This window comes from Lepus europaeus, chromosome 1 (genome assembly GCF_033115175.1).
Source record: "Lepus europaeus isolate LE1 chromosome 1, mLepTim1.pri, whole genome shotgun sequence".
Lineage (NCBI taxonomy): Eukaryota > Metazoa > Chordata > Mammalia > Lagomorpha > Leporidae > Lepus > Lepus europaeus.
Window position 1 is genome coordinate 133,019,781 of NC_084827.1, and position 72,089 is coordinate 133,091,869.

The 72,089-nt window shown below is 41.5% G+C and overlaps 1 protein-coding gene across 1 annotated transcript; it reads right to left on the reverse strand.

Moving 5' to 3' along the window:
- Positions 1-24,723: 24,723 nt before the first annotated feature.
- Positions 24,724-47,393, reverse strand: SLC40A1 (solute carrier family 40 member 1). The gene is made up of 8 exons (XM_062189041.1): positions 47,027-47,393; positions 46,493-46,551; positions 41,004-41,163; positions 37,802-37,917; positions 36,681-36,807; positions 29,099-29,344; positions 27,381-28,031; positions 24,724-26,323 (listed from the first exon to the last, which is right to left on the reverse strand). The coding sequence occupies exons 1-8, from the start codon at positions 47,067-47,069 to the stop codon at positions 26,010-26,012; spliced, it is 1,716 nt and encodes a 571-aa protein (XP_062045025.1). The 5' UTR covers positions 47,070-47,393; the 3' UTR covers positions 24,724-26,009.
- Between the last annotated feature and the right edge of the window lie 24,696 nt (positions 47,394-72,089).

Genomic DNA, 72,089 nt, shown 5'->3' on the forward strand with positions numbered 1-72,089 from the left:
GAAATGGATTCTCCTCTAAAATCTCTGCCAACATCCTGATTTTCACCTAGTTGAAATCCATTACAAACGTCTGACTTCCACAACTGGAGGATCATATATTTGTAGTATTTAAGCCATTGTCTTATGCTTTTGTTGAAGCAGTAACAAGAAGCTAATACAGTCTCCAACATTTGAAAGTTAGTGTTCTTGACATTTCCTTTAAAATCTATCTTGCTGGCTTCTCTTAGAAAATTAGGAAATCTGCTCACTTTCCTTGGCAGAAATTGGCTGAGTAGCAGCTGCCTCTTTGAGGAGAGTTTTCCACTATCCCTACCTTCCCTGGGTTCCCAGGTGTTGAGGATTAAGAGCCATGTGTGGATTATTACCAGTTTGGCTGGTGTGATATATGGTTGGCAGATTCACTCAGTCTTCTGTCATCACAGGTGGTCCCACCATTCTTCCTGTACCCTTTTACTGACTTGAACAACCGCCTAAATGGACAGCCATTCTAAGATAAAAACACTAGCCGATGGGAGACTACTACTACTTTCATCTCCACCTCTGAACAGCATCAGATAAACAACTTCTGTTGAAGAGAAGAGCTAAGTGTGTCCACAGGTAAGTGAGATGAAGGAGCAGGATCATCAAGGTAAGTATAGCCAAGGGACATCATATGCTCTCAGGTTCAAACCATTTACTCTGATGGTATTTAGTTCTTTATAATGATCACCTACACGAAGGAGAATTCTGCATATTCTGATCACTTGACAACTTCATTGCTTGTTTTATTTTAAGGGAAGATGATCTTAAGTTAGATCTTAGTAATATTTTGTCAGTGATGAATTTGTATTGTGTTTCATAAAATCTTATGTTCAATCCTATGGCTGTTAGCATCTGGATGGATTTATCCAGGAAGGAAAGCTTTCGCCACAGAAGAGCTCTTGAAAGGTCTTGTAAACAGAAATGCATAATGTTGAATGTCCTTAAAGGGTAGCCAAAGTGAGTATTTCTGCCGCAGAAGCCACCCACTGGGTAGCTTGACTACTAAAACACATTTCCACTGTATAGAGAGACTCTTTTGGCAAGCCAAGGACACCAGTGATGGGCCATAAACATCTAACAGTCATATAAAAAGCCACTTCATAAAATGTTAGTTGGTGTTTTTTCCCAGTAACACTGAATATCAATATCCAGCACCCACAGCATATTTCCAGAAATCGTCATCATTGCCTCAGTTCAAAGCATCTTTACAGAGTTTTCACTTGGTTATGGACAACTTCTCCTGGCTTTACTTCTACAGCACCTCTCACGGCTGAACCGGGCAATGGCCACTCACTGTGGACAGGCCGGTTCTATTATTAGATTGGTTTGGAAGAGTAAGCAGTTCTGAATAGTGGCAGAGATTTGGTCTCAAAACTGGCTCTTCCCTCTCAATGTAAACTCCAGTCAAATAATTGCTTTCTTTGGGATATGAAGTGGATTTGGGAAAATGAGGCATTTTTAAATGGCTTATATAAACACACTTTTTCAAAGAGTGAACTGAGTTGCTCTGTTCTCCATGTTGTACTTGTGATTTCAGGACGCACTGCCTGGCAAAACACATTGCTTACCTGCTTGGTTTTGGGACTGTACTAGTTTACTAGGGCTGTGGTAACAAAGTACTACAAACTAAAGAGCTTACAAAACACTTACAAAAGAAATGTATTGTCTCTCAGTTCTGGAGGCTAGAAGTACAAGATCCAGCTGTCATCAGGGCTGGCTCCTTCTAAGATCGTGAGAGAGTATCTCCTTCCACTGACTGCTGGTAGTTTGCTGGCAACCTGGGCCATTCCTTGGCTTCAGCTGCAGGCCAGTCTCTGCCTTCATCTTGACATGGTCTTCTCTGTGTGCACTGTGCCCAAGTCTCCCATTTTTATAAGGATGCAGTAATAATGGATTAGGAGCCTGCCTTCACTCCAGCATGGCCTCATCTTAATTATACCTGCATTAACACGCTTTCCAAATAAACTGCATTCTGAACTACAGGGGAGTAGAACCTCAACAAGTGAATTTGGGTGGATGGGGAATTGCAATTCAACTCATACCAGGACCAAATTCATGCTCAGTTTTTAGATATTATAATTAGATTTTCCTAGAGACTAATTACCAAGAATTGGAAATGGGTAGAGGAATGTGGACAGACTTTATTAAGAGCTGAAACAATAGCATTTTAGAGAAGATGGTATTTTTAAAGTGGACATAACTTGGTTTGTGGGTGTAGCTGCTTTGTGCAGTAGCTCTACAGACATTCCTGCTGTCAGCGGGAGGCCGCAATCATTATTCGCCTTCCTCTGAAGCACGCGTGAATTCCCGTGCCCAGCTCTCCACTTGTGATTCTCCTGTCGCACCTTTACTCTTTACCATCTTTTGTGTATTACATTTCTCTTTCTAGTCACCAGTACTGATATTCCTCCAAATCCTACTCTGATGTTATCTTTTTTTCTTCTCTCCTATGTGACTGCACTTATTCTTGGCTCCCATAATCAATTTTCAGCAGCTGATTCTAAGCTGCAATTTCTAGTCTTGACTTCTCTACATAACCTCAAACTCACATTTCCAACTGTTTGCACCTGAAACTCGATAAAACTAAATGAAGGTACCACACCATCTTCCCTGAGCCATCTGCTATATATTACATTTTTTCTATTAACTTACTGTTTTTGTACCCAACCAGACATGTAACTTTGTGTTCATCGCACACATCCTTTCCCTTGTTTTCTTTCTAGAAAACTTACTGTTTCAACTTGATATGTAAATTGTCTTTGGTATGTGCTGGTTCAAAGTCCTACTTACTTTTCACCTGGGCAATTTGAGCCCTCTGTTAGCTCACTCTCCGCCCCCATTTTAAACTATACACTGTTTCATCCGCTTTAATCTCCCAAAAGTTCAACTGAAAAACACAATTGGTTCCTCCATTTTCTATAAATTTTAAACTAAGGGGCTGGCATTTTGACACAGTTTGTAAAGCCACTTCCTGTGACGTGGGCATCCCATATGGGCCCTGGTTCGTGTCCTAGCTGCTCCACTTTCAATCCAGTTCCCTGCTAATGGCCTGGGAAAAACAGCAGAAAATGGGCCAAGTATTTGGACCCCTGCCACCCACATGAGAGACACAGATGAAACTACTGGCCTCAGCCTGGCCTAGCACTAGCTGTTGTAGCCATCTGGGGAATGAAGCCGTGGATAGAAGATACTCATTTTCTCTCTCTCTCTCTCTCTCCCACCATGTATCTCTGAATAAATAAATATTTAAAAAATTTTTTGAACTAAGATATAATTTTAAATTTGTATTGATGCATGTACTTATTCTAGCTATTTGTCTTTTGTCATTTTTTACAAGTACTCTTCTCTAAACAAGCTAGTTTATTTTCTAATGGATTTGACAAACATGGGTTCTACAGAACTGCATTTTTAAGGCCAAGGACTTGCTTATTCCACATTCTTCATGAAATCATTTCCTTTCTTAAACTTTATTTTTAATCATTTTTATTTATTTGAAAGTACAGTGAGAAAGAGACAGAGAGGGGGAGGGAGAGAGAGAGAGAGAGAGAGAGAGAGATCTTCCATTCATTAGTTCACTCTCCAAAGGTCCACAAATAGCGAGGGCTGGGACAGGCTGAAAGCAGGAGCCAAAATTCATCCAGCTCTCCCTGTGAGAGACAGGGCCCCCACTTCTTGAACCACCATATGCTGCCCCCCCAGCGTGTTTTAGCAGGAAGCAGAATTGGAATCAGCAGCAGGACTCGATTAGCAGGTACTCTCATAAGCGATGTGGATGTCCCAAGTAGTAGCTTAACCCAGTGAGCCAGAGCACCCACCTTCATGAAATCGTCTCTGGTAACCCAGCAGGTCTGCAATGATTATCATTTTGTTAGCTCCTCTTTTATCCCACTGGCCACAAACCCTAACAGAGTGATGGGCTCCTGGCATATGCTCAATAAGTGCTTCAACTTACTGCCTTTCCCTAGAAACCCTGAGTAAGTGGCCTCTTGTCTTACTGCAGGATGGCATGTTCCTAAAAAGAGTGTTTTTCAGATGGAGTTCTAAGCTCCTAGCTCATTCCTGATTGAGGCATCTGGGGAGTGAACCACTGTTGGGAAGAAATCTTGCTCTCTGCTCTTGCTCTGCCTTTCAAGTAGATGGAAATAAATGAAGTTTTTAAAAAAAAATTTATTCATCACCATATACCCACTTCTGTTAATTTAAACTAAAAATTGTATATAAAATGGTATAAATCAACTTGATTTTATGAAATTATGTTATATATTTCCCAGCCAACAAATATGACATGGTTGAAAGTGTTACTTGATCTTAAATATCCATCTTGTTAAGGTTATATAATCTAGTAATTAATGTAACCTTATCTTTGAAATATCCCTCTCTTGTGACTGCTCCAGGTTACTCTATGGCCAGGGACTTGAAGGAAAGGGATGATAAATAACAGGAGGGAAGGTCATCCACCCATGAGCTCTGTTGAAAGTGAAAGGAAAGAAATTCCAAATCATAGAATGTTCCCATAACAGCATTTGCATACATAGCTACTTCTTTTGTACAAGATCTCTTGCAAGAAACAAAGGTTTAGTTTTCTCCTAATTGCTTCAATTCAATAGTCTGCTATACAGTTGTTCCTCTTGAATTTCCTCACAGGCTGATGGGAAATCATCCTAGTCTGTTGGTTTGTTTATCTTGGAGGCCAAGCTCACCTACAGAGGAATCGGAGGCTCCAACAGGTTACCTTCCATTTCCTCTCAGCTAACAGGACAAACAAGAAGTTCAGAGAGCCTTGCTTAAAACAAAGGCAGTCTAAAAGTGTGGGTTTATAGACATGGGAAATATTCACCATTTTAATTTTGTGTAGGAGGCACAGGGATTCCTTTCCACAGAGAGATTCTTCAACCTTACATACTTTAAAATGTATTTCAAATTGCAAAATCTGAGACATTGTTATTTTCAGAATGTCTATTAAATGATTTTTTTTTAGAAGCTGCTGTGTGTAAATAATGGTTTTGTAGATTCTGTTCCATAATATGAAGCCACCACTAGATGAAACAACTTGACTGGGTCTTCCGAGATGAGATTATCATTGAGGATAACTGCAGTTTACAGCAAAGGGCTATCAAAACCAAGCTACCTCTGCACACTCAGAATAGCACAGCCTAAACCACACTCTGTCCCCGACTGACTGCATTGTGTCAACAAAGCATCAAGTGTCCAGCTGCAAAATATGGTATTTCCTTCCTCATAAGCTTGCTGTGAACATTAAATCAAGCTGCACAGAAACTGCCCACTCTGAAGAAGCCACCGCTGCTACTGTAACTTGGTTATTCACAGTAGTTACTTGCTCAAACTAAACCAACTGATAATGTTGCTATCATTTTAGCACGAATGTACTGAGATTTATGTTTTTTTTTAAAACAGCTTTATTTAGAGAGAATTCCTGTCGTATACATTTCACCCATTTAAAATATACAATTAAACAGCTTTTTTCTAATTTTTTTTAAACTTTTATTTAATGAATATAAATTTCCAAAGTACAGCTTATGGATTACAATGGCTTTTTCCCCCCATAATTTCCCTCCCACCCACAACCCTCTCCTCTCCTCCTCCCTCTCCCCTTCCATTCACATCAAGATTCATTTTCAATTATCTTTATATACAGAAGATCAATTTGGCATATATTAAGTAAAGATTTCAACAGTTTGCACCCACACAGAAACACAAAGTGAAACATACTGTTTGAGTACTAGCTATAGCATTAAATCACATTGTACAGCACATTAAGGACAGAGATCCTACATGAGGAGTAAGTGCACAGTGACTCCAGTTGTTGACTTAAAAATTGACACTCTTGTTTATGGCGTCAGTAATCACCCTAGGCTCTTGTCATGAGTTGCCAAGGGTATGGAGGCCTTTTGAGTTCACCAACTCTGATCTTATTTAGACAAGGTCATAGTCAAAGTGGAAGTTCTCTCCTCCCTTCAGAAAAAGGTATCTCCTTCTTTGATGACCTGTTCTTTCCACTGGGATCTCATTCGCAGAGATCTTGCATTTAGGTTTTTGTTTTTGTGTGTGTATGTGTTTTTGGTTTTTTGTTGTTGTTGTTGTTGTTGTTTTGTTTTGCCAGAGTGTCTTGGCTTTCCATGCCTGAAATACTCTCATGGGCTTTTCAGCCGGATCCAATTGCCTTAAGGGCTGATTCTGAGGCCAGAGTGCAAACAGCTTTTTTTTTTTTCTTTAAGTTTCATTTATATAAAAGGCAGAGTTAGAGATAAGGAAGGGGAGAGACAGAAAGAGAGATCTTCCATCCTCTGGTTCACTCTCCAAATGGCTGTAACAACTTTTGCCGTATTCAGGGTTGTGCAACCATCGCTGAGATCTGTGTAGAACATTTATCTTTTCTTGCATAATAAATTAGTGAGTCTTTTTTTTTTATTGTTGTATTCAATTTGCCTGTTAGAATTCTTTCTGCAGTCCCTGTGAGGCTGTGTTGAATAACAAAATAAGCTACTTTAATACTAGAACTCCCAGTATTTTTGAAGTTGGAAAAGTACATAAAACTTAATTAACATGAGGACAACACTGGATGGGCTTTTTCTCCCTGTCTATCTCAAGGGAAGGTTAGGGTGAATCAAGCTGGCAAAAATTAGGAAAAACAATAGTCTCATCAATATTTGATCAACAGCTGGAATGCAGTTTGGGTAGTCTGCCTTGAGAATGGAATGAGTCTCTTTACCCAAATATACATAAAATCTTGAATCCTATGGTGAGCAGAGTAGTAATAAAAACTACAGTGTGGAAGATCATGAATCTCTTTAAAATTCTGAGACCTGAAGCAGAAATCTCGATAAAAAAGGGAGAGGAATACATTGGTGTTTATCACTGGCTGGACACAAATTGACTAAGCCCAACTATTCATGACTCAGCATTTGAGGGAGAGGGCTCTGTTTAGTGTTGTTTGGGACAGGGCAGAGAATGTGAGCAGCTGGACAGGAAATGAAACTCTAGCACTGATACTCCAAGGCCACGGTTCTGGAGTTGAAGTGGGGTGAGCTGAAAATGAAATGGCAAGTGAACGAAAACAGAAACTACTTCACAAAATTGCCTGGGTTCAGCTCTGCTCAAAATACCTACCTATACATATCCCTCCATAATCAAATATTTTGGGTTATTCACACAGATCGAAATCACTGGACTTTGGATTTTTCTTAAATAAGTCAATAGGTTTATTACCAGCTAACCATGTGTATTGTTAACAGTCACCAGAAGTGTTTTTGGACTGGTTCAGCTAGCAGCTGCATAAATATTTCTTATATTAGCTGTCTTCCCTCCTCTACTACTTTGTAGGAAACACATTTATTTTCTGATTTAGTTCACTACTTGTATCTCATGTGGATTGACTAAAGAACATTATTTCTAAAAGTAGGAATGTTTCAAGCTTAACCATGACTTCTGATAGCTGAAGAGATGCAACTAAACTACCTTTCTCCTCTTTGGCTTATTCCCATTCATCCTTCCAAGGTTAGCTCATAATGTTCAGTATCAAGAAATGCAGGCCTATATGACTAAAACATACTTCTTCATTAAGAAACACAAAGATTTAAATAAGTGTAAAGACATACAAGAGTACTTCAAAATTCATGGAAAATGAAAATAAAAATGTTAACATTGGTGCAAGAATATTTTGAAATCATACTTTTTTGGTTTTTTGTTTGTTTGTTTGTTTGTTTGTTGACAGGCAGAGTTAGACAGTGAGAGAGAGAGACAGAGAGAAAGGTCTTCCTTTTTTCCATTGGTTCACTCACCAAATGGCTGCTATGGCCAGTGCGCTGCGCCGATCTGAAGCCAGGAGCCAGGAGCTTCTCCTGGTCTCCCATGCGGGTGCAGGGCCCAAGCACTTGGGCCATCCTCCACTGCACTCCCAGGCCACAGCAGAGAGCTAGACTGGAAGAGGAGCAACCGGGACAAGAACCCAGGGTGCCAGCGCCACAGGTGGAAGATTAGCCTAGTGAGGCGTGGCACCGGCCAATCATACATGGTTTTTTATGTCTAACCTTTTTAAAAGACTTTGTGGGCTGGTGCTGCAGCTCAATAGGCTAATCCTTCGCCTGCAGCGCCGGCACACCAGGTTCTAGTCCCAGTTGGGGTGCCGGATTCTGTCCCGGTTGCCCCTCTTCCAGTCCAGCTCTTTTCTGTGGCCCAGGAGGGCAGTGGAGGATGGCCCAAGTGCTTGGGTCCTGCACCCACATGGGAGACCAGAAGGAAGTACCTGGCTCCTGGCTTCGGATCAGTGCAGTGCGCCAGCCGCAGTGGCCATTGCAGGGTGAACCAAAGGTAAAAGGAAGACCTTTCTCTCTGTCTCTCTGTCTCACTGTACATTCTGCCTGCCTGTCAAAAAAATAAAAAATAAAATTAAAAAAAAAGTCTTTGTGTATGTAACAGAAAATTAAAAATTATGTAGAAGTCAATTTTTCCTAATAGGATGTGTTTTCTAAAATGCCAACCAAAATTTCAATGAGTTTGTTTGGAATTGATAAAATGGTTCCAATGTTCATCTAGAAAACTAAAAATTCTAGAACAATGAAGAAAATCCTGAAAACCAAGAAGAACTTTTCTGTACATGCTTTAAAGCTAGAATTTATTACTGGCCTATGAATCTCTAGATAGGTGAGTTCAGCAGAATGAAGTCTAGGCTTAGTCCTACATTGGTAACATTTGGGCAGCAAATAATAGCTACTATTTAGTGATTTCTTGCATGCTATTTTTCTTAAGATCTTTATATATACTAACAAGTTCTAACAGCCACTGCAAAAGACAGGTGCTATTATTATCTCTGTTCTAAATAGTGGAAAACAGATTCATCCAGTTAGTAAGCAATGGAGCCAGAATTTGGACCCAGGTAGTCTAATTCCAAGACCTCTGCTAATCACTTCATAGTATTTTTTAAATTGCAAGCCAAAACAGATGAGTAACAGAAATCTCTCTTCCCTTTTTATATCATAGCTCATCCTAGCTAGCTTAAACAATTGTCAAATAACACTAAGACAATAGCCTTAAAAAACTTAATATAGAGAAGCCCCTTTATAGCAAATGGAAAATTCACTTGAAAATACAGAAAGCCCTGGATCTTAGCATTTAAAATCAGATAACTAAAGAAGTGAAAATATCACAGTGTATATGACAGGCAGACATTAACACCCACAATGTATAAAGGGTTTTTCTAACAAGTCATCCAGATGATAACAAATATGCCAATGAAACCACAGCAAGTAATTAATAAAAGCAAAAATAAGCAAAAGATATGAAAAGATATTTAAACTTACTATTGATCAAAGATATACATGAGAATAAAATTCATTTTGCATTTATCAGATGGGTGAATTGATCTTAGATAAAATCCAGTGGTGACAATGATGTAGGAAAACAGGGATCTGAATTGGCACAACTTTTCTGGAGAGAAGTTTGGTGTTATATATAAGAATGTTAATTACAGCATTATTTAAAACAGCAAAAAATTGAAAATAAGCCAACTGTCCTTTGATTAGGAACTAGCTAACTAAATAAGCTACAAAACAGAATACAAGGTGGTCGTGAAAACTGTGATATACTTTTAAATTCATTAAATCTGGATAATGTCCAAGTTATATTGTTGAATGAAAATTAACCAAGATACTGAATAGTATAAGGAATATGGCTATATTTATATAACATAACATAGCATATACAAATACATATATATACATGTCCAGATAGGCATTCATCAAAAATTTCATAAATGATTATTTCTGTTTGAAGAGATTTTTGAGTAAGTTTCACTCTCATTTACATTCTCATATATGATATGATATGGATTTTTCTCTTTCCCACTAAATATCAGTGACTAACCCTGATACCCTATTTATTTTGCCTTTGCTTTTCTTGTGCCAAGTCAATGACTGGCTCTGCTATAAGCAGATAAGTGACTAAAATTATTTGGAAACTCAAGCTAACTACTTCCAAAATAATGTATTGTAGGGGATATTACATGTGGGTTTTATGAAACTGATATGTGTTTTCCCCGCAGTGATTTAGTGAAATAAATAGATTATAAAGAAATGCATTTCTTCAGAGAAATGTCAACTTTCCAGTAAGATTCAGGGTCTCAATTAGCATCCATCAGAATCCTTCTTTTAAGTCTGGTCTTGACGATGACACTGATTTGTTACTGCAAGCATTTCTGTTTTCATGGATCTCTTGCTTTCTACCACTGCAGGCTAGAAACAAGAATAATTCACAAAGCAGTGGGTGTAAATCTAGTGACTGGCAAGAAATAGTTAAAAAAAAAAAAGACTGTGTGGCAAGAGCTCTGCTTTAGGTATGTTTCCATTCAGTTCCAGATTTTCCAATGAACTCTGTATTTTAACACAGACGATGTTTTGGCACTGCCTATACTCAGAATGTTTCACAATGAGCTCCTCCTATCAGTTCATTAACTTCACAATGTGATGTTTTCCTTTAGCCAGAGCACAAATTGTATTCTTGGGATTAGTGCTTTCTAACTATAGTACTAGATGTGAATTGTGGGTAGGAATGGTCAGTAACCATTTTTAGATATTAATAAAAATACAAAGTACATGAGAAAGGGAGTAGCTAACTTACCAGGTATTCCAAGGTTAAAAAAGGAGCTAACAAATGTTATTTAAAGTGTAAAAGATCTAAACTCCAGATGCAAACTGTGTAGTGTATTCATAAAGGTGTTCAGGGAACAGTGAATGCTTTTGTAGGGATGAGGGCTCCATTGCTGCTTTTAAACATTCAAAAATAACAGAATGGCACGAAATACAAAGTTGGAGCTGCATCCAGACCTTGTTGCACCAACTAGAGAAGGTCACTTGGCCTTTTTTCCACTCTCAGGTCTCCAGGCAGTTACCTCATCATTAGCTTGTTTCCCTGAGTTTAAATGGGTGTGACTTTCACACAATCCTCCTGCCAATGAAGATATCAGTTCCAAGTGATCAAGGGAAATGTTGACACTGACAGGTCAGGTCATGTCTTTCTGAGTGTTTACTTCGTTAATCTTTTGTAAATTAAGCTTAGAATTTCTACAATGTGTTACATGGAACACGTGTTGCCAACTTGAACGTAATATATTGCATAAAACTTTGTAGGAACTGTAAGCATTGCTAAACATTTATTTGCTTATAATCAAAGGTCCTAAAGTTTTTAAAAATGTGAAACATCAGAGGGTATGAATGAAATATTGCCAGGAAAGAAAGACAGAAACAAGTAAAGGATGATTAAAATTAAGAAGATTGAAAAATAAGTAATATAACCCAATAACCTATAAATTGTTCAACATATTCACATAAGACTAAGATAATATAACCTCATATACAACACATTATGACATATGAATGGATTTATATTATACTTCAGTTAAATTAGATATAGTTCAAAGGCCAATCTTTTCTTTCCTCTTTATGCAGATATACATTTCAGTTTAAAATAATAAGGCAATCTATTATTTCCTTAGTCAACTCAATGACTATTAACACTTCACAGTGATAGACTTTTGAAAAATTCTATTCAAACCTTCTCAAGCCTGTATTTCCAAATAAACAATACTAGTTATCCTCTCAATAACTGAATTATTGGGTTCATTAAGAATCGTGCTGGCACCGTGGCTTAACAGGCTAATCCTCCGCCTCGCGGCGCTGGCATACCGGGTTCTAGTCCCGGTTGGGGCGCCAGGTTCTATCCCGGTTGGCCCTCTTCCAGGCCAGCTCTCTGCTATGGCCAGGGAGTGCAGTGGAGGATGGCCCAAGTGCTTGGGCCCTGCACCCACATGGGAGACCAGGAGAAGCACCTGGCTCCTGGCTTCGGATCAGCGAGATGCGCCGGCTGCAGCGGCCATTGGAGGGTGAACCAACAGCAAAAAGGAAGACCTTTCTCTCTCTCTCTCTCTCTCTCTCTCTCTCTCTCTCACTGTCCACTCTGCCTGTAAAAAAAAAAAAAAAAAGAATTGCATTTGATCAGAATGAGTTTTCATGTATGTATAGATGAAAACACTTAGATAAGTACTAGGCCTTGCTAGATTCATCGATGTAAAGATATGGGGTTGGCATTGTGGCATAGTGGGTAAAGCCACCACTTGTGATGCCAGATGGCCACTCCACTTCTAATCCAGCTCCCTGCTAATGCACCTAGAAAGTGGTGAAGGATGGCCCAAGTCCTTTGGACCCTGCACCAAATGGGAGAGGCTCCTGGCTTTGGTCTGTCCTAGCCGTGGCCATTGCAGCCATTTGGAGAGTGAAGCAGCAGATGGAAGATTTCTTTTTCTTTGTCTCTCCCTCTCTCTCTGTAACTCTTCCTTTAAAATAAATTTTAAAAGTTAATAAATAAAAGATGACTACATCTAATTCTCAGTACTAATACAAGGTGACTTCAAAAAGTTCATGGAAATGTGCATTATCTTTTATTCTATTTTCTACAAACTTTTTGAAGGCCTTCATAAAATAAAATCTCTATTTTTTTTTAACTTTTATTTAATGAATATAAATTTCCAGTGTACAGCTTATGGATTACAATGGCTTCCCCCCCCCAATAACTTCCCTCCCACCCGCAACCCTCCCCCCTCCCGCTCCCTCTCCCCTTCCATTTGCATCAAGATTCATTTTCAATTCTCTTTATATACAGAAGATCAATTTAGTATAAAGATTTCAACAGTTTGCACCCACATAGAAACACAAAGTGAAACATACTGTTTGAGTACTAGTTATAGCATTAAATCACAATGTACAGCACATTAAGGACAGAGATCCCACATGAGGAGCAAGTGCACAGTGGCTCCTGTTGTTGACCCAACAAATTGACACTCTAGTTTATGGCGCCAGTAACCATCCTAGGCTGTCGTCATGAGTTGCCAAGGCTATGGAAGCCTTCCAAGTTTGCCGACTCTGATCATATTTAGACAAGGTCATAAAAGACAGAGTGAGGATAGTAACCAATGATCCTAAGAGTGGCATTTACCAGGTTTGAACAATTATACAGCATTAAGTGGGGAAGAGGACCATCAGTACACACATGTTGGGAGTAGAGCCATTGGTGGTAGAGTAGAGGTTATGATTACAAAGGAATGAGGCCCAAGTGCACTAGACAGGGCCTAGAACAAAGGACAGAGTCATTATTAGAGGAGCTAAGAAAGGTGCTGTCTAAGCTACAATTAAGTTTTCTGATTGAGAGGCAAATAGAACCTGATAGAAGGGGCTTGATAATAATCTGGTGGGCTTTAGGCCTTGTAAATTCAGAGGCCCAGACCTATCTATCTCTTCACATGGGGTATATCCTAAGGGAGGTGTGAACCTCCTAGGGGAAGGCACTCTGTTGACTTTCATTACTTGGCTGGCCTGGGAGGAGAGCTGGCCAGGTAAAGGCAGGGGGCATCTCTAACAAGAAATTTACAGTTCTGCCTGCAATGTTGCTGACCCTACTTGACCATCCCCTCAGCTGCAGTGGTCACTTTGGAAGTTGGGCTGAGTGAAGGGCTTTTCAGCTTAGAGCCAATAAGATCTGTGGCTCTGACCTGGGCATCCTTCGACTCCAGGGCAGGTCCATTACCAGTGATCCAACTCTTGGCAGAGCTGCCAGGGCTCTTCACAAGCTGACTTCTGCTGAAGCCCAGGCTTACCACATTGAAAGCCACTGCAGTGGACTGGCCTGTTGGGTCTCCTTGAGGGCAGATCACTGTACAGATCAGCCATTAATAGGCCTGATAAAATCTCTATTTTTAAATTTAGCAACCTAAGACCATTTTTCTCAATGACTCACTATGGCAGGAAAGGGCCTCATCTAAGAGTGAGTGTTTGGTGCAGCAGTTAAGATGCCAAAACTCTGTACTGAAGTGTCTAAGTTCATGTCCCAGCTCTGCTTCTAATACCAGCTTGCTGTTGAGGCACACTCTGAGAGCCAGCTGGTGACAGCTCAAGTACTGGGGTCCCTGCCACCACATGGGAGACCCTAATGGAGTTTAAAACTCCTAGCCTGGCTCAGCCCTGGAAGCAGAGTAGTTGGGATTCAACCATGCACTGTAATGTGGGAAGCAGGCATCCCAAGCAGTGACTCAACCCCCTGCACTACAGTGTTTGCCCCCACTTACTAGATTTCTCATTAGAAAGGTATATGGCATCTAAATTAATCTTTAAGATCACTTATAATTATCTTTTTACTCTACTTTTAAGGCAATTGTATTTTTGATTTCTAATAATTTTGTCCTGCTCTTTTTGTGTAAAACCTTGTGCTCAGTAAATAGCATTACTTCTCCAAACTCAGAAATAGTAACTAAGATTTCTTCTTCTCTTTTTTTTTATTAAACTTTTATTTAATGAATATAAATTTCCAAAGTACAGCTTATGGGTTACAATGGCTTCCCCCCCCCCATAACTTCCCTCCCACCCACAACCCTCCCCTTTCCCGCTCCCTCTCCCCTTCAAATCACATCATGATTCATTTTCAATTCTCTTTATATACAGAAGATCAGTTTAGTATATATTAGGTAACGATTTCAACAGTTTGCCCCCGTATAGCAACACAAAGTGAAAAAAAAAATACTGTTGGAGTACTAGTTATAGCATTAAATAACAGTGTACAGCACATTAAAGACAGAGATCCTACATAATATTTTTTTAAAAAAAATTAATTTTCTATGCCATTTCCAATTTAACACCAGTTTTTTTTTTCATTTCCAATTATCTTTATATACAGAAGATCGATTCAGTATATAATTAGTAAAGATCTCGGCCGGCGCCGTGGCTCAACAGGCTAATCCTCCGCCTTGCGGCGCCGGCACACCGGGTTCTAGTCCCGGTCGGGGCACCGATCCTGTCCCGGTTGCCCCTGTTCCAGGCCAGCTCTCTGCTGTGGCTAGGGAGTGCAGTGGAGGATGGCCCAAGTGTTTGGGCTCTGCACCCCATGGGAGACCAGGAGAAGCACCTGGCTCCTGCCATCGGAACAGCGCGGTGCGCCGGCCGCAGCGCGCTACCGCGGCGGCCATTGGAGGGTGAACCAACGGCAAAAGGAAGACCTTTCTCTCTGTCTCTCTCTCTCACTGTCCACTCTGCCTGTCAAAAATTAAAAAAAAAAAAAAAAAAAAAAAAAATCTCATCAGTTTGTACCCACGCAGAAACACAAAGTGTAAAAATACTATTTCAGTACTAGTTATAGCATCACTGCACATTAGACAACACATTAAGGACAGATCCCACATGGGATGTGAAAGGCAGAGAGTTACAGAGAAGCAGAGGCAGAGAGAGAGAGATCTTCTATCTGTTGGTTCACTCTCCAAATCTGAGCAGATTTGAAGCCAAGAGCCAGGAGCTTCTTTGGAGTCTCCCACGTGGGTGCAGAGGTCCAAGCACTTGAGCCATCTTCTGCTGCTTTCCCAGGCGCATTGGCAGGGAGCTGGCTCAGAAGTGGAACAGCCAGGTTGCAGACAGGCACCCATATGGGTTGCTGGCACCGCAGGCAGCAGCTTTACCCACTATACCACAGTGCCAGCCCCACCTGGGGCATTTTAGTTTTCAGTCCTTCCATGAATTATATGCTTTCTTTGGTCCATTCTCTTCTTTCTTCATCTTCATTGCACTGCCTGGTACTGGCGGTCTTAGCCAGATATCAGATATTGTTGATTATCTATTTGTATCCATAAAAGAAGGAATAGGCTGATGAATTCAAGTGGTTCATGTGGATTTCCTCTGATGCCAAGCAGTTTGCCTTTTCTTCACAAATATCACTGCGACTGGGAGGATTTCTGAGTAAGTGGGCAAGTCATGCCATTGGGTAATCTTTAAGACAGTGTGAGGAGAGAGAAAACTAACCAGAGTGCCTCACCAATCACAGAATGGGGGAGCTTTGCTCTGTGAACCACACCCTCATTAGGAGTATTTCCCCCTCTACACTGTTTGCTTTCTTTAGTCATCCACTTGCAGATGTCACCATGTCAGCTGGCACTGCACACGTGCTCTCTATGGGTGGACCAGAGCAGCTATTCTTGTATACAATCTTTCTGCCGGCTTCCCTCATTGGTTTTCTGTACCTGTTCATCAAAGCTTCCACCTGTGCTGCAAGGACTATGTGTCATTGTGCTCTTCTTTGCATTCATTATGCCAGGAATTTGTCTTTTATCTGCTGATGACTCCACCCTACCAGGACCTCAGAGGAACAAACTGAAGTTTAGTGGAATTCTTTCCTGTCGCTTCAGTGGGACTTGAGATTGAAAAGTAGATAAGCATGCACTCCACTGACTGTCGCAACTAAAAGATGTACTGTGAGGGTGTCTTCCATGCCCCGGCACCCTTCCTTCCTGCTCTTTCCTTTCTTCTGCCCTTCCCTTCCCTCTCCCCCCTCCCTTTCTTGCTTTTACAGCCAAGCATCTTAAAATCTACAAAAGGATAGTAAAATCAAAAGAAGGGGTGAAAATAGTCTTTTTCTTTTCATAGAGATGACTTATAAGGCCCACAACAGAAATCCCAGGTACCTGTTTTCCAAAGGACTGAACTAAGCAAAGTCAGTAGTGTCTTTTACTTCCACACAGGTCTGTTTGTAGACCTCCATTGTCACAGTGACTATGTCGTACTTGAAAAAGATAGGATAGATGAAATGCATTGGCGTGTGTCTCTGAATAGTTCAGCCAACAAGACATATTTGCATAAAAGTAATCCGAGTAAAAATAAATTATATCAGAACAAAGAATATCCTCAATTTTACCTCATGTGTTTAAGAAATACTACCAGGATGTATATATATACCGGGTACTTGACTAAGAAAGCAAATCCCTTATGAGATATTCCCATTGTAGAAGTTTGAGAAGTTAAACAACTTCAAGAGTTCAAAAGCTAGTTATTGGCAAGGCCAAAATTTGAACTCAGGTCATTTCCCCTTTCCTAACCACTTCCTCGCACCATCTCATGTAAATATTATGAAAGCTCTAAAGTATATTAAGTCTTGCACAAGAACCAACCAAGACATTTAAAACAGGTTTAGCAGACATGGATAATGGAAACTCAGTTAGAAATACTCATGACAAATGAGTCAATTAATAAAGTTATGGATATTTTACCATGTAAGTAAACATGTGTAGTGTAAACAAATAGGCCTCTTGAGAACATTAAGGATTTTTTTGAGACTTCCCATTAGAAATAGCTCATGCTAGAGTTGTACAGATAAAAGTCTTTGGAGTCAGCAATGGTTTAGATTTTTGTTCTGCCATTTGCTTGCTATATGAGTGCATGATACTCTAAGACAGCTTTCTCAAGTATAAAGCACAGATAACAATATCTTCTTCATGGAGTTATGGTAGGGATTAAATGAAGTACTGACAAATAATAGTTATGGAAATGTTAGTTCCTTTCTACTATAATGTCTTTCTTTAAATACCTTAGAATTAATAGATGTGTATCTATTTGGTCAATGCATATTAGCAAATAAAAAACTTTATCTTTGAAAAACCATTCTAAGATATATACACATTAACCTCCAGTATTCCTTTAGCTCTGACTTAAAATCTGATTCTGTCCTGCTTATTAGGGAGCACCTACTGTACTATGTGAAAGTTAGTTGTTTAGAACTTGGATTTCTCCTGTTTCAGTGACTATAAAACATCTACCTTCTTACATCTTCAATCTGTTTACTTAGACTAACTTCTGTATTTACCACGACAACTTCATATATGAGCTAAGTATAAACACCAACTAAAATTAAATTTAATATAATTACTTCAAGAACTAGACAGTGTACTTTTCTCCCAGTAAAATGCAATAAGGAAAATGTTCAAATAGAAAAACACATTCTAATTCACAAAGAGGCCAGGGTGAAGAATGTGGGCCAAAGCTCTCATTTGCACTTTGATCTCACTTTTGTCCATTCTTTAGATAAAACGCTTGCTCCCATCTGGACTTAGAAAATGTAAACAGATCTCCAAATAAGGAAAAGAATCATTTAACTTTTAAAGTGTGATCAAACGTGGCCAGTTCAGACTGGTGATACATTGTGTGTGTGTGTGTGTGTGTGTGTTTTGTTACAGATTTTCCTAATGCTTCAACTCTATTCTTAAATTTCTATCTCATAAAGCAAAATGTTTAGATAGCAAAGATTACTCTGATACGTAGATTTAGAGGAAGAAAGAAAACATTATAAAAGAAACAACAGTGTTTAACTGAAGTTACAGAGTTTGAAGCATCATTTGAGGGAGAAAAGGTAAAACTCAGTGGTCTTTTTGTTTAAGTGAATTATAAATTTACTTTTTAAAATATTTACTTTAAAAGCAGAGTGTGGGGGTGGGGGAAGAGAAGGCAAGTGAGATAAGGAGAGAGAGAGATCTTCCATCTGCTTGTTTGTTCTCCAAAGCCAGGAACTAGGAACTCCATCCAGATCTCCAGTGGGGATGCAGGGGCCCAAACATTTGAGCCATCTTCCACTGCTCTCCCAGGCCATCAGCAGGGAGCTGGATTGGAAGTGGAGTAGCCAGGACTTGAACTGGCACCCATATGGGATGCCGGCGCCATAGACAGAAGCTTAGCCTACTACGCCACAGTGTTGGCCCCAAAAGTAATTTCTTATATCCTTACTGTTTTTAAACAGTGAGGGATAATAAAAGGAATATCAAGCAAGCCAAATGTTTCAAAAAGAAGTGGGAGTAGGCATACTTCTTTGTGGAAATTAAGATGACTTCCCTGTGTTTAATATGCAACAAAAGGGTCCTATACTGAAAGCACCAACTTGATAAGCAAGCTAATAACCCCCATAAGAAGCCTGTGTATTTTTGTGACGGCTAGTGATTCTGAGCATCTCTCACGTGTCTGTTGGCCATTTGTATTTCAGCCTTTGAAATATGCCTGTTCATATCCTTAGCCCATTTCTTAACTGGATAGCTTGTCTTGTTGTTAAGTATCTTGAGCTCCTTACATACCTTAGGTATTAATCCTTTATCGGATGTATAGTTTGCAAATATTTTCTTTCATTCTGCCAGTTGCCTCTCTACCTTTTTGAGTGTTTCCTTTGCTGTACAAAGGCTCCTTAGCTTGATGTAATCCCACTTATCTGTTTTTGCCTTTATTTATTTATATTTTTTGACAGGCAGAGTGGACAATGAGAGAGAGAGACAGAGAGAAAGGTCTTCCTTTGCTGTTGGTTCACCCTCCAATGGCCACCGCGGCCGGCGCATTGCAGCCAGCGCATCGCGCTGATCCGAAGCCAGGAGCCAGATGCTTCTGGTCTCCCATGTGGGTGCAGGGCTCAAGAACTTGAGCCATCCTCCACTGCACTCCCGGGCCATAGCAGAAAGCTGGACTGGAAGAGGAGCAACTGGGACAGAATCCGGCACCCCAACCGGGACTAGAACCTGGGGTGCCAGCACCGCAGGTGGAGGATTAGCCTAGTGATCTGCGGTGCCGGCCTGTTTTTGCCTTTATTGCCTTTGCTTCTGGGTCTTATCCAAGAAGTCCTTGCCTATGCTAATGTCTTGCAGTGTTTCCTCTATGTTTTTCTCTAGTAAATTGATGATTTCAGGTCTTAGGTTTATAGCCTTTAGTCCATTGTGAGTTGATTTTTGTGTAATGTGTAAGGTAAGGGTCTTCTTTCATACTTTTGCATGCAGAGTTCCAATTTTCCCAACACTATTTGTTGAAGGTTCTGTCCTTTCTCCAGAGAGTGATTTTAGCTCATTTGTCAAATATTAGTTGGTTGTAGATGCATGGATTAGTTTCTGGGGTTCCTAATTTGTTCCTTTGGACCACATGTCTATCCTTTTGCCAGTATTAGACTATTTGTAAATGCCCTGTAATATGTCTTGCAATCTGGTATTATGGTGCCTCTACCTTTATTTTTATTGTATAAGATTTCTTAAGCTATTTGAGTTCTCTTGTTTGTCACTCCATATGAATTTTAGGGTCTCTTTTTATATCTGAGAGGAACGTCTTTGATATTTTGATTGTGATCACATGTAATCTAAAAACCATCATAAAGTTTCACTTCACCCCAATTAGAATGGCTATCATCCAAAAATCAAAAAATAACAAATGTTGGCAAGGATGTCTAGAGAAAGGTACCTAAATGCACTCACTGTTGATGGGAATGTAAACTAGGACAACCATTACCAAAAACAATACAGAGATTTCTCAGAAATCTGACCATAGGATCCAGCCACTCCACTCCTGGGAATTTGCCCAAGCAAAATAAAATCAGCAGATGAAATAATTATCTGTTCCCCCATGTGTTTAGTAGCTCAACTCACAATAGCTAAGATATGGAATCAACCCAGATGTCCATCAACTGATGACTGTTTAGGATATTGTGGTATATATATATATACAAGATGGAATACTACTCAGCAGTAATAAAGAATGAAATCCTGTGTTTTGCAACAAAATGAATGTAACTGGAGACTATTATGCTTAGTGAAATAAGCCAATGCTCAAAAGACAATTACATGTTTTCCCTGATTTGTGGTAACTAACATACAGAGTACAAAAACAAGTAATATAAAGGAGTGAAATTAACATTTTGAGATTTATTATTTCCAGCCCTTGTCTACACTCCTGATGAACAGTGGTTTTCCTACTTACTATTTGTTGAATTCTTTATTTGGTGGAGAGTTAGGCTTGTGATTATAAAGTAAATTGAAACTATATCATTGCAAAAATTGAAAATAAGAAAGGAAGGAGGAGTAAGGGTGGGAGCCAGGGAGGGAAGGAAAGTAGGGTGGGAAGTATCATGTTCTTCGATCCAACATGGGAAGCGAGATACACAGCAGACTCATAGAATGGCAGACGTCCTAAACAGCACTCTGGCCTCAGAATCAGCCCTTAAGGCATTTGGATCCAGCTGGAAAGCCCATGAGAGTATTTCAGTCATGGAAAGCCAAGACACTCTGGCAAAAAAAAAAAGACCTAAATGAAAGATCTCTGTGAGTGAGATCCCAGTGGAAAGAACAGGTCATCAAAGAAGGAGGTACCTTTCTCTGAAGGGAGGAGAGAACTTCCACTTTGACTATGACCTCGTCTAAATATGATCAGAGTCGGCGAACTTGGAAGGCTTCCATAGCCTTGGCAACTCATGACAAGAGCCTAGGGTGATTACTGATGCCATAAACAAGAGTGTCAAATTGTTAAGTCAACAACAGGAGTCACTGTGCACTTACTCCTCATATAGGATCTCTGTCCTTAATGTGCTGTACATTGTGATTTAATGCTATAACTAGTACTCAAACAGTATTTTTCACTTTGTGTTTCTATGTGGGTGCAAACTCTTGAAATCTTTACTTGATATATACTAAACTGATCTTCTGTATATAAAGAGAATTGAAAATGAATCTTGATGTGAATGGAAGGGGAGAGGGAGCAGGAAAGGGGAGGGTTGCGGGTGGCAGGGAAGTTATAGGCGGGAAGCCATTGTAATCCATAAGCTGTACTTTGGAAATTTATATTCATTAAATAAAAGTTTTTTAAAAAAAGTATCATGTTCTTAAAATGATATATATGAAATACATAAAATTTGTTCCCTTTATATAAATTTTTTACTAGGCTAATCCTCCGCCTGCGGTGCCGGCACCCTGGGTTCTAGTTCCGGTTGGGGCGTCAGATTCTGTCCCAGTTGCTCCTCTTCCAGTCCAGCTCTCTGCTGTGGCCTGGGAGGGCAGTGGAGGACGGCCCAAGTGTTTGGGCCCTGCATCCGCATGGGAGACCAGGAGGAAGCACCTGGCTCCTGGCTTCAGATCGGCACAGCACATTGGCCATAGCGGCCATTTGGGGGGGTGAACCAACGGAAGGAAGACCTTTCTCTCTCTCTCTCTCTCTCTCTAACTCTACCTGTCAAAAAAAAAGAATTTGTAAAGAAGTCTGTGTAGAATAAAAAAGCATAAAAATAAAATAAGTACACGTTTAACAGCCATATGGACACCCATATCCCATATCTGTGTACATGTGTTCACTTCCTGTATTTTTTTTAAATATTTATTCTATTTACTTGAAAGACAAAGTTACAGAGAGAGGTAGAAACAGAGAGAGAGGTCTTCCATCCAATGGTTCACTCCCCAATTGGCTGCAACGGCTGGAAGCTGCGCTGATCTGAAGCCCAGGAGCCAGGAGCTTCTTCTGGGTCTCACGTGGATGCAGAGGCCAAGGTCTTGGGCCATCTTTTACTGCTTTCCCAGGCCATAGCAGAGAGCTGGATCAGAAGTGGATAGCCAGGACTAGAACTGGTGCCCATATGTGATGTTGGCGCTTTAGGCCAGGGCTTTAACCTGCTGCGCCACAGTGCAGGCCCCCACTTCCTGGTTCTGGCTCCTCATCCTGTTAGGTAGGAAGTCAAAAATTGAGCCTAAGTGTGTGTGAGAAAGGCCTGAAGACCAGCACCCACTTCGGAAGCTCTAGAAGCCCAGCATCTTGCATTTCAAAGTCCTGCCCAGACCCTGATAACCTCCCAGGCAGTCCCAGCCCTTCCCCCAGGGAAAGCTCCCAGAATTCTCTCTCCTCAGGACCAAAGGGGTTACCTGACCTTCTTAGATGCCCTAAGGGAAGCCCCCCTACTCTGCCAGGGAGCCAGCAAATCTGGGGAGGAATTTGCCAATTTTCACTCAACAAACCCTTTAGCCAGGACTCCCCACCCTTTGTCTTAGGGCAGGTGGGTAAACAGACTCCTTTAACCCCAACTCCCCCACCCCCCACCACGGCCTCAACCTGACTGCACGCTCAGCCCTCTGCCTCTCTGTTGAGCCACCCGCCTGGCCTGCCCAGGTGTACTCTCTCCACTCAACCATGTAGCCCCACTCTCCCCCAGTCTGAGCGACTGGGCGCTCTCTCTCAGGTTCTGTCTGGAGAGTTGCCCATCCGTTCTTACGGATGTCCCTACCCTAATAAACCTTGCTATTTTGCTTTCTACTACTCTCTGTCCCATGCCTGAATTCTTTCTTGCGTGGAGACAAGAACCCTAGCTTCTCTGGTAACAATCCTAGCTTCTTGCTAATCCAGATCCCGGGATCCAGTGGGGCTCGCTGAAGTAACTGGGTTCCTGCCTCTCATGTGGGACTCCTGGACTACACTCCTTGCTCCAATCTTCTACCCCAGCCCAGCCCTGATTCTTGTGGGCACTTGGGGGCATGAACCGGTGATTGGAGGCTCTCCCTCTCTCCACCTCTCAAATTTTAAAAGACATTAATGTAATGAATTTGCTTTTAAGTAGGAAAAAGATTTCCTACTTTATAAAATATAATTACATACATATTAAAGAATATTTTCCTATTTCTAATCCACTCATTTGTGCTATCTGACCTTTTAGGTATATTAGGTCGTCCCCCTATTTAGAAGCAAACCCAGACAGCCACATGTGTCATCTACTCTTGCCCTAGTTCTAAGCCCAGGGGCAGTAAACAAAAGGCTGTCCAGATACCAGCAGGGATTCTCCTCTGCTTCCCTCCTCTTCCTGCTCTGAGCAGAATTCTGCAAAGATAAGGATGGTTGCCATAAAAATTCCTGTTAACTCTCCAACTTCATGCTCCTTCCTCCTACACAGGGTTCTGCCCTTGGCCCAGAGTCTGACAACATGCCCATATTAAGAGCCTAGACCTTCCCTTGCTAATAGGATTCCATTCATTTCACAAGGTCACAGGCCTTCAGTTCCAGCTGTAAACACTCAGGGCAGATCTTCAATCCCAGCTCTACCCCTGTGGGAGGAAGAAGAGGGCCTGTTCAAAACAGCAGGCATATCTAACAGAGGCATGTACTTTCAGCACAAACGCCATGAGCAGGGGCTGGCGCTGTGACGTAGTAGGTTAAGCCTTTGCCTGCGGGACCAGCATCCCATATGGGTGCCGGTTCCTGTCCAGATGCTCCTCTTCTGATCCAGCTCTCTGCTTATGGCCTGGGAAAACAGTGGAAAATGGCCCAAGCATTTGGGCCCCTTCACCCACATGGGAGACATGGAAGAAGCTCTTGGCTTCTGGTTTCAGATCAGCCCAGTCCTGGCTGTTGTGGTCATTTGGGGAGTGAATCAGTAAATGGAAGAGCTCGCTCTCTCTCTCTCTCTCTCTCTCTCTAACTCTGCCTCTCAAATAAATAAAATCTTTTTTTTAAAAAGTTATGAGCAGATCAGTAGCCACAGGATAATGCCAAAAGTTCTCAAGCTCCCAATTTTAGGAAAAAGAAAAGGAGACCCTGATCAACTATGTCCAAGTCAACTCTGCATCCCCAAGACTGATCAGTTTAGGGCACCAATCAAGTCTCCAATAATTGTTCACTGAAGACAGAAGGGAGTTGTATTCTCTCCGGACTATTAGTAAGTTGCCATCCTTGACTTCACCTCGTTGTCTGGGTCCAACCTCTAGTGATCCTACTCATCTTGTGGTTTACCAAGTGCTTCCACATGGTTTCTCTTGTCGTATCCAATCAGGAAAATTCTGAGGTAGGTAGGATTGGTTTACAGTATCATCTCTAATTGACAGAAAATAGTTCCTAGAACTTAAGAGAGCTTCGTGTGACGTTTTCAACATCAGAGAAAGTGCTGGGTCTCATGTTTACTACACTATTATCCAGGCAGCTTAAATTAGAAATATGAATAGGGACATAACACTAAAAATCATGAATTACAAAACTGTAGCCCTTTATCGAGAAAAACACATACTCCAAAACAGATGTGCTGTAACAAAAACAATTTAAATAATTGGAGAACAAATTCCAGGAAAAATTAAGATTTTTTTAAAATACATTTATGTAGAAATATTACAAAGATTTTATAACATAGCAAATCATTGCCATACTGTAGAAAGATAAAGAAAAAGATTAAACTTCAAGGGTAAAGAAAGTGCTCATAGCAACGTATTGCAGTCTCCATGAAAGTGCATAAACAGTTAAGGCATAGTACCATGTTGGTACTGGCATGTTGCAAAATGACTTGTAAAACAGTTTTTAAAAATATATACAAATGTTGTTTATTCCCCTCCTCTACTCAGAGACATCTGAAAGGGATGGTTTCATGAACATTCTTGCTCTAGAATGATGTAGAGATAATTCCTGGGCATAGAACAATAAGGGTAAAAATGCTCTGCCCAAGTGTGTTGAAACCAAATCAAGTGATTTCTAAAACAAAACCTTTCCAAGTGTGGGCTATCTTTCCACATGTAACTTGCCAGGCTGAAGGCATACTCTCTCAGATTCTTAGAGACCACTAACTGATAGTGGCACGAGTTCAATGAGGAGCTCTCCTTTCTGTGTAGCTTTTAGCTTTTGCTTCTATGGCAACCTACTGACACATTTGAAGTCTTTTGCATTCACTGTTATATAAGTCTATAGCTTGACTTCTACCTGCAGCTTACATATAGCCATTATATGAAGTGCTACATATGCTTAGTACAATATTTTGCCCTACTTGATAATAAAAATGCAAAGGTGCTCTCATAGGTTAAACCAGGAGCCTTATCAGAGAACTGTCATTAAGTATTTCATTTTTTCACATACATTAAGTCTGAAGATCAATAGGAGCAATAAGGATAATACTGGTTACTAAACTTCAATCTTCATATTTGGAGAACTTACTTGCCTTTTAATAACTGAGAATAAGATGAATAAAAGTAAATTCTCCAGACTTTAACAAGAGTGAGTTTTAGGGAAAAATATTTCTAAATTCTGGTACAGATAATAAATATCTGCCTAAGGATAATGTAATTTGCATCACTAACTCCTAGTAAATGTGAAATTTTGTCTACTCAGAAGAAATATGAGAATTCAGTGTTACCATTATAGGCTCCGTATATAAATAGAGTTTTTCTTCTTTATCCATACTTAAATGTGAGGGTAATTAACCAGGTCATTTCTGCTGACTTTGGTTCCTAAACAGCTTGTAGCCAGCCCTCAAGGCTCAACTGTGGTAAAACCAGAGCAAAACACCCAGCTCTTTACTGGAATTTTGAAGTACAAAATAAACACGTGTGCTCTATACGATCTAGTAACAGGGATAGTCACAGTTACACTGTCTTATACAACAGATGAATCTGTTTGGTTTTCATTTGCAACCTCTTTTTCATCAGAACCACAAACAAACAGCTGGTTGCCCAGAGTCTTTTGGGCAAATCGGAAATACATGATGTGGCCCATGGCCACAAAGGAGACTGAAATCAATACGAGCAAGCCAAAAGCTTCAGGATTCGGAGCCAGGATGACCATGATGAAATGCAGAAGATCAAGAAGATAATTCATGGAGTTCTGTACACCATTGATAATGCCTCTTTCAGATTCAATTACATTTTCTTGCAACAACTGTGTCACAGTTAAATCAAAGGACCAAAGACCTATAAAAAAGAGTTTTAAAAGCTGGATTGTAATTATAACCATATATTTCAGATTGATACATAGAAATATACATTTGAACCGTACTATAAGTCACCTTATAAATGCAGTATTTATCATAGGCTTGCCTTAAAGAATTCTTCCTCATTAATTAGTATCGAGTTAGTAGTGGCTTCCAGAAATTATCTCTACAGCCACCAGACAGAAATAAGTCTGATCTATAAGCTGCTTAGTTCTGTTTCTCTGTGATTATTCATTCTACAGAAGTAAAACTCTGAAATGAAAGGCATAATAAATCCTTTCATAAGCCCTAGTACTTCTAAAGTTTAAAATGACCTACTTCACTGCTATGGGTAAGGAGTAAGGAAACTTTAAGCCACTGTCACATTTACTGCCTCGGTTCTAAAGCCCTTACAATAAAGCAGTCTCGCTTGAATATTAACGTCTTTGATAAATTAATGAACTGCTTTGTATCACAAGATAAATATGGTGTCATTTCAAGAACAAATTCAGTCAGAGATAATTCATCATTAGTCCATTAATGATTACTTAAATCTTGCTTTGTTGGAAGTCTTTGTTTCCTTCCAGAGCTATAAAGTCCATTTGTGCAGCAAACTACACAACAAATACACATCAGCAAGAGAAGTCCTTTTGAGGACTATGTCTTTTTCAAAAATACACAAAAACCCTTTTTTATGTTGTCCCATAGAAATATTCCTTGCATTATATGTCTTTTGATAGAGTTACAGCAACATACAGACTCTAAATCACTAGAGGACATTATAATTATTATACTTAATATATTTTTTAAATTAAAGAGTAATACTTAAGATATTCACTTAGAAAAAAATTTCCAGCCCTAACCACTTTTTAAGTTTATTCACATATAAAAAGTTTTGTGAACTGTAAAACAGAAATTTCATGATTGAAAAAGTAAATGATATACATGAAGATACATAGCGGATTTTGTTCCAGTTAATATTGAGGTAGTATTTCAGGTCATATATCCACTTTCTGAAAACACATTGGTTCATTAATACACAAAAAGGTGTTTCTTACCAACTCTAGCAGCAATCACGCCTGCAAACAGCAGACTGACGGAGAGGAGAGGAACAGAATGGCTAGTCACCTCTGGGACAGTATTAGCAGGATTAGACCCGTTCGACAGAAGAGTTTCAGTTGTAAAGATGGCGTTGGGTGTTTCGGTTGTAGTGGACAGTGGTTCTCCTTGAATGAACCTAGAACGGATATCTTCAAAGGGAGACACAGACAAGTCCAAAGGACTTCCAGGCATGAATACGGAGATCACACACAAGATCAAACAGGAAAGCTGTGCCAGTCCTGAGATCAGACCAGTGCGAACCAGGCCACATTTTCGACGCAGCCAAGTGAAAGCCACGGTTCCCATTATTCCAGTTATAGCTGATGCTCCCATCAAAATACTGAGGACGGAGCCACTCAGCCCCTGAGTGTAGGCGTACCCTGTGGTGATGCAGTCAAAGCCCAGGACAGTCATATAAAGGAAAGCAAGACCCATGCCCGCCAGAAACACAGGCTGGTTGTAGTAGGAGACCCATCCGTCTCGGAAGGTGCGGAAGGGCTCAGCCATCTGGGAGGCACAGGTGGGCTCTTGCTCAGGTTCAAGCTCACGGATGTTAGGGTCTTTCTCACCCATTAGATGAGTTCCCTCCAGGGGTTTTGGCTCAGTGTCTGTTAATAAAAGATATATATCACTGTTTAGGGGAGGGCATCAGAGGAAAAAAGCCAATTATCTTCGTATCTTTCCTATTCCCTCCCGAGTGGAGAGCCTTGGCTACTGCATTCTAATGCCTGTTTTCTTTCACTAATCATAGGGAACAGTCTCCAAGTTTCTCTGCTCTCCCCTCCTCCAAGCCCCCTCCCACCCACACACACACTTAGAAACAATACTTGTATCAAAGTTAATGGCAGGAGGACTCATCAGATAAAATATAAAAGCACCTGGAAAGTACAGCACCTTATTTTCTGCGGCCCTGGTAAGATTCTATTTACCCAGAAGCCCAACTTCCTCTTCTCTTGGGAACAGCCCTCTCCATTTCCTCACTCCCTTCTGCTGTCTGACAAATGGCCTTGTAACTCCCCTCTTCCTAGGCTCCAAGGAATTCTCCTGTTCTCTTTCTTCCCACTTGCCTAGCCATCCCTCAGCCCCTCTTTCTCTACAGCTCCCATCACAGAAAAGGGCCAGGGGTCCCATTCCAAACTCTTCAGGTTCAGTCCAGAGCTATTCTCCAGGTCCTCAAAGGCTTGGTTTTGCCTCACCTACAGATGCGATATATTTTATGTGGAAGTCAAAACAGTCGATCTGAACTTAGAGGCTGGGAAGGGTGGAGGGAGAAGGAATAGAGAGAGGCTGGGTAACAGGTACCCAAACCCAGACAGAAGCCATAGTTCTGGTGTTCTACAGCACAGTGGGGTAACTGTAGATCACATTAACATACACCCAATGACGGAGTAGAGAGAGGCGTTCACTGGCTCCAAACACAAGGAAAACACGAGGAAACAGAAATGCTAACTATCTGAGTGGATCGGTTTATACCATATACTTGTGTTGAAATATTACATTGTACTCCACAAAAAGTCCATGCGTTTCATGTTCATATAAATAAAAAATATATTTAACCTCACCCAGGCCTTCACTAATAATAAAACCTGAAGTAAATTTCAAATTATTTTGATCTCCACCAACATTTACGGCCTGAACATCAGAATAAAAGAATGGATCATTATGTTCAGTTTACCTTTGTGTAAATTCAGCTGCTTCATTTCAGCTTCCTCTACTTTCAGAGCAGCTTTCACAGCGAGAGCAGGGGTTTTCTGGTAAACCTTCCAGAGCAGAAAGTACTCGACACACATGGACACCAGATTCCATCCCGAAATGAAACCACAGCCAATAACCGGGGAGCCAAACGTCATGATCTGGCCAACAGCCATGGGGGCCAAGATGTTGGTTAACTGATCGATTCTTCGGATTGTAGCGTTCATGTCTACACAGGAGGGCGAAAGAGGCAGATAAGTACTCAACTTCATCAGAGAGAGACCGCGCATTTACACATGACAAAGCCAAGAGAGTGGGTTCCTAAGACGTGAATTTCTAAAAGCTCTCTGATTTAAAAAAAAAAAAAGTGCTCTGAGCAAACCATTTTCTAGAAAAACATCTGTTATTTAGATCAAGTCACACTAAATTTGCCTCAAAAATCATGATTCCTTGGGATTAAGTCAGTCTAACATTAACTTTTAAAACGAATGCCTTAGTAACTCTATAGTCATTTTTTTCAACAAATTGTTATTAAATATCCACTATAAGCAAGGAACTATCCTCAACACTACAAAGAAAATAAGCAACACCTTTGACCATCTTCATGGAGTTTACATTCTCATAGGAAAAGAAAGAAAAATTGACAAGCCTATATACACACATCTACAAGTACGGATTAATTTCAGAATTTAAGGCACCAAAATGAACTTACCTTTTAATTCTATTTCTCTCAGAGCTTTTGGGAGCACCCTCATATATCACATGTCAGATGTTTAATACTAAGGGGAGAAAGAAAGCAGAGAAAGAAGACATGGAAAGTGCTCATGGAAAAGTTCTAAATACGCTTTCACAGAAGGACTCAAAAAAAAAAAAAAAAAAAAAAGGCATTGCAGACAAGACCAAAGTGAAAAGAGGCAAAGAAATGAGTCACGTGGATGTCAGTAGAAAGAATTCCAGACCAAAGAAACGCAGTCGTCCTCAGGGCAAGGAGCAGGCCCAGAGTGCCAGAGGAACAGCCAAGAGAGGAGCAGGGCTGGAGTGGAGCGAGGACGGGAGAGTACCAAAGAAATGGGGTCAGAAAGAGAGGGAAGACCGGCCTAACATGCGTGCTCCTGTGACTATCCTACACACTTTGACTTTTACACTGAGTAAGTCAGGAAGCCTTTGGAAGGTTTTGAACACAGCCGTGGCATAGTCTGACACATCTTGTTTTGGTTGCTGTGTTGAGAGAAGACTACAGAGCAAGGCAGATGGCGGTGGGCCTTCACAGTAGATAGACAACACTAAAGGCAAGGAGACACATGGGAGATAATGTGGCTTGGACCAGGGTAGGAACAGAGAAGGTGGGGAGAAATAGATACTGTGTAAATTTTAAAGAGAAAATCAGGAAGACCTGAAAATGGATTAGAGATGGGGTCTGAGAGAAAGGACTCAAGGATGAATCTCAAGGTTTTCAGATTTGTTTTTCCTGAGCAGTTGTTGGAAAGACACAGCTGTCATTGACTGAGAAATGCAAGACTTCAGAAGAATCAGGTTTGGCATAAAGGAGCAAGTGTTTGGGTTGGACGGGCCTGCTCACTTTCAGGAGGTCACCTCCAGGGACAGGAGGTTAAAAGCACCAGGCTGGAAATTTAGGGAAGAAGTATGCGCCGGATCAGCACGCTGATTTTAAAGCAATGAGACTAGAGGGTATCACGGGAGAGTGTGTGAAGACACAGTCTCTGGGGACTGAGTGCTGGGCACACTAAGGTATAGGGATCAGGAAGGTGAGAAGGATGTAGGAAAAGCTAGGGGAGTGTGGTATCACAGAAGCCAAGCCACGACAGTGTTTCCAAAGAGGAGAGATTAATCAACTGTGCGAGTGCTGCTGGTAGGTCAGCAAAGACCAGCATTGAGAAGAAACGCCAGAGGGTTCCCGTGAAGATGCTGGGGACCGTGAAACCAACAAAGCTGTCAGGCGAATGCTTGACTGAGGCCAAAGAGCCTGGTGCCAACTCCAGCTGACACCATCTCTATTGTAGTTTGAGTCACACCCCCTTGGAGCGTAATGTGGACGCTTTCCCTTGGCCTTACAGAGAGCAAGGTCTTGGTCAAAGAAAGGAATTGGGCACAAAATGAGGTGGCTGAGGGGGAGTGTGGTGAAGGCAGAGGTCGTTTCTATGCTGGCTGGAGTGAGGCAGCGGCTGAGAAGGGATGGGACCTGAATCCACAGCTGAGTGGAAGAGCTGTTCTTAGACAGGCACACACACACACCAATGGTAACAGCAAAGCCTCGTCTATGCCTGCAGGTCCAGGGCCTCAGCCAGGGCATTAGTGACAGGATGGGGAGAGGGACTGAATGTGTGCGGAGAAAGAAGAGAGCACAAAACAATGCCCCAGCAAAGGGTGGGAAAAGGAAGGAACCAGAGAAAACAGCACGGTCCTCTGGCAGCATGAGAGGGTCAGCCTGAACCCAGTGGTCACCAACTGCAAGTGAGAGCCCTGAGCAATGTGGTGCATTTTTCTCCAGCCATGTTCCACTGTGCAGAGTCATCAGGTGAGCGATTTGTAAGGGCCACGCAGGTTGGAGGATCATGGGGGCTCGGGTAGTGAAGGCGTGAGCTGAAAGGACAGCATGCAGCAGTTCAAGATAGGGAGTACAGAAGCAGGGCTGGGGGAGTTGGTGGTGATGACAAGGTCTAGACTTTTACCATGGGAATGGGTAATTGAGTCAAGGTAGAGAAAAGATGAATAAAAGAGAGGAAGTTAAGACAATGATCCATTTTTCTCACTCTCCATCTCACAGAGCAGAGTAAAAATCGATGAGACAAGTCTTTAACAATCACTGGGTGACCTCAGGGGAACAGCAGTATGTGACTAACAAGCGCATTAATAGAAAATTGCCTTTGATCCTGCTCTAATTCTTTCTGCTCCTCAATTACTTTCCAATTAGTCCTATGAGTGCATACTACTTATACGATAAGAGGAGAACTTTGACATATTTCACCTTTCCCTTGTGAGGCAAAGGCAGCTTTCATTGATTCTACCCATGACCGTGTTTGCCAAGGCTTCACTAACTCCATGTGCCCACCACTGGCAACAGAGAAGGGTGGAATTGATCCACATAACTCCAAAACTTGAATCCAAAAAGCAACTAAACAACACACACTTGGATCTTAAAGTTCCGGAACAACAACAACAACAAATTATTTTGGTTATAATTATCTGTTACTCTTTCAGCTATCGGGGACCCCATGGAGTTCCCCATGTCACCAGTCTCTGTCTCATGTATGAGTCTTATACTGAGGATGTTAATAACGTTTAGTGTCAGTGCAAATGTAGCATCAAAAAAGAGCTTTTACCAAGACACTCTGTGGAAAAAAAAAAAAAAAAAGAAGAAGAAGAAGAAGAAGACCTAAATGAAGGATCTCAGTGAGTGTGATCCCAGTGGAAAGAACGGGGCCATCAAGGTAGGAGGTACCTTTCTCTGAAGGGAGGAGAGAACTTCCACTTTGACTATGACCCTGTTGGAATAAGATCAAAGTCGGAAAACCCTAAAGGCTTCCATAGCCTTGGCAACTCATGACTAGAGCCTAGGGAGATTACTGACGCCATAAACAAGAATGTTAAATTGTTAAATCAACATCAAGAGTCACTGTGAACTTACGTCCCATGTGGGATCTGTCCTTAATGGGTTGTCCAATGTGAAGTAATGATATAGCTAGTACTGAAACAGTATTTTTACACTCTGTGTTTATGTGTGGGTGCAAACTGATGAAATCTTTACTTAGTATATATCTTCTGTATATAAAGATAATTGAAAATGAAAAAAAACCTTGGTGTTAAATTGGAAATTACATAGAAAATCAATCAATTTTTTTAAAAAAATATCATGTAGGATTTCTGTCATTAATGTGCTGTACACTGTTGTTTATTGCTATAACTAGTACTCCAACAGTATTTTTTCACTTTGTGTTGCTATGTGAGGGCAAACTGTTGAAATCTTTATATATATACTAAACTGATTTTCTGTATATAAAGAGAATTGAAAATGAATCTTGATGTGAATGGAAGGGGAGAGGGAATGGGAAAGGGGAGGGTTGCGGGTGGGAGGGAAGTTATGGGGGGGGGAAGCCATTGTAATCCATAAGCTGTACTTTGGAAATTTATATTCATTGAATAAAAGATAAAAAAAAAGCTTTTATTTTTCTGAAGCAGAATGGATTAAGTGATCCTTTTTTAAAGGCCTAATCATTTTACTGTTAATAGTCTTCTGAAAGTACATATTCTCTTCACAAATTTATATTTATTCTTAGACAAGAGTTCTTCAAAAATGTTCATGGACGATACAGACTTTGAACAAACTATGTATGGATTTCAAAATTCTTTTGTACCAAAATAAACTTATCTTTTAATTCCATTTCCATGAACTTTTTGAAGTACCCTCACATAAACACACAAATGCTTGTTGATTTAATTCCCACTTAACTGTTTTTGGCTACAGCTGTGGCACAGATAATGACATTAAATATTTTTATTGGATAGGGTATGTTACATCTCATAAAAGAACAATTTAGAAACAAAGATTTGTTGAGCAAATAGCAGCCAGGAGATTTGTGTACCTTAAGTACGAGGTCAAGTTTTTAATCAAAGGATTCAAAAATGAAAAATTATTTATTAAGATCAGCAGATATTAATAAAGAGATATCCACATAGGAAACAGGAAGGCAATAAAGGAAAAGATGGAGTAAGAACTCTGGGGAAATTGGCCGGTGCCGTGGCTTAACAGGCTAATCCTCCACCTTGCGGCGCCAGCACACCGGGTTCTAGTCCCGGTTGGGGCGCCGGATTCTATCCCGGTTGCCCCTCTTCCAGGCCAGCTCTCTGCTATGGCCCGGGAAGGCAGTGGAGGATGGCCCGAGTCCTTGGGCCCTGCACCCGCATGGGAGACCAGGAGAAGTACCTGGCTCCTGCCTTCGGATCAGCGCAATGCGCTGGCTGCAGCAGCCATTGGAGGGTGAACCAACGGCAAAAAGGAAGACCTTTCTCTCTCTCTCTCTCTCTCTCTCTCACTATCCACTCTGCCTGTCAAAAAAAAAAAAAAAAAATCCACCCTGGGCTCCACGATAGAGGTGGCCCAGGTGGGTGAAGGGCAAAAAAAGAACTCTGGAGGAAAGAAAATGCATTTCAAACAGGTTAGACAGGCTATGGGTAATGGAACAAGAGAACACTTCAGTAAATGAAGTACCTGAAAAGTTCCTAATTAGTTAACAGATCAATTAACTGTATCTTTATGAAAAAAACAGTAACTTTTCTGGAGCTTTCGAAAGCAGATGGTAACAGATACGTAAGGTTTTTGGCCTGATGCCACTGAAATTCTAACACACACACAGAACACAACACGTACGCAGGTGAAACCTTCCCAGTCCAGTCCCCCTACCTGAGTTTCTACCAGTCTTTGCCAGTAACCTCAAAAATCAGCCTTGACAAACGTCAACTACTGATGGGAGACGGGAGCAGGTGCATCAGTGTGCAGAGACGCAGCCTCACACAGCTTCAGGCAGCAGTGGGCACCCCTCCAGGAACACTTTTCCCCTTCTCTAGCCGATTGTTCCTCGAGCTCCTCCTTTCCCTCCGTTCTCCTTTCACTGCCCTACAGCAGAAATGGCACCAAAACTCCATGCTGGACACTTGCTGACCCTCAGAACTAGGGAAGCTTGTATATCCTCTTTGGAAAGATGGTGGTTAATTAACACAAAAGCAGAGGCTAACATTTCTGGAAACACAACATGTAGCTTGCTCCACTAATCTACTAATCCACACTGAAAAAGTACCACTGACTAAAAGCTAACCTAGAGTGGACAGGATTTCAACAACAGCTTACTTCCTCTCTTGAACTCAAAAAACTCCACAAGGTTAGAAAGTAGACTGGCCTAGATTCCTTCTCTCTGCCATAATTCCTAGAGGGTCAGCTGAGAAACAGCCAGTCCTATTTTTGTTCTGGGACATCAGTCAGAAAGATACGTGGGATCCTTGAAATTATTAATTATTTTGTATTATGACAAGTTAGAGATTCAGGGTAACTTTCATTTTAATAATAGAGCTTATTTTACAGAGTAAAATATTACAGAGTCATTACAGTCAAAATGACTTCCAGTAAGAAATTCAGACAAGTAAGAGAAAAATCATTCATAAGCCAACTTTTCCCCCAAATAGATTCCAACGGAAATAAATGTGATTTATCTCCAAAATACATGTATGTCCTTTTGCACCCTTTGAATTTTAAAACACAGACATATGCTTAAAATAGTATGTTTAAAAAGAGAAAGTAAACAAGGAGAAAGGAGGAATCCTTATCTTCTGGTTCATCGTGACAAAAAGAGATATGGATTTTCCCCTTATTATAGATGACAATAAATAAAAATGGAGGAGAATCACTAGTTTAGTTCCAGAGATAATTCCCAGCAGAACAGACTCACACGTGCTGAATTGACCCTGGATACACACCATCCTCTAAAAGCACTGAGGTATTTCTGTCTCAGTTATAATAGTCCCACCACAAAGTGATGAGTCAAGCAAATTCTTCTACCAGACCTCCAAAGACTTTGTTCTCTTTCAATCACCATCTCCTTTCTATCTTTTTTTTTTAAACCACATGGTCCAGTCAAACAAAGCTGCTTGCTAACCCCAGCATGTAATCTTGCCTTCTGTGTCCGGGGATAAGCCGTTTAAGTCATCAAGAATGGTTTTCTTGTCGGGCAGGCTGGTTGGGCAATGTGTTTATGATACTCATTATCTTAATGACCAGCAGAGTTGATTCGGCTGATCTGACCGGTAGGCAGGTGTAACCTTCCTCCCCTCCCCTGTGTGATTATCAATTCAATTTGTGCCAGTGTTAAAGGGGGAGAAGGTAGACAAACGCCAGCAAAGGGAATTTACTTTGAGCCCATGTACTATTGATTTAATAGGACATGTTGCTTTGTAAGCATTCTTCAGCCTTTCTTGGGCGACTTGTATATGTTTGCAATGAACAACTGAGAAACTGTAAGCTTCTTAAAAAACTACACTATGTGATTTACTTCTTTAGTATTTGTAATAGCAAAATTATAACATACCTAATGTATAGCTGTTACTGATTACAACTTTAAAGTAGAAAGAATTGACTTCTAGAGTCTGCCCTACAGTTGTTTCCATTTCGTTTGCAGAAAAAAATACTATGTATGGTATGATGGATAAATACCAATAATAACACCTGTAGGTAAAACTGCATGTCCAATTATCATTGCTCTGGGAATTAACTAAATAGTTAGGAACAGTTAACAGAATTTTTTTAAAACAGGAAAGTTTCAAAAGAAATGTTCTTCTACTTGCCAAGTTTGCATAAATGAGAAAACTATACTATAAAGTAACTTAATAGCAATAAGATGCCTTAGCCTGACAATAAGGTAAGGAAAAAACTACTTTCAATTTCTTGTTCTTAAAAATATGCAGAACAAAGAGGGCAAAGGGCTTCTAGGCTCATTTGTTACTACTGATTTAAAGAGAACCCTAACATGCCCATTCAGGTGAGAGAGAAAACCAGTTACCTGCTAATTTGCTTCTGTCTCCTCCTGCAACAACAACAATCCAGTCCCTTTGGATAGTGATTGCTGTAGCAGTGCTGGCCAAATTTGCAATGTTGGCAATAGTGATGATCAGGATATAGCAGGACGTCTAAGAAATTATTAGGGAAAAACAAGACTTAAAATGTCAGTTGACCACACTGTACCTACCTCATAATACAAAGAAATTTAAAATGGTTTTTGGTGGCATAAAAACAAAATTTTTATTTTAACTTCATATATAAGAAATAGTTTTACTTTCTATACATGGAATAATCAATAGCATTAGTCAAGCTAACGGGTATACTATTGTCCTAATACAACACATAACGCAAAACTTAAAATAGTCATGTGGACATTTATGTAACATGGTTATCATAAGTATTAACAGCATACTTATTGTGAACATTTCCCCACAAATATCTCCTTTGAAAAAATGCTGAAAAGGAATTGAGGAGTCTTGAATTTAAGTCACAATTCAGACACTTTCTAGATGCATACAATGGATAATCAACTAACCTCATTTTTGTCTCAATTTTTTCATTAACAAAATCAAGGGAAGACAAGATTTCTAATGTCCTGCCTGGCTTTCAAGCTCTATAATACCAACCTAAATATATAAAGCAGATTTAAGACTGATGGCATACCTAATGTTTGCCTCCACACCCCAGCCCTCTCCTCTCTTCCATCAAGTTATCATGAAATCTTAGTGTGGCAAGTTATCTAGTTGATGTCCCCAAACAGAAATAGCAATTATTATCAAAGGAACATAATCATGACTATTAATAAGTTTGAATAACATTTATTTATAGTGTAAAAAAATTACAGGCAACTGAAAGGCTGAAAACTAATAACTGAATCAAAAAACAAACTCTTAGGAATTCCATTAAAAGTAGGACAAAATTTAAATTCAAATAATACTTAATGAGCACCTACTATGGGCAAAACTACAACAATGAACCACAGGGAAAATCCAGGACACACTGAGATCAAAATTCAAAGGTCACATTTGCAAAAAAGGCATTTTCTAGCTTTAAAGGATTTTCACCTTGTATTACTACCGGATAGTCAATTTTCTGACATGAAGAATCACATTGAGAACTTACAAGAATCCACCCATGGTATATGGTCAGAAGCTCATTTTTATGTAAGAAAACCATCATCAGGATGATGCCACACAGGATGACGGAAACATTCTGCACCACCAGGGAAGTCTGAGCCACTGTACAAAGGAAGAAACAGTGTCACTACACCAAAATGGCACACCTTTGTTCTACCCCATTAATGCATACACGATTACTTCCAGAAAAAAACCTTCCTGAAGTAAATCTTGCCTCAATCATTCCCAGTACAAAAAGGTTGGTTGGTTGGTTGGTTGGTTGACTCATTGATTGATTTGAAAAGCAAAGTGATAGGGAGAGATAGAGAGGGAGAAATCTTCCATCCACTGATCACTCCCCCAAATGCCTGCAACAGCAAGGGACAGGCCAGGCTGAAGCCAGGAGCCAAGAACTCCATCTGGGTCTCGCATGTGAATAGCAGGGCCCAAGTACTTGGGCCATCAGCTGCTACCTCCCAGGATGCATTAGCAGGAAGCTGGACCAGAAGCAGAAGAGCTAGGGCTCATACTGGCATTCCAATATGGGATTTGGATATTTAATGCCAGCCCCAGTTCAAGTCTTTTATGATAATCACATTTTCATTTATTCTCTTGAAAGTTTACTGTTATAAGCAGAACTACTTAATAGACAACATCCATCTTTCAGTTGTTAGTTGCATAAGCTGAAACAAAAACATGTAGGAGGGTAAAGGAATCTGTAACCTCCTATGTGGCAGACTGAATCTGATAAGATGGCATGGATACATAGAAAAGACATGCAAATCTTGGCCAAGGGTAAAGCTGCACTGCATTTCTTTCGGAACACTAATGCTAGGTTCCATTGCCACAAAATTCTAAGCTACACCTTCCATCACAGAAAAGGCCAACTCTCTTGGAGTGAGGCACCCATATAAAGTGCTGGAGTAAGGACAGGTAAAGACACCTCGGAGCCTTTTCTCTGCCACTCACCAGGTAAACGCTTGAGGCAGAACATTTAATGTCTCTTATACATGTATCTAGAATGTGAGGATGGTAATATCTACCTTTCTTACTTTATGGGGTTCTAATGATGCTCAAATAAAATATGAAAGCACTTTGGAAAATATAGAGCTGTATATGTAAGGTATAATTACAGCTCATGTCATCAAGGATGGCAAGGCTCATCCTGGCTTGAAAGGTCATATCAAAGGCTCAAGATAAAACAAACTGCTTTCTGAAACCGTCTGAAATAAAAGCCCCGAATGGAACTCCTGCATCCATTCATTCAGGCATTTGTTCATTGCATGAGGATCGCACATTAACAGAATGAGGTTCTTAGCTTTCAGGACCTCACAGAGCAGGAAATGAAAAGACACATGGACAGATAATTTTTTTTTTTTTTTTGACAGGCAGAGTGGATAGTGAGAGAGAGAGACAGAGAGAAAGGTCTTCCTTTTTGCTGTTGGTTCACCCTCCAATGGCCACTGTGGCCGGCGCATCGCGCTGATCCGAAGCCAGGAGCCAGGTGCTTCCCCCTGTCTCCCATGCAGGTGCAGGGCTCAAGGACTTGGGCCATCCTCCACTGCCTTCCCGGGCCATAGCAGAGAGCTGGCCTGGAAGAGGGGCAACCGGGATAGATTCCGGCGCCCCAACCGGGACTAGAACCCGGTGTGCCAGCACCGCAAGGCGGATGATTAGCCTGTTAAGCCACGGCGCCGGCCCGTGGACAGATAATTTTAACAGTAGAAGTGCAACAGCCAAGGAAGAGTCTTGCAGGAGTGCAGAGGAAGAGATGCTCAATTTAACCTACAGCCATCAGGGAAGATTTTGCTTGAAGAGTGGCAAACTAGTTGCTCATATAGGATAAGTGGGAGCTTGCTATCCCACCACAGTCTTATCCAACTCAATACTCTTTCTTAACCCATTAACTGCAGTGCTCAACAATAGTAAGTGTAAAGGCTTCTATATACAATATTTCTAGGTTTCTATGTCTAATGATGTAAATAGGCTTCTTTTTCTAGAATGCAAAAATTTTTCTGCATGTGTTCTGATCTATCCATTCTTAAAGCAGAGAAAATGGTCATCTTGACAATTTTATTAATAGCATCAAGTCCTGGAATTCAATAATCTTGTGTCTCTAACTAGGAGCAGTCATTGTGCACAGAAATAAACTACTGATACCTCAGTCTTCCCCTAACATCTAGGGCAGATATGGCCAAGTCTTTGCATTACCAGGTGAGCAACTCAAGGAAATTTTACTCTATTCATATTGCCCTTCATTCTGAATAGCTGAATTGCTCAGTTTTTCTCTTTCCTGTAGAAAAAAAATCATTTCCATATTAATGCTTTAGAGTAAGTGCCAATATATTCTTTCCTTTTTAAAAATTTTTAGAATTCAGCAGGCGCCGTGGCTCAACAGGCTAATCCTCTGCCTTGCGGCACCAGCACACCGGGTTCTAGTCCCGGTTTGGAGCGCCGGATTCTGTCCCGGTTGCCCCTCTTCCAGGCCAGCTCTCTGCTATGGCCCGGGAAGGCAGTGGAGGATGGCCCAAGTGCTTGGGCCCTGCACCCCAAGGGAGACCAGAATAAGCACCTGGCTCCTGCCTTCGGATCAGCGCGGTGCGCCGGCCACAGCGCACCGGCCGCGGCGGCCATTGGAGGGTGAACCAACGGCAAAAGGAAGACCTTTCTCTCTGTCTTTCTCTCTCACTGTCCACTCTGCCTGTCAAAAATTTTTAAAAAAAATTTAGAATTCAGCTGAGAGCCAGGTTCAGCTATTCTCTTGAATCTATACATGATATTCAATGCCCTCATACACAACTTCATATGAAACACAGGAACTCAGAAGACAGATGTTCCAACCGTACCAGGAATGTCACACTAAAGGGACTCTAGCACAAGTGATGGCAAGGAAGCCAGAGTCAAACAAACTTTCAATGTTTAACATGGCTCCCAGAAAAGTACTACAGGGTTAATCATTAACATCAGAAACTACGAACTGCCAAAGAGACAAAAAATCTATTAGGTCAATGTCCTGGCATCCCAACTTGGTACAGAGTCTCAGCACCCTCAGCCTTGGTGCTGATACTGAGTCCCCATCCCACAAGTGTGGCTTGCCCTCACTGGGTCCGTCACAGCCGTTTTTCTCTTAGCTTGCTGTTCCCTCTGCAACAGGAAGCTCAGGCAGCAGCTGCATGAACACAGAAACTTAACTATATAACAACCCTCACCTTTAAGTCTGGCGTTCTTATCCACCCAATCACCGATGATGGCTCCCAGCAGCAGAACAGAGCCCGCCACGACCAGGCCATAGACTGCAGTCAGGAGGAGGCTGTTTCCATAGAGCTCTACCAGGAACACAGACACGGCAAAGTGCCACATCCGATCTCCCTGCAGTCAGGAGAGAAGATGTTTTGATGAAATATTTTTAGTTTCCAGTCAGTCGTCCTCAGGAAGTTGCTTTCTTATCAAAGGGCCACTTCCTGGCGGCATCATGAGGTTTCAAAGTCAATAATTACTCTATGGATTGAATACCAGCCAGATGTTAGATCTGTTCATCCCAGCACAACGAAAATATTCTTACCAAACTGCTAAGTAAATGCAAAAACAGCACGATATTAATGAAACACACAAACTCATTAGCATCAGAAAAAAATGCCGTTTCCAGCCATAAAAGGGGTTTCTGAGACAAAATCTGCCCTTTTATTATTTTTGCTAACAAAAATTGCACATATTTATGGGCTACAGGGTGATATTTCAATGCATGTATTCAACGTGCTGATCGAAACAGAGTAATCAACATTTCCCCTTCTTTGACATTACTGTATGATTGGAAGCCTGGAGTTTCTTTCTTCTACTTGTTCAGACAGTATCTACTAGGTTATTGTAGTAAGTAAAGTGTGTTCCCTTGTGTGCTAGATTTCTCCCTTGTGTGCTAGGGCTTGAATTTTGTCTATCCTGACTTAAGAGGCACAAACAAGTTTGCTAAGAGCCAGAATGAAATACAATCCTGTTCACAAACATTAGTATACCTTGAATGTCAAGACAAAGCCAGGATCCCAATTTGTAAAGTGATAGGACTCTCAAGAGACTCTGAAGTTTCTTTACCTCTAACATTTCTAAAAACCTGTGCAGTGTTTCACAAATACATTTCAAAGTCACAAAGAGCGACAAGGAATATGAAATCACCAAGGGCAAATTCTGGCACTGCGTGAACAAAGATGCCAGGACTAAATGCACAAGACAGCGGTCATCTCAGCATTTCAATACAGATGGGGTTTTAAAGGAGGGAAAAAACTATATACTTCTCCACACAGACTCCAGAGAATATAGCGAATTTTGGAATTTACTACAGCAAAATGTAGTCTAAGTGTAACAGACAATTTTAAGTGAGTCAGGTGAATTAGGAAATCTATAATGGGCTTTATTATGAAATTTTAAGCCCCATCCCTAACTTGTGAGTTAATATGAAGAAGGACAACAATGTTCTACCATAACCTACCCCTGAGACTCACTACCAGACTTTAACTCCCCACATGGATTTCTTACGGACCTGACCCAACGTGGAAACATGTACACGCCTAGTTCTTTCCGAAAGTTGTTAGCATCCTCATGACAAATTTCATGTATTGAAAGCAAAGTATTGGGGCTGGTGTTGTGGCGCAGCGGGTTAATGCCCTGGCCTGAAGTGCCATCATCCCATGTGGGTGCCAGTTCGAGACCCAGCTGCTCCACTTCCGATCCAGCTCTCTGCTATGGCCTGGGAAAGCAGTAGAAGATGGCCCAAGTCCTTGGGCCTCTACACCCGCATGAGAGACCCAGAAAAAGCTCCTGGCTCCTGGTTTCGGATCAACGCAGTTCTGGCCATTGCGGCCAATTGGGGAGTGAACCAGCGAATGGAAGACCTCTCTCTCTCTCCCTCTCTGCCTCTCCTCTCTCTGTGTAACTCTTACTTTCAAATAAATAAACCTTAAAAAAAATACCTTTAAAAATAAAAAAGCAAAGTATTACCATGGTATGTCAACTGATTTGAAAATTTCGTAAAAAAACCAAGACAATAATCTTATGCAATCAAAACTTAAAATTTAAACTGATGCATGCTAGCAATCATTCACAAGAAACTTCATGTTCTCAACTAGAGTGCTTTCGCTCTGCCAGAATCATTTGTTAACATCTGGAATTATTTTGAGTTGTCACAACTGCAGGGGATGCAGATGGGATACTATTGACATCTCCAATACACAGGACAGTCCCCACAACAAAGAATTTTCAGCACAAAGCATCAATAGAGCAGAGGTACAGAAACCTTAGGATAGAGGATTATGAATATAATTTTGATCCACAATTTAAAATGAACCTAAGATTAAGATCCTGGAAAATGGAAATGGATAAGATCAAGTAAACATTACAGCAAACAGCTGGAAGTCATTAGTACCGCATTTGAATGACTCCCTTGAGGATCTGGAATGTGAGTTCTAGAACTTCCTGCACCCTCAACCCAGCACATGCATGGCCCAGAGTGCCTAACAAGTAACTGTGGAGTTAACAACAGAATGTACGTGTGTGGATCTCAGCTGTGCAATGGGGAAAGGTGGACCAGGTGGCCAAAACCTGTGTCAACTGTTTTGTTCTGTTGCATCAGACATACTTCATGAACGACCAAGATGTTTGAGCATGATTGATATTTCTTAAAATTCTTCTCAGGTTTTTCTTTTAAAATTTGCCTTGATAATAGGCAGTTTCTACACTTAAGTAGGAATTGTTTTCATTTCAAATATCTTTGTTAAAAACAATTAAAAATGAATGATACCTACTCTTATATGCTTTGTTTAAAACAAATAAAAAGACAACTTTATTAAGATAAATATGTTAAGAATAGCAAATCAAGCTGTTTTCTTAGTCTCTAACATGTAAAGCAAATTTAAGTTTGACTAGAATAAAATCGATGGCAGGAGAAGTACGTTAGCCTAATCTTTCCTCTGAATAGCTTCCAAGGGAAGGCAGAAACATAAGAAGGCCTCAGTTGAAAGGTTACCTGAGTAAATTTTATCTTTCTTAACATAAACATTGAGAATTAATACTCTGATACTATTGCTTCTTTCTTTTTTTCTTACTTCTATCTTTTTCCAATAGACTTTTAGAGTTCTCTAAAGCAGGCCATCAGAGTAAGAGCTATGACATGTGCAGGTTTTCTATCTTGTTCATTCCTTTATGGCATGCTTCCTCCTTGATGGAGAGGGAAGAAAAATCGCCCTGGTTATCCCAAATCTCCATGGGATTTAGCTTTAAAAACCAACTGATTATGCAATCACAAAGAGCCCAAGAACTGGGTAAAGTCTAAGGAAAACATTGACCAAGTGCCCACCCTTCCTTCCTTCCTTCCATTGCCTGCCCTCCCTCCCATGGTGCTCTCACCATACTTTGATGCTTGTTTCTCTACCCCCAGAGAATCTGTGAAAGATCATGGTCATGAATCCACTTAATACATATTTACTGAGCAGCTGCTATGTACCAAGACAATCACAGTCACTACAGCTCCAGCAGTGTGCAAAACTCACGGTCCATGCCTTCATGCAGCTCACATGCCAGTGACTGGAGACCAAGAAACAAATCAGCTACAAGGGAAGATACAGTAGGATGGGGTAATAGCAGAGCAGCCAAGTGAGGCCTGCAGAAGGTAAAGGCCGGAGAAATACAGACACCTTGGGGTATATATGGAGACTGCCCATAGTTTAATAAGGATAGAAGAGATGAATAACTGGTCCCTCTTTTCCACTGCCTTTCACTGGCCTTTATCTTTTCATGATTACTTTTTTGAAAAGCCAGTACTAAACCAAAAGTTCTTTGATAACAGGATCCTTTTCTCATTCTACTTTTTCTGTTCTGATAATACAGTGGAATATGGCTTGATCCACTGGCAGATTCATGAGCAGTCTGAAATAAAAAGCATTCAACCCCACACAAACCTACCCTGAGATAACCTTCGCAATTTGGCAGGGTTAGTAGAGGAATGGACAGATAGATATGCATACATACACACACACACACACACAAACACATATTTGCTGTGATAAAATCAAGCAGAGCGCCACACAAGAGACAAAAGACAAAAAGTAGAGTTACCTAACATTAGGGAACATTCCTCTTTTGCACCCCTCTGCAGTGAGAAGTAAAAATTCACCAAACCTTAAATAGTTTTGGTTGCTGTTGTTTTTTAAATTCAACTTTCTCACAAGAACTCTCTTTACTCGAATTACTGTAAGGTTGATATAAAATATGTCACCTTTCTTGTGGGACTTTTAATTTTCATGACAAAAATCCTCCCAGAACAACCATATTTCTGTTCATTTTTTAAGCATATCCAACCTCCTAACTTAGGTCACAGAAAGCAAAGGTTACAAAATTCTTAAATTCTTAAACACAACCCGTATTGGGAAGTGAAGCAACCTTCTTTCCCCAGGAGCTAGGTCTGGGACACGAGATGAGAACCTCAGATACTGTTTCTACCTCTTGTTATTAGTCTTTTAAATACTTAACACCATCTGAATTAAGTTGGAAAAACAAACTATTGCTTTAGATTGTTGAAGGGTTGCTTTACTAAGTTTCTATTTAGACTTATTGGTTGTTGGAATTGAAAGAAACTCACACCAGTTCCACTATGTTGACGTAAATTTGCAGAGTCATCCCTGTGTAAGCCTCTGGGAAGATAGGAGCTTACTTTTCTAAAAAGTCATCTATGAACTGCTGTTGCTTAGAGAACCAATCACCCAGGGTAGCAATATCTCAAGGGTATAGGATATAGATTTCTTCATATGGCGGTTTCCATTCATGTCTTAAGGATTATCCTATGGAAGTTTCCAATTTAAAAAGAAACTTACTCTCAAAATTCTTTCTCTATTTATTTTCTTTCTAAACATCACATATGAATCATGCATAGAATGTACTCAGATTAACTACTTTTAAACAGAAGAACAATTATCTAACCTTGAAGATTCTAATCATTGTTAATTAAATACTCAGCACCCTTCTAGGATTATGCTGTTTAGGGGGAGTTGGTGAAGGAATACGGGCTCCCAAAAACCTGGAAATCTTCACAGAGGAAGTGAAGGGTAGAACTGTGAGTCACTTGCTGGTTTTCGCTGGATGATGATTTTTAACATAGCCTGAGATGCCCCACCTTACCTAATCACAGATAACATTTCTAAAGGCTAGAATGTTTATCACCTAGATACTTGTTCCTGGGGTCATTTACGTTTAAATTAATCTTAGAATGCTACTGTTAGCCTAAGTCAGGCACTCCAACATTTCCACTGTACTTTCATGGGATTGCATAGTGGAACTGGATTTTTTAACACAAGAAAACAGACAAATATGAAAGAATGGAAAGGTGATGAGATATTCATCTATTCTTAGTAGCAGATTTTACCATGTACTAAGTCTAGCAGGGCAATACATAATTCATAAACAATGCAAGTACTCCTGTCCTTGTTAATCCTGGCTTTGAATAACTGTATAAAGTATTATAAGCTGGTAATTAAATAGCATTTACCAACACTCGGGAAAGTATCTTGGGTGAAAACATTTTTTTCATTAAAGCATATGTATTTCAATGATTTATTTTCAACTGCATGACAAAACTGACTTAATACATTCGGCCCAAATAAAGGAAACCAGAAATAGGGCAACTTTATCACAAGGAATACTATACAGTCCTACTTACCCACGTGGAGAGAGAATGCCCAAGGTAGAGAAGGAATTTTGCAGAGGTCAGGTAGTTTGCTAAGGACAAACACACGGGGGAGGGGGAGAGAGAAAAAACTACATTTAGTCACTTGACAGGGGTTTTGCCAAAAAGTGTTAAAAAAAAAAACCTTACACATTTTATCAAGTCACCTTAGGAACTCATGCATTGTTTACTTCATATCCCTCACTCAGAATCAGCAAGCCCTATTGGTCAAAAACTGCATAACTTCACGTGCAGTGAAGAAACTCTTGTTTCAACATTCTTTAACTCCTTTTTTTTTTTTTTACGTGAACTGCCCAAACTCCTCCACACCCTCGCCTGTGTGCAAGCCCTCTTTCCTCCCAACCTTCCTTTCTTCCTAGCCCCCAAGAAGAGAGCAGTGAAGAAAGCTTTTACGGATCTCCCTGGTTGACAGCGAAGCCACGTCCATCCAAAAGCTGCGTGGGGTTCGCGCTGGTCTCCACGGCCCACCTGGGGTTCCAGCCCCCCGCGTCCGCCCGCTCGGCTCACCACAGCATCCTCCCTGGCGGTCTTGGCCTCTTTCCCTGGTCATGACACCAGGTGCCCCTTGCTTGCTCCGCTGCTGCAGCTGCTCTTGCCGAGGTGCTCGTCGTAAACAGGAGTGCAAAGAACGGAGATAGCACCACTGACACCACAACAGCCTCGTGCAGAAAGACCCCAAAGACGAGTGTGGCGGAAGAGAAAAAAAAAAGAAAGAAAAACAAGAGAAAAATCGCCCGGGGTCTTCTTTCTGTCTTCTTTCCAAACTTAGCTAACACTGTAGCTGAAGTTGGAAAGCAAAGCCTTATGGAAGCGGGTGGGAGGCTCTGCAGGCCGTCGGAGCGCCGAGCCCGAGTCAGCTCCTGCCACCGCCGCCGCCGCCGCCGCCGCCGCGGGCCGGGCCAGGCCCTTATACCGAGCTGGGGGCGGAGCTCGCTCGCTGCCGCCCTGGGGCCGCCCCCTGACCGTCAGGGCCACCTGCGCGTCCCCGCGGCGCGAAGCGGGGCTCCTGCCAACCGTGCGCACAGCGCCGCCCTCCACGCCCTTCCCAGGAGGAGTCGCCTGCGCCAGACGCGAGCGTCCAGCAGGCCACAACCTGCCCGGCCCGGGGACCGTCGCCTCGGCCAACTCCACTTGCCGAGTTTTCCTGCTCTCCGGAAAGTCGCCAAAGGGGCATGCGGGCAGCCCCGGAGCGGGCCAGCGGCGGAAGGTGCGTGGATCCGGCGCGGGTGCCTGGAGAGGCTTTGCGCCACCCCAAGCGGCAGGTGCGGGCGGAAGGCGCCAGGTACCTGGCGGACCCGGGAAGAGGACAGCCGCCCCCCGGCCATGTGCTCCAGCCCGCGCCTGGGGACGTGGGTGGGGTGGAGGCAGCGTCCGTTTTCTTTTTCACAAATTGTATTTAATATAGGTCTCTAAATAAATATAATCCGTGTCGCAGAGGCCGCTTTCCTGGCCTTCCCGTTCCGGCCCGCCTGCGGCAAGAGAATGCTTTTCCTTCCCAGCTCAGCCTAGCGGGGCTTCCCGCAAAGAAGCACAATCGAAGGGCAGGAAGGGGCGCCAAGATCAGAGCCAGTCCTCCACAGTAAAGGGAGGCATGGAAAGGCGGAGTCCCGCAGCGACTCAGGGGCCCAGCCGCCGCCCAGAGCCGGGCGCTCCAAAGCGGCCCTGGGGATTCAGGAGGCCGCTGCGCGAGCAGCAAGCGCTTGGCCATCCGCCCTCCCGCCTTAGAATCCGGGCACACTCTCACCCCGCCTCCACGCGCAGCCCTTCCCTCCCTCTCCTCCAAAAGCCTCGGGGTCTTACTCGGGCTACGTCCCTGTCCAGAAAATGTCACGGTGGCCTCCTGGAGGGGCAGGAGAATGACTCCAAAGAACCCCATATCCGAGGTCCAGAGACCCCACTTTCCTCCCACTGTGCGGAAGCCCCTGGGGTGCGCCGGCCCATTGACCCCTTACCTTGATCAGTGGTGTCGAAAGCCCCCCGGAGTGATCTCACACGACGAGAAACTGGGGCCCCACCGACGACACGGAGCAACAAAGCGAACTACACATGCGTGTGCGCCCTTGTATCTGGACTCCCCATCAGAAGCCCCGAACGGGTGCGGGTGGGGTGCTGCTGGATTCGGTTGGGATGTGGTCTGGGAGGTAGAGATAGAGGATTTACTGCTTGCTGCTGTTAACTGCTATTTCCCTTTTCCAGCCCCCTTTTGCCCTTTCTTGAATGCACAGTCAAGTTTCTTCTCTTCCCTCGCAGAGGTCTTGAGTTGTCTGCCGAAGCTGGAGAGCAGATGAACCAAGCCCACCCAGATGATGGGCTTGAGGGAAGTGGCAAATTAGACTCCTGCACATCATGGCAGTGTCTTTACTGGAGATGAGTTTTACTGATAGGTCCTTGCAAGGCACAAAGCCTAATGATTGTTTGCAGTTGGTCACAGGTGTCTCAACAACAAGGTCCTTCGCGTGCTCTATGCTAATTGTTACCTGCCACAACAAGGAGTGTGGAGCCATCCCCAGCCTCCAGCTGGCTTAAAGGAGGTTGGCCTGCTTCAGTTCCCATTGATATTGACTGAGAAGTATTTGTGAAAATAGTAGCTAAGTCAAAGTGGACTTCAAAAATGTGATACAAAGTCTCTGTGCTCCCTGGTCACCAAGAAGTCCCGAGAAGTCAAAACTGAGAGGATGGACTATCATGATGCCAGCAGCAAAGAGGCTTTGGGAAGAAAATAAGCAAGACCACGACCATAAGAAGCAGTGGCGTGTGATCCTAAATCCTAACCGATGCAGGTGGATGAGATCTAACCCCTGGGGCTAATAAGTGGAAAGGCATCAAAAATGAAAATGGGATAAAAATGCTCAAAATATTCATGGCATGCAAAATGACAGGAATCTCCTGGCTTTGACATTCTAGATTACAAAGCAATGCTAAGTCAAAGGGCTTACTGGCTCTTCCTCCTTCCAAGGAATGTTTGACCACATGAAAATGAAGACTTCTTCAAAAGTCCTGTCTGGTTTTGCCAGAACCCAGGGTACACAACTTCCTGCCAAGGTAGTTATAACTAAGAAAGCCATACAAGTTTTAAGTCAGTTTACACCCCTCCAAAAAATTCTTAAGACCATTCTGCATTCATTGTCAACATTTTTAATAAGAGTGTGTGACTAAGTTAGACAGACTTTAAAAAACCCCAGTTCTGGGGCCGGCACTGTGGTGCAGCAGGTTAACAACCTGGCCTGAAGCACCAGCATCCCATATGGGTGCCAGTTTGAGACCCGGTCACTCTACTTCCGATCCAGCTCTCTGCTATGGCCTGGGAAGGCAGTAGAAGATGGCCCAAGTCCTTGGGCCTCTGCACCCATGTGGGAGACCCAGAAGAAGCTCCTGGCTCCTGGTTTTGGTTAGGCTCAGCTCCGGCCGTTGTGGCCAATTGGGGAATGAACCATCAGATGGAAGACCTCTCTCTCTCTCTCTCTCTCTCTCTCTCTCTCTGCCTCTCCTCTCTCTGTGTAACTCTTTCAAACAAGTAAATAAATCTTTTTAAAAAATCCCAGTCCTAACAAAATATGTATTTTAATTTTAAGTTAATAACAAGTATTTATGGCTGGGAAATAAAATGGGTTTCATTAATTTTTAAACATTTATTATTTGAAAGGTCAGAGAGAGTCTGACAGAGAGTCAGGCAGAGGCAGAGAGAGAGAGAGAGAGAGAGAGAGATCTTCTATCTGCTGGTTTACTCCCCAAACGGCTGCAATGGCCAGAGCTGGGCCGATCTTAAGCCAGGAGCCAGGAACTTCTTCTGGGTCTCCCACTGGGATGCAGGGGCCCAAGGACTTGGGCCATCTTCTACTGCTTTCCCAGGCCATAGCAGAGAGCTGGATTGGAAGTGGAGCAGCCGGGACTTGAACTGGCGCCCATATTGGATACAGGAACTGCAGATGGTGGCTTTACCCATTATGCCACAGTGCCAGCCCCAGTTTCATTATTTTTAAGTTACCTTTGCACTACGTACAAGTCATCTTCAGTTTCCTCTGCTATATCTGATGTGCTCACAAGGACAAAGGTAGAACAAAGAATGATCCCTACTCCACTGGTCTGGGGAAGAAAAAACAATAATAGAGTCATCACCAAGTATTACATAAAGAGTTCAGATCTGAGACAGAGCTTCTGTTGGGTGTGAATTTTTTTACTCTAACGTAGGATTTACAAAGCCATTACAGGCGATTTCAAGAAGTTCAACGTTTCTATAATCTATGACTGACCGAATCTTTGAGAAATTTAAGTTCAGATGCCAACTGTAAGTCTAGTGGGGAGATAAGTATCCTTCCAGGTCTTTACTTGGTTTGAATATTTCAAATAGATTTGACCTTGCAAAGGTTTCATAAATACTGTCTCTCATTGTTGTATTTCTCTCCCTTTACCTCTCCCTGTGCCTCTGTCTTTCCCTCCCTATCCCTATCCCTGTCCCTCTCCCTTTCTCGCCCATACCCACTAATAGCAGTAATCTACCACTGCTAGTTGGAAAATTCAATCCAGAATTCTGAAGATTCCAGAAGAAATTTGCTCAGGCAAATCCGTAGAGACAGAAAGCATAGCCATGTTTCCAGAGCTGTGGGGAGAGGATAGGTGATGGGGCTTACTGAGTAGGACTGCCATTTGGGGTGATGAAGGTATTTGGTAACATTTGTAATGTGTTTCCTTGTATAATGGCAACATCTTGAATGTACTAAAAGTTGTCAACCAAATTATATACTTAAAAATGGCTTAAAGGATGAATTTTATGTTATGTGAATTTTACCTTAATTAAGTATATGTTTTCTTAAAAAGAAAGTTTGCCATTTTCCAGGAATAGTGTTCATTAGGAGAAATAGAGGCCAAAAATGGTCTCAGGAGCTCTTAGGCAGAAAAAAAGAATATGGAAAGAAGAGAAATCTTGTTTATCACACTAGCTAGAAAGTAAACATGGATTATAGGTTTATTGTTTAGTTTTCTCTTTGTATAGCCAGAAAATACACTCAAATTTCCCCTAAGGCTTTTGTCTCTCAACTCTTGCCATAGGCCATTTCTAGGTCCTTTCTTTTGCTGCCGAACCTGACACCTCCATTCTCTTGTATTCTGTCTTCAGAAAAGCACAAGGTGAGGCTCTGTGCCTCACCACAGTATCCTCTTCACATTCTCCAGGTATTTATGACAGCCTCACCTTCCCTGGGCCATATAGGCAGGAGTGGATTTTTTAGTTATTCAGTTGCTTTACATGGTCTCCTTGATTTCCCTCTTCAGTTGAGGTTTGCTTGCAAGCTACACATAGAAGAGAGTATAGAAGACTCCATCCATCTTAGCACAGTTGCTATTATCCATTCTCATAGCCTCAGTCTTCTCTCAGGCACTCCACATTGCCTTCTTGCTTCTATGCAGCATCTTGAAGCTGAGTCCTACTGAGTTTACTGCACACTTATATGCTCCAAGTTTGCATTCTGGGCTACCTGAGGAAGTATCAGAGTTCTTTGTACTTTTTTTTTTTTTAAGATTTATTTATTTACTTGAAAGTCAGAGTAACACAGAAGGAGAGACAGAGAGAGAGAGAGGTCTTCCATCACTGGTTCACTCCCTAATTGGCCACAATGGCCGGAGCTGAGCCTAACTGAAGCCAAGAGCCAGGAGCTTCTTCCAGGTCTCCTATGTGGGTGCAGGGGCCCAAGAACTTGGGCCATCTTCTACTGCTTTCCCAGTCCATAGCAGAGAGCTGGATCGGAAGTGGAGCAGCTGGGTCTCGAACCAGTGCCCATATGGGATGCAGGCACTGCAGACGGTGGCTTTACCCAGTACACCACAGCACTGGCCCCCAGAGTTCTTTAATGTTTTGTTTAGGATATAGCTATATATCCAGTACAAAAGCTCCTGTTTCTAGATCTCTCTGAACCCTAACTTTTAGTGGTATGATCATTCTGCTTGCTCTCTTATTTTGCTTAGTTTTTATTTCAGTAAATAATACTGCCATACTGCCAATCTTTTCCTTACCAAGTCTCATAAAATAACCCATTATCATAACATGTCAATTATGAGTCCACATAGTAAAGAAAAACAATGGTGTCTTACAGTCATAAGCTCTTTAGATGGCATCCCTGGTTTTTCTTGGTCTGTTGAATTTGTGCTCCCACAGACCAGTAGTGTAAATGGAAAACCCTAGTACTAAACAGACCTTTGTCACGAGACCTGGACAAAGCCTTCTTCTCTGATGCAATCAGAAAATATTGACTAGATAAGTCTCCTCCCAAGATTGACTGTCAGAAACCTTGCACTGCAGTGTCATGTACATGGAGCTGCCTGTGTAGCAAAAGACACCATACATTTGGAACACTAAGTAAGTAGCACATATGAAACAAGGTGCTTATCAGATATTATCTCCTTCTCCTCACAACAGCCCTATGAAGTGTTATTGTTATTATCCCTATGGTACACAAAGGTTAAGTAACTCACTCAAGGTCACTCAGCCAGCATGACACAGAGCTGGGATTTAAGCCTAGACTTGTCTCACTGCAAGGCCCTTGCTCGTTCTGCTTTGTTATTCCATCCCTCACCAACCTCTTAAACTTGGGACAACATAGGTGATGCCAGGAAGTACAAATGTGGCCTTTTCTCTCTGCTGGCTCCCTTAAAGGGCAAGCAGCGACTCAGGCAGCAACAGGGTTAGGGAAGTAACATAATGGTGGAGGCAAATGTGAAACTGGGAGTTGGGGAGGGGGTGCTGGGAGGAGGCGTGGGTACCACTATGCTTTTGATGGGGTAGGAGCCATTTACCATCAGGAGCTGTTGGAGGGTTTCAGTGTAGAAGGTGCTGCCTAGGCCCAGGTGACAGACCAGCTTCCTGCCTCCCTACCCCACCCCACCCCCACCCTTGCTTTCAGAGCACTGTATATTTATAAAATAGACAAAATAATATTAAATAGGTTGGAGAAATACCTAATTTTGTATTCTCAGGAAAGTAAAAGGAAGAGTAAGTCAAAATATTTTGGAGCATCTCCATTTTAATTTTAGACTGCTTGCTGCTGAACTTTGCAATTGGTGTTTAAAAATGTGGGAGTTGGACACAGGGATTAGAGACATGGGTTAGGATCCCACATCCTAAATCAGAGTTCTGAGTTTGACTCTTCACTCCAGCTCCTGATTTGGATTCCAGCTTCCTGCCGTTGCAGACCCTGGGAGGCGGTGGCCACGGCTCAAATAATTGGTTCCCTGCCACCCTTGTGACTTGCATTCCCAGTTGCGGGTGCCCCAGCCATCAGGGCATTTGGGAAGTAAACCAGCAGACAGGAGCTCACACTTTGTCTCTCTTCCTGCATCCTTCGTGTGTGTGTGTGTGTGTGTGTCAAATAACTTAACAAATGTTCTCTCAAAAGTAGACAAGAGGAATTTCTTTGTCCTGTATTGAGAAATAATAGAATTTTTAAAGGGGACATGATTTAGGAGGCTACAATATTAAAGAGATCATTACAATATTGAAGAAGTTATTTTACAATATTAAGGGCAATATTTGTAAACTACTTATAAAGCAATATTATCTACAGATCTATTATTAAGTATAGGAGATGGGTTATTTTCTATGGTATCAGAAGAAATATATTTTGGGAAATAATATTTCATCCTTAGGAAAATGTTCTACCAAGCTGTTTTGATATTTTTTTCACTGAATCATGAACTGACTACGAGGTCTTTGGCTGTAGACATGCTCTATCACATCATTCCAGCAATTCACTGCATGGGGTTCCATCTTGACAAATAAGCAGCTTTGTGTCCTGGGGACCTTCCTTTCCTTCTAAGTTCTGTATCCTCATTTGTAAATAAAAACGTTAATTTGTCTCTGAGATCAAATTCATTGAAATCTTCTATGATTCAACAACAGTCATTATAGTGATTTTTATTTTCCTAATACTTTTCTATATAATGAACATGTAGTACTTTTATAATGGACATATATTACTTACATATCCAGAAACAAAAAGAGTAACTTAAACTTTTTGAGGTTTTAATTCTTTCAACCACAAGGCTTTCTTCTACCAGTTTATGCCTCCCTAATCTTTAATGAGGGTTAGCTGCAAATTTTCCTCAAGGATATTGAACCATAAAATGCTAATTAAGCTGTTAAAACTCTGAGTTGTCATAGTAGTTTTCAAATAATTCCCAATATATCTTCCTACCACTCACAAATATATAAGTACTATTTCATTAACAGAAAATGGATGGTGGCTTTCTATTCTTGGTTTTGTGCTTGAATTGATTCCATTATTGTACCTACAGGGAATTTTTAGGTGTTCATTAAGGCAACATGTGATCTTTATTGTCATAGTACTTCATCTATTTAGTGGATCCAAATATTCATAATCTGAAAATAATAAGCCCAAGTGAAGGACCTTGGTTCAGTAACTAATTTGGTGCTAACACATTTAAATTAATTGCTTTTTGAATTGTTCAATCCATCTATTTGTTATCTAAAATGTAACAATGGATATTTGAAGTTTTGCTCTCTGAAGAGCATCATATTATACTACATAGATTGATTTTTCAATATGATTGATTTTTCAATATACGCCTTTAATGGTACCAAAGATATACATTATACACTACTGGCATTGATTGACAAAAATATTTTCAAGATTATTCATCTCAAAAAAAGTGTCCTTGAACTTTTAAGTCTAATTTTACTTTGGAAGTTCGGCTTAGGCTGGCCTCAACTTCTTCAAAGTTGGTATTCATGGTATTCAAAGTAGGCATTCATGATCTTTCTTCAGCACTGACCATGAGTTTATTCTCTCCTTCTGATAGACAGTAATAGCCAATTACTATGCCACAGCAAGCCCAGCTTCCTGTTTCAGGGGGTTCCAGGTACATGCTTGTTGTGTCTTCTATTTTGTGTTCTCCTCATCATTGAGATAGGTCCATCCTTTGGAAAACACAGTAATGTAACCCTAGGAAGTCACATTGGAAAACATTTTGACTAATTTAAAACTGCAAATGGAAAACACCTAGGACTATAATCTTCAGTTTATGAGGAAGTAAGGTATCATTAAATGAGTTTAATTGTTTCTTCTGAGTGCCAATTACTTTAGACATGTCTAATTTGTTTTTCCTTTTTATCTGCAATTTATTTGTCTTCAAAGTAAACATAGGCTGATGTGCAGCTATGATTGTTTGTCAACCTTCATAGGATGGACCATTTAAGTTAGAGTGAAACACTAAGAGTAAAATGGTTTAGAAAAGGGTTCATGATTGTGTCATAGGAATCCCTTCTGTACTATTTTTTTAAATATTTGTTTATTTTATTTGAGAGGCAACATTACAGGAAGAGGGAGAGAGAGATCTTCCATCTGATGGTTCACTCCCCCTAATGGTCTCAGCAGCCAGAACTGGCCAAGCTGAAGTCAAGAGCTTCATCCAGGTTCCCATGTGGGTGGCAGGGGCTCAAGGACTTGAACCGTCTTCTGCTACTTTCCCAGGTGCGTGACCATGGAGCTGGATCCGAAGTGGAGCAGCCTGGACTCGAACCAGCACTCATGGAATGCCAAAGTCGCAGGCAGTAGCATAACCTGCTATGCCACAGTGCTGTCCCCTGCACAATAGTTTTTTTATAAAGTCTCATTTCACAAGGAGTTAAGCAATTCATACAAGACTATAATCACAGCAAATTAAACGAATTTATCTACATATTATGAACTTGTACCTAACTGGTGATTGGATAATTAGGAAACAATCCCTCACGAAAATCTCAACCACTGCATTTAGTTGATATCTGTCCTTATTTAATGGTGCTATCTGGGCCCAGAGGGATTTGGCACATTTTCTCTTTTGAATTGTTCGATTTTTTTGAAGCAAAAGAATATAACCCACCTTCTGATTTCTCTTGTTCCTGTGTTCCAGAGTCTGCTTGGCTCATCAGTGACATTTTTCTCAAACTGATTTGCAAACCACAACAGTAGATAAAGACACCATGGTGTAAATGTCCCAGGAGTGCCCTAACTCTGTCCTTTGGTCAGATTAACCAGTTTCTGCCATCATATAGAAGATCACAATAACTAACACTTCCAATTCTCTGCAAATAAACCTGTACAAAGGCAGTTTGACTAAACCACTGAATCAAAAATCCGGCTATAGATATAAACTGTCAGATCAACACACAAAGGAGTGGGTAACCATGCCCGAGATATTTTATAGAAAATACTGCTGAAAATATCTCTCTGATAAATATCTATCTTTTTTATTTGAGAGGCAGAAAGACAGCAGAGATAAGAGAGACAGAGACAAGCAGCTTGCATTGGCTGAGTGACTCCCAAGCACCCACAGCAGCCAAGGCTGAGTCAGGCTGAAGCCGAGAGCCAGGGACTCCATTCTTGTCTCCTATGTGGGTGGCAGGAACCCAACAACTGGAACCATCACCTACTGTCTCCCTAGATCTGTATTAGCAGGGAAGGGGAATTGGAAGCCTGAGAGCCAGAGCTGGCCCTTGAACCCAGGCACCCAGATATAGGAAGTGGGCATCCTAACTTAAGCTGAAGGCAGCTTGACTTCTAGGCCAAATGCCCACCCTGCCAAGTTTCTTCTATCTGTTTATCCCAGTTAACTCTGAGTGTAAATTTTGTTCTCTGTGCCCCCAACGCCCCCACCCCAAGGAAAAGGAAACTTCTCCCCTGTAGTCCATTGTTTTTTAAATAAAAAGGGGGAAATAAAAAGTAAGAAAAATGTTGCATAGTTTCAGAAATATTGTTTCAGGTAATGGGCATCGAATAACAAAATTGCCTATTATATAAGGAGTCTCAGATGAAAATATCTCCAAAAGAATGTATATGTTTCCAGTAAATTTTTTTTTTTTTGACAGAGTTAGACAATGAGAGAGAGAGAGACAAAGAGAAAGGTCTTCCTTCCGTTGGTTCACCACACAAATGGCTGCCACGGCTGGTGCACTGCGTCAATCCGAAGCCAGGAGCCAGGTGCTTCTTCCTGGTCTCCCACATGGGTGCAGGGCCCGAGGACTCCACAGCAGAGAGTTGGACTGGAAGAGAAGCAGCTGGGACAGAACCAGCACCCCAACCGGGACTAGAACCTGGAGTGCCAGCGCCGCAGGCAGAGGATTAGCCTAGTGAGCCGCACGCCAGCCTCCAGTAATTTTTTGAATGAGCATTAAAGATATCATTTCAGGAGCCGGCACTGTGGTGTAGTAGATAAAGCCACTGCCTACGGTGCCAGCATCCCATGTGGGCACCAGTTCAAATCCTGGTTGCTCTCTGCTATGGCCTGAGAAAGCAGTAGAAGATGGCCCAAGTCCTTGGGCCCCTGCACTCACATGGGAGACCCGGAGGAAGCTCCTGGCTCCTGGCTTCGGATTGACTCAGCTCTGGCCGTTGCAGCCATTTGAAGAGTGAGCCACACCTCTCTCTCTCTCTCTCTCTCTCTCTCTCTCTCTCTCTCTCTCATTCTCTCTCTATCTCTATCTCTCTCCTTCTCTCTCTGCCTCTCCTTCTCTCTGTGTGTAACTCTGACTTTCAAGTAAATAAATAAATCTTTAAAAAAAGGATATCATTTCAATAAAAAAAAGTTTTAAAAGCAAAAGTTGTCCATTCCTCAGCATAACTGTGACCCCAAATATACCTATATTTATATTTTATTGAAGACAGATGTATGTCACATGAACTATGATTATCAAACCAAAGCATTCATCGCATTTCTCATTTTAAAATTGTTCAATACATTAATATTAAAGGTTATTTACTTTTAAATATTAAATGTTGTAAAAGGCAACCACTAGCAATTTTTAAGCTATTCACAAGTGAGTTTTCCAATTTTGAGAGTTTTCCCCAGGTAATATAACAAGTTATCATCATCAAATACCTTCTTTTACTGCTTTGGTAAATATTAAGCATTTATTTAGATATAAAAGTGAAGTTTGGCTGGCGCCGTGGCTTAACAGGCTAATCCTCTGCCTTGCGGCGCCGGCACACCGGGTTCTAGTCCCAGTCGGGGCGCCAGATTCTATCCCGGTTGCCCCTCTTCCAGGCCAGCTCTCTGCTATGGCCCGGGAAGGCAGTGGAGGATGGCCCAAGTCCTTGGGCCCTGCACCCGCATGGGAGACCAGGAGAAGCACCTGGCTCCTGGCTTCGGATCAGCACGATGTGCCGGCTGCAGCAGCCATTGGAGGGTGAACCAACGGCAAAAAGGAAGACCTTTCTCTCTATCTCTCTCCCTCACTATCCACTCTGCCTGTCAAAAAAAAAAAAAAAAAAAAAAAAAAATGAAGCTTACAGGATGTAAGACTTTCCTGGTAATGTTGGAACAATTCCACAGAATACAGGATGGGTGTCACCCTCATAGTTTCCTCGTTAGCAGGTTGTATAAAATCTGAAGATTTTCAAATTAGGGCTTTTTTTTCTCTTTCATCTATTTTCCTTCTCTTTTTTAAATAAGTATTTTCCATGCTGCAGTTAATTAGGTGTTACATCCTTTGACTGTGCATAAAAGAATTCAGCTCTGAACCTGTGCTCATGAAATGACGCCTATCTCAGCCAATTTGTCATATGAGCGTTAGGATCCTGGGCTGGCAATGGGTTCTTTAGTTGGTTAGTAGGTTTATCTATTTATGTTTGATTATTTTTTTCTTTATTAAAGTGAGACACAAACCCAAGTGACAGGTCCTTTTGCTTATCAAGTATTAAAAAAATGGGATCTGAGGATCATGATTGTGATGAGTTGAATAATGTTCCCCTAAAATTCATATATGTTGAAGTCCTAATGTGACCTTATTTAGACATAGGATCAATATAGATGGGATTAAAGATTAGAGCATACAGAAGCAAGGTGGCCCTTCATCCATTGTAACTGGTATCTGTATGAAAAGGGAAATTGGGACAGACAGACACATGCGCACACACACACACACACAGGAAGAATGCCATGAGAAGATGAAGACAGGGGTCTGTATGAGAAGGAAAGCCAGAGGTTGCCAGTAAATCCTGAGAAGCTAGGAGAGGGGCACAGGACACAGTCTCCTTTACATCTGTCATCAGACGGAGCCAACCCTGCCAGCACCTTGATCCTAGACAGCCAGCCTCCAGAACTGAGAGGCCACAAATTTCTGTTGCTCAAAATCGTCCTGTTGGTGGTGCTTTGTTACAGCAGCCCTTGCAAAATAATGCAGCAATTAATCACAAGGAAGCTTTCATCAAAAAGAAATAACACATGGCTTCTCCCAGGCACGGATGCACTTCAGGTACAGGGAAAATCAATATGGGAGTGATAATGCTTGCTGAAACAAACCATTCAACTAATATCTATCACTGACCTCATAGGCACTGCATTATAGGAAAAATTCTTCGGGAACTAATTAAATTTTGGTTATCAGTTATGTATGTTTATGTGACATTGATACTGCATATACATGAATAATTACGGAAAACATTAGAGCATTCAATAATGAAAATAAGTCAATATAGGCCAGTGCCACGGCTCACTTAGCTAATCCTCGGCCTGCAGCGCTGGCACCCCAGGTTCTAATCCCTGTTGGGGCGCCAGATTCTGTCCCGGTTGCTCCTCTTCCAGCACCTGGCTCCTGGCTTCGGATCAGCACAGCACGCCGGCCATAGCAGCCATGGGGGGGGTGAACCAACGGGAAAAAAAGGAAGACCTTTCTCTCTGTCTCTCACTGTCTAACTCTGCCTGTAAAAAAAAAAAAAAAAAAAAAAAGTCAATATTACAATATTACAACCACAGTGCTGAGCCTTTTCCCATGCAAAAATAACATGAAAGTCTTTGCTTCCAAAAAGAAGAAAAAGGCATGGTTAATCTTCTGTAATAAGAAAAATGGGAGTAACTGAAGAGTATGATTTAAGGAATTTTCTCTTTCTCTACAAAGTCAGTAAGAGCAAACTCCTTGAGCCCCCCCACCCCAGCACATTGTCTTCTGTCTGTCTGTGGATTAGAGATTTGGATTTAATGCAGAACAGTGTGGGGTCATCCCAGACAACTAGAGGCTGCAAAGCAATATTCTAAAATCTAAGACCAAGGCCAAAAGTATTCAAGACTCTCTCCTGACATGGTAAAGATCTTTGAGGAAATTAGACATTCTTGGAAAGCGGTGATCCCTACTGAGGAGGGAAAGAGAAAGGAAAAGAGAACTACTTGAAAGGTAGCCCCTGGAAAGGTGAAAACAACAGATATAAGGAACATTCAGCTTTGTCTCAGTCATTAGAAATATCCCTAAAGAGACCAGCATTGTGGCACAAGGCCAGCATCCCATATGGGTGCCGGTTCAAATCCCGGCTGCTCCACTTCTGATCCAGCACCCTGCTAATGAGCCTAGGAAAGCTGCAGAAGATGACCTAAGTGCTTGGGCTCCTGCACCCATGTGGGAGACCCAGGCCACTGCAGCATTTGAGAAATGAACCAACACATGGCAGATCTCTCTCTCTCTCTCTCTGTAATTCTGCCTTTCAAATAAATAAAATAAATATTTAAAAAAATCTGGCTAATCCAAACTGCAAATAAGCAGGACTCTAAGTAATTTCATGTAAATATATATGTGTGTGTGTTTATATATATATATATATATATATATATATATATATGCCTCAAGGCCATCCAATGCATCTTTCATTTAGCTCTCACCAAGTTATCTGGTATTTATTAATTGAGTATCATAGACCACATGATGCTGGATAGAGGGGTTACTAATGAGTACTCTTTTCCCTGGAAGGAAAATGCCTCTGAAAAGGACAGCAGTAGTGGAAATCAATATTCCTTGAAGTTAGCAATTCTTCCTATGATCTCATTATAACAAAAGCAATAGCTAACACAGAGTTCTGGCTGTGTACCTGCCACTCCCCTAGATACTTTACAAATATTAACTCATTTAATTCTTGCAGTAAATTCCATAATCATGATTATCATCCTCATTTTATGGACATGGAAATTGAAATTTAGACTCCTGGAGGATTTTTTTTCCTAAAGATTTATTTATTTATTTGAAAGTCAGAGTTACAGAGAAGGGAGAGACAGAGACAGAGAGATTTGCCATCTGCTTATTCACTGCCTAGCTGGCCACAACAGCTAGGACTGAGCCAGGCTGAAGCCTGGAGCCAGGAGTTTCTTCCAGGTCTCCCGCATGGGTAACGTGGACACAGACACCAGGGCCATCTTCTGCTGCTTTCCCTAGGCCACTAGCAGAGAGCTGGATCTGAAGCAGAGCAACAGGGACACAAACCAGCGCCCACAAAGGATGCCAGTGTCTCAGGCAGCGGCTTTCTCCTCTATACCACAACGCCGGCCCCTTGGGAAATTTTTTTTATCAGTTTTTAGACCTGAGGGCTAACACACTAAATCCTTGACCAATCATGTTACCATGCAAGGTGGTACCTGCACTATATCAGCAACTCTGTAGACAGCTCAATTCTTTCATGAGATTTAGCCTAGTGATAAAGAATTATAAACAACATTATTATTTAAACAGAATCATATACTCTTGGAGCAACTATGGATGAATCATTCTTCAAGTTGTCATCTGCCTAGTACCCACAAAGAATATAGATAATGTAAAATAGTGTGAATATTGAAGGCATATAAATTATGAGCAATATGATATTTACACTATTATATTACTGTCCTGGAAGTAGTATTGCATTCCTAAAATGTAATTTTCATGAGGATGAAGTTCCTTTGCACATAAACACTACATGTATAGACTGCAACTCATTAAACCTTATCGATGTGTGAAAAGGCACCTTCACATTCTCCTTGAATTACTGTTTAACTCTTCAAAATATATGACTACATGGTAAAGTTTAGGTGGCTGTCTTTCTTGTTTAATTCTCCAGATCTTTAATAGATGAACTGGAAATAAACATCAATGAAGTAAAGCACAGAGGAGTTTCCAGAGTTTCACTTTTATCTTCGACAAATACGGTGAATTTTTAATTTTATTACTCTGGTTAGAATAAGGTATTTTTGAAGAACTAACATTGTAGAATTGAAGATCCAGGGTTCTATTACCAATGCTAAGTAAATAAACATGTTAATCAAGACAGCAATAAATAAGAGATAAAGTGAGGGGAAAGAAAAAAAAACACAAGCCACTACTTATCATCTCTGTATGAATAGTCTTATTCTCCATAAGCAATGAGACAACCAAATAGATTGGGAAAAGAGAAGAGTTGGTGCTTACACTGAGGGTGGGACAGATGGAAAGTTGCCTTCCAGAAAGTTCTGAACTGCACCTGTTCACAGACATTTATGCAGCTTATGCTAGGTGGCAGGCACCATCCAAGCAGACAGAACAGACAAGATCCCTGCCTCTGCTAAAGCTTAGTACCACTATGCCAAGGTCATCACTCAGAATATATGAATACTCCAAGGATGAAAGTGGAAAGAAGGATGGAGAACTGACATCTACTGAGCATGTGCTATGCCCGACGCTTTGCACTCTTCCTCAGGCTCTGCTGCACCCAGTTGACAGGTGGATCTAACAAATAAGACTCTGAGTCTTGTCTAGCAGACAGGCCCCTTTTTTTTTAGAAGCTGAAATAATCCCGATTTCTTCCCTGCTTTACGACCTAAATAGATAAGACTGTAATATGTACCATAATCAGTAGTCTATGAAAATAACAAGGGAGAGCCTTTGGTACAACAGTTAAGACACCAGTTGGGATGTCCTCATTGCACATTGGAGTGCCTGGGTTCAAACCCCAGCTCTGCTCCTGATTCCAGGTTCCTGCTTATGCATACCTGGAGAGGCAGCAGGTGATACCTCTGGCAGTTGGGTCCCTGTCATCCATGTGGTAGACCCAGGTGGAGTTCTAGGCTCCTGGCTTCAGCCTGGTCCAGCTCTGGCTGTTAACAAGCATTTTGGGAGTACACCAACACATGGAAGCGCTCTCGCTCTCTCTCTCTCTCTCTCTCTGCCTTTCAAATAAATATAAAGAAAAGGATTTAAAAATAATGACAATAGGCCAGCACCGCAGCTCACTAGGCTAATCTACCACCTGCGGCGCCAGCACTCTGGGTTCTGGTCCCAGTTGGAACGCCGGATTCTGTCATGGTTGCTCCTCTTCCAGTCCAGCTCTCTGCTATGGCCCGGGAAGGCAGTGGAGGATGGCCCAAGTGCTTGGGCCCTGCACCCTCATGGGAGACCAGGAGGAAGCACCTGGCTCCTGGCTTCGGATCGGTGCAGCATGCCGGCCGTAGTGGCCACTTGCGGGGTAAACCAACGGAAAAAGGAAGACCTTTCTCTCTGTCTCTCTCTCTCTCACTGTCTAACACTGCCTGTCAAAAAATAAATAAATAGGAAAAAATAATGACAATGACATAAATAGTTAAAATCTTCAAAGGGAATGGTTCAGGCACATAGAAGACATTCAATAAAGTTTTCAGAATTAGTGAATACAATTTTAAAATCTGTCAGAAATCACTTTTACTGTTTAATATTTGTTGTTTGATATGAAGTTACTTGATTCTACATAGAAGAGTTTGCCTTATTTTTCTCCTTGGTGGGAAAAATATCTAGATAGTTCCTGGACTTAAAAAATGCTTGGAGAATTTAAGGTCAGGTCTGAAGCTATTTTAAGCAAATACTCTACTTTCTTACATCCAGGAGAATTATTCATAAACAAACAAAAATCATAGTCACAAGAGGCCCTTCACTTGCTTACATAGCATCGTATCATCGCCAGATTCTACAGGTGATCCTGGTCCGTGAGTGATGTTGAGAACTCAAGACATACACAACAAGACTGCTCTCTTTACTACCCTCAAAGGCCCATTCCATGAGCAGCAAAGTGAAATAGGAGAATTTAGCTTGCTTTGTGAATACAGAAGAAATTGCTCACTGAAGTTACCTTCTTCTCATGGAATAAATGATCCCTGTCTAAGTAAGAATAGTAGAGAGAAAAACTTTAATTGCTGGATGATTTCATTAGAAGAAATTCAACACTGAGGAAAAGAAATTCTCTAATAGTGAAACATGAAGAGTATTCAAGTGAAATGTAAATGTTTGATTAAAGAAGACTTGGCACAACTGTTAACTGCTTCCATGATTGAGAGCAGTAAATTTTTTTCTTTTCACAACTCGGTGATATTGTCATCTACATGTCTCCTCAGTGGGCTATTTGCAGACCAGCAGAAACTTAAGAAAGGTTTTAATTGCCTGTCTGGGTAATAAAAGTTTCAGATTGCTTTTCAGTGAACACAAGAGGAGGAAACACACCCATTCTCTCGGTGGCAGTGAAGGAAACCACCTCTGCTCATGCTCATGTTTCGGTAGAACAAGTGGGGATGCTGGGTCATACTGAGGTGTGTATACAGCATGCTGGGTCATACTGAGGTGTGTATCCAGCGTGCTGGGTCATACTGAGGTGTGTATCCAGCGTGCTGGGTCAACTGAGGTGTGTATACAGAGTGCTGGGTCATACTGAGGTGTGTATACAGCGTGCTGGGTCATACTGAGGTGTGTATACAGCGTGCTGTGTCATACTGAGGTGTGTATCCAGTGTGCTAGGTCATACTGAGGTGTGTATACAGTGTGCTGGGTCATACTGAGGTGTGTACAGTGTGCTGGGTCATACTGAGGTGTGTATCCAGCGTGCTGGGTCATACTTAGGTGTGTATACAGTGTGCTGGGTCATACTGAGGTGTGTATCCAGTGTGCTGGGTCATACTGAGGTGTGTATACAGTGTGCTGTATACTGAGGTGTGTATACAGTGTGCTGGGTCATACTGAGGTGTGTATACAGTGTGCTGGGTCATACTGAGGTGTGTATACAGTGTGCTGTATACTGAGGTGTGTATACAGCGTGCTGGATCATACTTAGGTGTGTATACAGTGTGCTGTATACTGATGTGTGTATAGAGCATGCTGGGTCATACTGAGGTGTGTATACAGCGTGCTGGGTCATACTGAGGTGTGTATACAGCGTGCTGGGTCATACTGAGGTGTGTATACAGCGTGCTGGGTCATACTGAGGTGTGTATACAGCGTGCTGGGTCATACTGAGGTGTGTATACAGCGTGCTGGGTCATACTGAGGTGTGTATCCAGTGTGCTGGTCATTCTGAGGTGTGTATACAGCGTGCTGGGTCATACTGAGGTGTGTATACAGCGTGCTGGGTCATACTGAGGTGTGTATCCAGTGTGCTGGGTCATACTGAGGTGTGTATCCAGCGTGCTGGGTCATACTGAGGTGTGTATCCAGCGTGCTGGGTCATACTGAGGTGTGTATACAGTGTGCTGGGTCATACTGAGGTGTGTATCCAGTGTGCTGTGTCATACTGAGGTGTGTATACAGCGTGCTGTGTCATACTGAGGTGTGTATACAGAGTGATGGGTCATACTGAGGTGTGTATACAGTGTGCTGGGTCACACTGAGGTGTGTATACTGTGTGCTGTATACTGAGGTGTGTATACAGTGTGCTGGGTCATACTGAGGTGTGTATCCAGTGTGCTGGGTCATACTGAGGTGTGTATCCAGTGTGCTGTATACTGAGGTGTGTATACAGTGTGCTGGGTCATACTGAGGTGTGTATACTGTGTGCTGTATACGTAGGTGTGTATACAGTGTGCTGGGTCATACTGAGGTGTGTATCCAGTGTGCTGGGTCATACTGAGGTGTGTATATAACGTGCTGGGTCATACTGAGGTGTGTATACAGTGTGCTGGGTCATACTGAGGTGTGTGTGCAGTGTGCTGGGTCATACTGAGGTGTGTATACAGGTGCTGGGTCATACTGAGGTGTGTATACAGTGTGCTGGGTCATACTGAGGTGTGTATACAGCGTGCTGGGTCATACTGAGGTGTGTATACAGCGTGCTGGGTCATACTGAGGTGTGTATACAGAGTGCTGGGTCATACTGAGGTGTGTATCCAGTGTGCTGGGTCATACTGAGGTGTGTATACTGTGTGCTGTATACTGAGGTGTGTATACAGTGTGCTGGGTCATACTGAGGTGTGTATACTGTGTGCTGTATACTGAGGTGTGTATCCAGCGTGCTGGGTCATACTGAGGTGTGTATCCAGTGTGCTGGGTCATACTGAGCTGTGTATACAGCGTGCTGGGTCATACTGAGGTGTGTATACAGCGTTCTGGGTCATACTGAGGTGTGTATACAGTGTCCTGGTCATACTGAGGTGTGTACAGTGTGCTGGGTCATACTGAGGTGTGTATACAGTGTGCTGGGTCATACTGAGGTGTGTATACAGCGTGCTGGGTCATACTGAGGTGTGTATACAGCGTGCTGGGTCATACTGAGGTGTGTATACAGCGTGCTGGGTCATACTGAGGTGTGTATCCAGTGTGCTGGGTCATACTGAGGTGTGTATACAGCGTGCTGGGTCATACTGAGGTGTGTATACAGCGTGCTGTATACTGAGGTGTGTATACAGCGTGCTGGGTCATACTGAGGTGTGTATACAGCGTGCTGGGTCTTACTGAGGTGTGCATCCAGCGTGCTGGGTCATACTGAGGTGTGTATACAGCGTGCTGGGTCATACTTAGGTGTGTATACAGTGTGCTGGGTCATACTGAGGTGTGTATACAGTGTGCTGGGTCATACTGAGGTGTGTGTGCAGTGTGCTGGGTCATACTGAGGTGTGTATACAGGTGCTGGGTCATACTGAGGTGTGTATACAGCGTTCTGGTGCATACTGAGAATGCCACACACAAAAACCTGTGATCTAGTAACGGGAAGTCTGAGCTTCATCTTACTTTCTCTTCATTGCCATATATATCCAAGGCACATTCCAGAGACACTTGTAAGAATGCCACATGTTAATTATCCTTGATAATAAGGAATAGTGATTAAGACAACCCAAATTTTCTTTTTAAAAAAAAATTGTAGGAGCAGGTGTTTGGTGCAGAGGTTAAGCCCACATCCCATATGGGAGCACCTGGTTTGAGTCCAAGCTCCTCCAATTCTAATGCAAAGCCTGGGAGCCAGCAGGGGATGGATCAAGTACCTGTGCCCCTCCCATGCTCAATCTGACCCAACCCTGGCGGCTGTGGGCACTTGGAGAGTGAACCAGTGAATGGAAGTTCTCCCTTGGTCTGTCTTCTTTTTGTCTCTGCCTTTTGAACAAAATGAAAACAAATAAATGAAAAACATGAAAATCATTTAAACTGGTCTATGGATATATTCTAGTATCATCATTTGATTTGAAAAGTTGATGAGCCATAATACTACCTCAGCACTGCCGTGGGTTGCTGTCTCACTCATTCTTTCAAGAAGTTTACATCCTGTGTTGATGGAAACTGCAGAGACATCATGCGTCTCTAGAGGAGATGAAAGTCAAAAAGCATCCGTTTTTGTGGTCTCTTCTACTCTAACATTTAGGAACCTGTCTCTGGGAGACAAGGAAGTTAGCAGGTAGTCACTGTATTACCTGTCTCACAGAAAGGGGAAAAGGACTTTTCGAAGAACGTTTGATCTTCAAAGCCAGAAAAATAAACACAAGATAAATTTAGGAGAGGAAGCCACCCTGGGGAGTATATCAGGAGGCAAGAACCAACTGGCTCAGAACCAACTGGCTCAAGAGCAGAGGACCATTTATTATTTAAATAAAAGAAGAAAAGACATTTTAAAAGAGAAGTGATAACAGATTTCATTTGCTAATTATTTCATTTACAAAAACTTTCAAAAGGACATTTCAATACTCTCCCATCAAAATGTCATGATCCTACCCAGATTTCCAGGCACACGTGCTTTTTTAGTGTACAATAAACAAATAGCCTAAGCAAATCTGGTTCTGAAGCCTGTTTATCGGGTACATTTCATAATCAATTTCTGGGTTAGAATCAGGGTAAAATTCAAGAAGCGGTTGTACCCTTATGGAATTAGTCACAGGGACAGCTGCAGGTCGATTAGGTGATATAGAATGGCTCTGAGCTTTTTGAAGGTAGATTCAGATTTTAGTCATCTTTGGAAAGTCACTACTACATAGTCACTACTTAGTAAGTGCCAATCAATTAATAAATGTGCCCCTTGTAGGTATATAACCATAGTTAGCTACCTGGGCTGGGAATAAGCCGCACATTGAAGTTCAAGTTTTGTTGGTAACTTGTTCTGTCAACCTGGATGAGTCGGTTCCTGTCCATGTGGTCGTCTAAGAAGAAAGGCTGCATATTGGGGTGTTTAGTGCATCTAACGTGCATTAAAGTCCTAATATGAAAGCGTGAAGTTACTAGGACGATTATCTGAACTCATTTTAATAGTTACCTTTTATTCACATATTCTAAAGCACATAAAATCATTAGTAACATTTTTCTAAAACCTTAACACATTTTTCAGACTAAAAATGTATTTCTAGTTCTCAAAAGTAATTGTTATGTTACCCAGTCTCAGATGGCTTCACTGTAATGACTACTTTTAAAGAATTTATCTCATCTCTTTTTTTTATTGGAAAGGATATTGAGTAAGAGGAATAATGTAGTAGGCCACTGGAGTCATTGTTAAGTTCAAGGGCAGTATGCTGTTAACTTTGTTCAGGTAAATCTGAGGAAATCCTTTGCTGTTATCCAGAGACTGGCCATGTCTGAACCATCACTAGTTCTGGGGACATGTGTAAGTTCTGGGGCTTAGGTGGTCTGCTAGCATCAGGGAATATTCATACTCAATGTGAAATAAGCAAGTCCCCAAATATCAAATATCATATGTTTTCCCTGATTTCTTGGTAACTAATATACAGAGTACAAAAAAAGGTATGTCAGTGAAATTGACATTTTGAGATTTGATTATTATTTTTTAAATATTTATTTATTTATTTGAAAGTCAGAGTTACACAGAGAGAAGAGAGGGAGAGAGAGAGAGAGAGAGAGAGAGAGAGAGAGAGAGAGAGAAAAGAGAGAATCTTCCATCCGTTGGTTCACTCCCGAATTGGCTGCAACCGCAGGAGCTGTGCCAGGAGACAGGAGCTTCCTCTGGGTCTCCCACTCAGGTGAAGAGGCCCAAGGACTTGAGCCATCCTCTACTGCTTTCCCAGGCCATAGCAGAGAGCTAGATAGGAAGTGGAGTACAAGGACTAGAACTGGCACCCAGATGGGATGCCGGTGCTTCAAGCCAGGGCGTTAACCCACTGAGCCACAGTGCCGGCCCCTTGATTATTATTTATAGCCCTTGTCTATCCTCTTGAGGAACAGTAGTTTTTCTTTTTTTCCATTTTTTTAACTTTTATTTAATAAATATAAATTTCCAAAGTGCAGCTTATGGATTACAGTGGCTTCCCGCCCCCATAACTTCCCTCCCACCTGTAACCCTCCCATCTCCTGCTCCCTCTCCCCTTCCATTCACATCAAGATTCATTTTCAATTCTCTTTATATACAGAAGATCAATTTAGTATAAATTAAGTAAAGATTTCAACAGTTTGCACCCACACAGAAACATAAGGTATAAAGTACTGTTTGAGTACTAGTGATAGCATTAATTCACATTGTACAACACATTAAGGTCAGAGATCCTACATGAGGAGTAAGTGCACACTGACTCCTGTTGTTGACTTAGCAATTGACACTCTTGTTTATGGCGTCAGTAATCACCCTAGGCTCTTGTCATGAGTTGCCACGGCTATGGAAGCCTTTTGAGTTCGCCGACTTTGATCTTATTTAGACAAGGTCATAGTCAAAGTGGAAGTTCTCTCCTCCCTTCAGAGAAAGGTACCTCCTTCTTTGATGGCCCGTTCTTTCCACTGGGATCTCACTCGCAGAGATCTTTCATTTAGGTCATTTAGGTCTTTTTTTTTTTTTTTTTTTTTTTTTTGCCAGAGTGTCTTGGCTTCCCATGCCTAAAATACTCTCATGGGCTCTTCAGCCAGATCCAATTGCCTTAAGGGCTGATTCCGAGGCCAGAGTGCTGTTTAGGACATCTGCCATTCTATGAGTCTGCTGTGTATCCTGCTTCCCATGTTGGATCGTTCTCTCCTTTTTAATTGTATCAGTTAGTATTAGCAGACACTAGTCTTGTTTATGTGATCCCTTTGACTCTTAATCCTATCATTATGATCAATTGTGAACTGAAACTGATCACTTTTACTAGTGAGATGGCATTGGTACATGCCACCTTGATGGGATTGGATTGGAATCCTCTGGCATGTTTCTAGCTCTAGCGTTTGGGGAAAGTCCGATCGAGCATGTCCCAAATTGTACATCTCCTGTCTCTCTTATTCCCACTCTTATATTTAACAGGGATCACTTTTCAGTTAAATTTAAACAGCTAAGAATAATTGTGTGTTAATTAAAGAGTTCAACCAATAGTATTAAGTAGAACAAAAAAAATATTAAAAGAGATAAAGTATTAAGTTGTTCCTCGACAGTCAGGACAAGGGCTGATCAAGTCAAACAGTGGTCTTTCTACTTACTACTTGTTGAATTCTTTATTTAGTAGAGTGTAAAGCTTGTGATTTCATAAAGTAATTGAAAGTATGTCATTGCAAAAAAAATAAAAAAATAATAAGAAAGGAAAGAGTAGGGAGGTTGGGGTGGGAAGTATCATTATGATCCTAAAACTATATATATATGAATTTTGGTCTCTTTATATAATTTTTTAAGATTTATTTATTTATTTGAAAGAGTCACAGAGGGAGTGAGGGGCAGAGAGACCCTTTATATAAATTTTCTAAAAAGTGTGAAAAAAACTGAAAAGCATTTGTAATTGATAAAGAAATAATAAAAGTATTCTTTTTGAAACAAAATTTTATTTATTTATTTGAAAGGCAGAGTTACAGAAAGAGAGATCTTCCCATTGCTGTTTCATTCACCAAATGGCCACAATGACTGGGGCTGGGCCAGGCTGAAGCCAGAAGCCAAGAGCTTCATCCAGGTCTCCCACATGGGTACAGGGGCCAAGGATTGAGCTCTCCTCTGCTGCTTTCCCAGAAACATCAGCAGGGAGCTGAATTGGAAGCAATGTAGCCAGGGCTCAAACTGACATCCATATGGGATGCCAGTGAAACAGGCTGTGGCTTAACCCACTGTGCCACAGTGTCAGCCCCAAAAAGTATTCTTTAAAGTACACAAATAACCAATGGTGATTTGAAGGAAATCACACGAAGCAGAAGAACTAGGAAAAGTCTAAGGAAGGGCCAGTGTTTATGATGGGTATGCCAGTCAGGTGAGCTCCAGGTAAAGATTATACTATGAGCAAGAGCTCTGGAGAAAATGTAAAAATTGTTTTTTTTATTATGCCATTTCACCATGTAGTCATTTTTCTTATAGTTTTATTTAAGGCTAAGAATTAATGTGTTTAATGCTACCAGATATTAATATATTATCTTAATTTTGCTAAAAGTAAAAATAACTTGCCAAAAGTATAAATAATGAAGCATTTTGCAATTTCTATCTCCACATGCCATTACATTTTAAGTGCTGCTTGCGTAACTTCTATTTATTAAAATTTATTGTGTGTTTTATCTTGTTTATCTTTCTTTACTCTGTTTTTTAACTAGGAAAACAAAAACATCCTAGTCCCATGTAATCATGATAAATCATTGTTTATTAAAAATAGCTAATGCTTCATTGTGTTCTCTACAAACTCAATTATTATATGTATATATTCTAAAAATAAACACAAT

What these genes read in the sequence shown, in the direction of transcription:
- SLC40A1 (XM_062189041.1), bottom strand. Translation starts at nt 47,069, where the DNA reads ATGACCAGGGAAAGAGGCCAAGACCGCCAGGGAGGATGCTGTG. An exon ending in TATACCATGGGTGGATTCTT is followed by an intron (nt 36,808 to 37,801) that starts GTAAGTTCTCAA and finishes ATAATTTCTTAG; the next exon opens with ACGTCCTGCTATATCCTGAT. An exon ending in CGTGATTGCTGCTAGAGTTG is followed by an intron (nt 26,324 to 27,380) that starts GTAAGAAACACC and finishes TCTTTTTTATAG; the next exon opens with GTCTTTGGTCCTTTGATTTA.